General features: G+C 49.0%; 5 protein-coding genes across 5 annotated transcripts; all 5 read left to right on the forward strand.

Moving 5' to 3' along the window:
- The first annotated feature begins 17,940 nt into the window (after nt 1-17,940).
- On the forward strand, nt 17,941-18,663 carry LOC4342313 (pathogenesis-related protein PRB1-2). Its single transcript, XM_015790662.3, has one exon. The coding sequence runs from the start codon at nt 18,010-18,012 to the stop codon at nt 18,526-18,528; it is 519 nt and encodes a 172-aa protein (XP_015646148.1). The 5' UTR covers nt 17,941-18,009; the 3' UTR covers nt 18,529-18,663.
- Nucleotides 18,664-22,525: 3,862 nt separating this feature from the next.
- On the forward strand, nt 22,526-23,404 carry LOC4342314 (pathogenesis-related protein PRB1-3). Its single transcript, XM_015790173.3, has one exon. The coding sequence runs from the start codon at nt 22,641-22,643 to the stop codon at nt 23,148-23,150; it is 510 nt and encodes a 169-aa protein (XP_015645659.1). The 5' UTR covers nt 22,526-22,640; the 3' UTR covers nt 23,151-23,404.
- A 6,143-nt stretch (nt 23,405-29,547) lies between these two features.
- On the forward strand, nt 29,548-30,378 carry LOC4342315 (pathogenesis-related protein PRB1-2). Its single transcript, XM_015790271.3, has one exon. The coding sequence runs from the start codon at nt 29,622-29,624 to the stop codon at nt 30,150-30,152; it is 531 nt and encodes a 176-aa protein (XP_015645757.1). The 5' UTR covers nt 29,548-29,621; the 3' UTR covers nt 30,153-30,378.
- Nucleotides 30,379-34,526: 4,148 nt separating this feature from the next.
- LOC107275384 (pathogenesis-related protein PRB1-3) lies at nt 34,527-35,064 on the forward strand. The gene has a single exon (XM_015790353.3). The coding sequence runs from the start codon at nt 34,539-34,541 to the stop codon at nt 34,995-34,997; it is 459 nt and encodes a 152-aa protein (XP_015645839.2). The 5' UTR covers nt 34,527-34,538; the 3' UTR covers nt 34,998-35,064.
- Nucleotides 35,065-37,172: 2,108 nt separating this feature from the next.
- Nucleotides 37,173-37,688, forward strand: LOC107276458 (pathogenesis-related protein PRB1-3). Its single transcript, XM_015790916.3, has one exon. It carries the CDS (start codon nt 37,173-37,175, stop codon nt 37,686-37,688), a length of 516 nt encoding a protein of 171 aa, XP_015646402.1.
- Nucleotides 37,689-71,567: the final 33,879 nt, after the last annotated feature.

Raw genomic sequence — 71,567 nt, forward strand, 5'->3', positions numbered from 1 at the left:
GAATCCATTAAAAATGGTTTTGTTCCCTGTTTCAGTAGTCTTATAGCCTGTTTGCAATGTTTGCTTTGTATGTCGCTAGATTCCGATTCCTCCGACGCTCCGGTGTACTTCGAAATAGTCGCCGAGGTTCCTCCAGCAGCAGAGCAAGGCAAGTCATGCTTGTCACTTGAACATGTTGATCCTATATTGCAAATGCTCTATTGTTTTCTTTCAAATATTGCATTGTTTTATAATGTTACTATGGGTTGTTTACCTATTGCTGTAGCCATGCTATTGTTGTACCTTGTTTCTTTGTCAACTTGGGGTTCTAACATGATTAGAGTTAGGACTAGGGATTGCTTAGCCATGCCTAGTTCAACTAGTTCACATTGGGGAAAATCCTATTAATGATTAGACTGTTGGTTCTAATGGTTTTGTTGGGTTAGTGACACCGCTTTGGTGTTGGTTAATTAAAATGAATCACATGGTGGGCTGTGGGTGCATGGTTTTGCTGGTCGCACCCATGGCAGTTAAGGACCGGTTCGCGGGATGCCCTGGAAGAACTTATCGTACTTACCACAAGCCAGCGTGGGCAACGGCTGGGCTTGTAGTGTAGATTTCCTCTAGTCGACGCATCCAGGCAAGGGTGGGCGTGATGGAGCGGGGTGGGCCCTGCGACGGCCTCTGTCGCTTCCGGATTCACCTAGGCACGAGAGGGGACTGCCCGCTGCCTTGCGAGGAGTGGGGGTGAAACCTGAGGTGTGGTGTGCTTGGCTAGAGGGGGTTATGTGAAGGGTCCTGTCACGGCCTCTTTCCGGTATGTCGTGGTGGCATGTCGGCGCACGGAAACGTGTCGTGGGGCTGTGTCTTGTGGGTACAGTTGTACACCTCTGATCAGAGTAAAACTATTCGAATAGCCGTGCCCACGGTTATGGGCGGTCAACCAGATTCACCGTGATTAGTCTCACCCTAGTGTAATCTTTTGAAATTGGATAGTTTAGGTGGATGGTTGGGCCTGCCGCAACGTGGGATAGCGTTGGACAGTGGATAGTTAATATTAATTAATTATTACAACTGTTTAATCTTTCAACTTCTGTTTATAAATGCTCGCTTTATGCAAATGAACCACTCTAGCTCTTTTTTGATAATTCCCTGCATCATACCCCTATTCCGGTATGACTTGCTGAGTACAGTGGGTAGTACTCAGTCTTGCTCTACTTTTCCCAACCCCAGAGTACGAGTATGCGTCAGATGAAGGTTTCTCCGAGGAGTAGGCTTCGTCCGTGCCGTCGAGGATGCCTGTGGAGTGGTGATCCCGCTGCAGTTCTAGTCAAAGCTTAGCTTCTGTTGTCTCTCTTTCTTTCCGCTGCATTTATGTAAGACTTTTATGATGTTTGTAAGACGTGGATCTGAATGTCAATATTGTCGTTTGTGTACCCCGGCTGGTCCTGGACGGGGATTTTAATGCACATTCTGCTTGAAATTCTATTCGGGAATTTCTGGGCGTGACACGTATCGATTTGTTAAGTTGTTTATTAATTTCATATATTGATACGTCATTATTTTTCGAATGATAGCGTATTCACATGAGGGATAATCTCCCACACAAGGATTTTATCACGGCTGTTCAAGAACAACTGATGGTATTCATCAACGAAGAAGTCCTTAATCCCGACGGTGAATTCTACTACGACGGATCAACAATTCATAATGTCGGTCCTTCCTCTTCTGACATAACGCCGAACATATATATATATGCACATAAAATGTTAACTAGCTTTAATTATACATATGTGTGTGTATATAATGTATGATTTATACACACACATACATACATACATACATATATATATATATATATATATAATCAACCATGCAGCAAACATGGCCATGCAAAAAAAAAAGGTCAGCTTGATCTTTAGTCCCGGTTGGTAACACCAACCGGGACTAGAGATGGCTCAGCCGGCCACGTGGCTGAGCCGTCTTTAGTCCCGGTTGGTGTTACCAACCGGGACTACAGATCGATCTTTAGTCCCGGTTATTTCACCCGGGACTAAAGATAGCTATCTTTAGTCCCGGATTCGTAGTCCCGGTTGGACAACCGGGACTAAAGGGGGGGGGTTACTAATCGGGACTCCAAACGGTTTCTCCACCAGTGTGTGCAACCGCCGATTCTTGCTGCAAACAACAACACGAAGAACAAACCAAACCGAAAGAGAAAAAAAAATCAGCAGAGAGTACATTACGCAGACAGCACCTAGAAAAGAACAAATTAATCACCACAAACCATGCGACCAATCCCTGCTCCAACAAATCTAGGACACCACGAAAAGGGAAAGATACCTCAACAGAAGGATTCTTTTCGATGAACACTACTACAAAACATTAAATAGATGTCGGCACTAAAGGCCACCGGAAGTGGTAAAATCGACACCTAGCTATAGCGTCTTTCCTACTCACGTGCCCACCCACGCGTCCGTCCACATGCCAAATTTCAAAAGACCGGCACCTTTTTCCTCAAATAGGTGCTAGTTTTTATTGAATATCCAGCACCTTTTAGTACCCATCCCATCGGAGTAGTTGACACAGAATCTTTGTAAGAACCGGCATGTCACGCCCCGAACTAGTCCCGACCGGAACTAGCCCGTGACGCTCCAATTTAACCTGTTAATCGATACCAGTCCCAGAAAACAGTGCTGGTATCACAGGGAGACAGAATATCACAGCAACAGAGGTCTCTTTATTATAGAGTAGAGGTACAGTCATGTTGGGCTGCGGACAGATCCCGAGCTCACAACTGCATTACAAAAGGAAAACGGAAGCCAGGACTTGGACCAATCAACACAGGCGCGACTTGGGAACTAGGCCGAAACCCTAAAACTCATCGTAGCCGACTTGCTCCTGGAAGAACTCCTCGTCAGCAGGATCCACTTCATCTTCTTCAGCAACTGGGGGGGATTATTTATATAGAGCAAGGGTGAGTACGGGAGTACTCAGCAAGCCAGGGGAAATAAGTGTTTAATGCAGGCTTCAAGGGAAGGCTGCTGTTTTTGCAATTGATTTTATTTGAACTCTTTTCTGAAAACAACTAAGTGCTTCTCAAACGACACGGATGAGACAGTGCGTCTCGTCTGGTCGGAGTATGTGCAATGTATCAATCTTTAGGATTGCAACACGGTTGGCACCCGGCCAACAGCTTTTCAAACGGCCACCCGGGCCAACAACTTTTCAAACGGCCACCCGGGCCTAGCTGATCCCATCAGCTGCAGATTTTTCAAACATCGAACCCCTTTTCACAACAGCAATTTCACAAGCAGTAGTCAAACAAAACTACGCTAGGAATCACCTCACATCCGCCCATGACCGTGGGCACGGGTGTTCGAACAGTTTAATGACCTCTGCAGAGGGGGTACACTTTACCCACATGACATTACTAACCCGGATCATCCAGCCCGTGGGGATCAGCCACGTCGGGAGACCTCCAAGCTTTCATGACAAGGCATTTCGAAAGCCGACACAGGTTTACCATATGCCGACGAGAGGGGTCCCAGACCAACAACAGGTTAGGTCCCAGACCATACTGTGCCAGGAAGCCTAGGGGTCCTCTCCGACACCACCCCGGCAAATCCACATGTCTCTCGGCATCAAGGCTCCCCCGATTAGCAATTTACTCAGCCAGGGGCGTCCCATTCCACCCATGTGGTCGTACTTGTCTTATGTTCGGATGAAATTTCCAAGGAAACGGTCCTTAAGTGCAAGAGCGGGAAACCGTACACCCGGTACGTTCCCCGGTCCGCGGTTTTGGAAATTCATTTAGTTCGCAAGCACCGACCCAGGTGTCGGGTTTTCCAAGTCTTTTGTAAAACTCCAGTTTTACCCAAGTTGTTACTCAGATTTTAAGTTTGAGGGCGACCGTCGATACTTGCACAGAGTGCATGAGTATCGAGGCGCAACTGGGTGGTTACAAGGGGACATGGTATAGCAATTAACAAAGGAAGGATCAAATGCGACAAATTAGGTAGGTCCGCCAATCTGCCTTGCAGACGGGACAAACAGATTAAGTGTGATCCTATCAATGCATAATATTTTGCAAGCAACGTAATTAAATTTCAAATATAGGCTCAAGATGTTCAAAGGTGGCTTGCCTTGCTCGAGATCTGGAGCTTGATCCTCGAAATCCTCGCACTGCGGGTCTTCGGGCTCCGGAACTACACGCGAAACGGAACAACTCAACAAACGGCGAAAATTAAGCCCTATTAATGACCTCTAAGCGGGCCATTAGATAGATCTCGAGATTTGCGGAATTTTGGAAGTTGAACGGAGTCAAACGGATTTACGGTTGGGAAGATATTGAATTTCTAAGATTATTGAATTTTTGATCTAAAGGAAAAGGATTTAATTAAATCCTTTTTGGAAAAGAAAAAGAAAAGAAGGGAGGGAGGGAATATAGACTTTTCTCGGACGGCTAGGGCGCGGCCCAAGAGAAATGGAGCGGTCCGGCCGAGCTAAATGGGCCGGCCGGCCCAAGGCGGCCCAAACTCGCACGCGCGCGGGAGGGAGGAGAGAGAGAGCCGGTGGACCGGGCTTACCATGCGCGGTCCCGGGTGGGACCCGCTTGTCAGCGGCTCGGCTCACCGTGCGGAGAGAGCACGCGACGCACACGCGCGGGCGGGGAAGGGACGCGGTGCATGCGCGCGGTCTGCGGTGGACGCAGGTGCGGCGGGCCCACGCGCAGCCTCACGGCTCGCGGTGGAACGCGCGCACGGGGAGGGACTGACCGGGGTCGGCTCGATCCGGTCTAGGCTGAGCTGGCGCCGACGTGGCGCCTACGTGGCGGCCACGTGGGCTGGCGGGAGGTAGACGACGACCCGGCCGCGAATGGACGGCGGGTGGCGGCGGCGAGCGGCGGAGCGAACCACGGTGATACAGGCAAAAGCGAGCACACCGGGCGGTTGCACGGGACGAGGGGAGACGAGCCAACGGCTCGGATTCGCCGGAGGTTGCTCGACGGCGGCGGATTGCGGCGGCGGCAACCGGCGGCGGGAGAGGAGGAAAACGGCAACGAGGTCACGAGAGGCCGATTCCCGGCGGTGAGAGCATCTACGCGGCTTCGGGAACTCGACGCTAGCGTCGGATTGGGCGGAACTACGCCGAGCGAGGCCGGCGACGAGCGGGTGCTACGGAGCTCGGGCGGCGACGGCGGCGAGCACACGGCGAGCAACGGCAACGGTCGGGGCGGCACCGGCTAACTACGGGGAGTCTACTCAAGCTACTACCGAATGCTAGGGGAAGGAGATGGAGCGAGGAGGAAGAACGGAGAGAGACACTACCGTGCGGGACGGGGCGCAGTGACGAGAGGCCAACGGCGCGGGAGTGATCTCTCCGGCCTCGGACCGAGGAAGAGGAAGAAGAGGGCGCGCCCGGAGTCCCCTTCCGCGTCCACGAACGCACCGGCTCTCCCGGCGCTTGGCGATGGACGGCGGAGGCGAGGCAGAGCACGGGAGCGGCAGCAACGGTGAGGAGGCGAATGGGAGAGGAAAGGAAGGGAGGGGGAAGACGGGTTTAAATGGGCGGCAATGTCGGTTTGAGAGAGGGGAACCGACATGGGCGGTCAAGCCGGCGAGCTGGCGCTCCGGCTAGCGTCCAAAGCGGCGACAGGAGGTGACGCCGGCGAGAGGGGAAAAAGAGGAGGAAAAGAGGAAAAGGAGGGGGAGAAAGGAGGCTTGCCCCTTTGCCGATTCGGGAAAAAGGGGGAGGGGAGCGGGGGCGACGCGGCAGAGAGAGGAGGGGCGCGGCCTCCTTTCCTTGGCGGCTTGCGCGCGGAGTGGCGGGGGCCGGGCGGTGACGACGGCGATGACGGTGGGATGGTTTGGAGCGGCGCGACGACACGGGCGACAGGCGCGGGCTGGCGCGGCAGAGGGTGACGGCGGCGGCGACCAGGCGGTCGGCCACTCGGCACGCGCGCGCGGGAAGCAACGGGCGGCGCGGCTGGGCAGCGGGACCGGGCGACGCGGACGGCGCAGACGACGCGGCTCGGGCGGGAAACCACGCGGGTGCGCGCACGTGAACACGGCGCGCGGGAAGCGGCAGCGAGGGAGCAGAGAGGGAAGACTCGGCTCGGCGCGGGCGGCTCACGCGCGCAGGCAGAGCGGAGGGGGAGGGGCGCTCGGCACGACCCTCGCGCACGCGCGCGCGGCGCGCGGGCGGAGCGGAGGAAAGGAGAGAGAGAGAGAGAGAGCGCCCGGGAGAGAGGGGGCCGGGGGAGAGATGGAGATGGGCCGGGGGAGAGGGGAAGATGGGCCGGGGGAGAGGGGAAGATGGGCCGAGGGAAAATCGGCCCATCGACCCTGGGGGAGGCAAAATGGACTTTTACGGAGGAATTTGATTTGGAGGGATTGGATTCGGAATTGAACTCGACGATAGAGCGGGGATTGAGATCATGAGATGGCACGGGCACTAGACAACAATCAAAGAAACAACTTTCGCAATTAGGGTTTTTAGGAGATAATTTTCCCGCTAGGCGCCACGACGGAACGGGCGCTACAGACCAACTCCCCTAACAAGAATCTCGACCCCGAGATTCAGCACCTAAGGGAGCAGCTCCGGGAACTCGGCGCGGAGAAGATCTTCTCGCTCCCAGGTTGCCTCATCTTCAGAATGATTGCTCCATTGGACCTTGTAGAACTTGATGGTCTTCCTTCGAGTCTGACGTTTTGCCTCTTCAAGAACCTTGATCGGTCTTTCCTTGTACGTCAGATTCTTTTCCAGCTCGATATTACCCAGGGGGACTTGCTCTTCTGGAACTCGAAGACATTTCTTTAGCTGGGATACGTGGAACACGTTGTGCACATCTGCGAGACCTTCAGGTAACTCAAGCTGATAAGCCACTTCGCCACGTCTGGCGGTTATGAGGTAGGGGCCGATGTAGCGGGGTGCTAACTTGCCGGACATCCCAAACCTCCTCATACCACGGAGGGGTGATACCCGCAGGTATACATGATCTCCTTTTTCGAACTCAAGGTCATGCCTTCGATTGTCAGCGTAATTCTTCTGACGGTTCTGTGCTGTCTTCAAACGTTCTCGTATCAGCTTAACTTGTACTTCTGCTGACTTGAGTATGTCAGGACCGAATATCAGCGCTTCGCCCACCTCATTCCAGCATAAGGGAGTGCGGCACTTTCTTCCGAACATTGCCTCGTTCGGCGACATCTGAATGCTGGCCTAATAGCTGTTGTTGTATGAGAACTCAGCATACGGCAAACAACGATCCCAAGTGCCTTCGAAATCCAGGGCACACGCACGTAGCATGTCTTCTAGGATTTGGTTTACCCTTTCTGTCTGACCATCGGTCTGCGGATGGTAGGCCGTACTAAAATTTAGATCAGTTCCGAGAGCTTCATGCAACTGCTTCCAGAACCTTGAGGTGAACTGAGTGCCTCGATCTGACACAATTTTCTTGGGACAGCCAAATCTACATACGACATGGGTCATGTAGAGTTCTGCTAGTTTCTTTCCATCATAGGTGGTTTTCACTGGCACGAAATGAGCTGATTTCGTGAGTCGGTCCACGATTACCCAAATGGAGTCGTACCCGTTGGGGGTTCTTGGCAAACCGGTGATGAAATCCATTCCGATCTCTTCCCATTTCCACTCGGGAATCGGTAGGGGTTGCAGCAGACCAGCTGGCCTCTGATGCTCTGCCTTGACTCTTTGGCAAATGTCACACAAGGCTACGTATTCCGCGACATCTCGCTTCATTCCGGCCCACCAGAAGTATGCCTTGATATCTTGGTACATCTTCGTACTTCCTGGGTGAATGGAGTAGGCGGACTCATGAGCTTCCTTTAGGATGAGATCTCTTAACTCCTTCTTGGCCGGTACACAGATGCGTGGACCGCACCAAACTGTGCCTTGATCGTCTATGGAGAAATTGGTGTCTTTCTTCTCCTGTATTCTTTTTATCAACTCTTTTATCCCTTCGTCGTCTTTCTGAGCTTCCCGGATTTGCGACTCTAGGGTAGGCTGTACTGTCAAGCTGGCAGGGACACCTGACTGTACCACGGTCAGCCTTAACTTCTCTAATTCTCTGCACAAGTGATCTTGGTCAGGCCGTATTTGAGCTACATTGCAATAGGCCTTGCGACTTAGCGCATCAGCGACCACGTTGGCTTTACCAGGATGATAGTGGATTCCAAGATCGTAATCCTTAATTAGTTCCAACCATCTTCTCTGTCTCATATTTAACTCGGTCTGTGTGAAAATATACTTAAGACTTTTGTGATCGGTGTATACTTCACATCTGTTCCCGATTAAATAATGCCTCCAGATCTTAAGAGCATGAACCACGGCTGCCAACTCAAGATCATGGGTGGGATAATTGACTTCATGAGGCCTGAGCTGCCTGGATGCATAGGCCACAACCTTTCGTTCCTGCATTACGACACATCCTAAGCCTTGTCTTGATGCATCACAGAAGATCTCGAAATCTTTTCGGATATCTGGCAAGGTGAGAACTGGGGCAGTGGTCAACCTTTTCTTCATTTCTTGAAAGCTGTCTTCACAGGCTGCAGACCATTGAAATTTCTTTTCCTTCTTTAACAGCTCGGTCATAGGTCTGGCTAGCTTAGAGAATCCTTCAATGAATCTTCGATAATATCCAGCTAAGCCAAGGAAACTGCGAATCTCTGACACATTCTTGGGCGGGTTCCAAGCAAGTACAGCTTCAACCTTGCTGGGATCTACTTCAACACCGTTGGGGGAGATCACGTGTCCAAGAAATGCTACTCGGTCTAACCAGAATTCGCATTTCGAGAATTTTGCGAATAGTTGATGGTCCCTGAGCTTTTCCATTATCAACCTCAGGTGTTCAGCATGTTCTTCCTCGTTCTTAGAGTATATCAGAATGTCATCGATGAATACCACGACAAACTGGTCCAGGTATTCCATGAAGATTTTGCTCATTAAGTTCATGAAGAATGCTGGAGCATTGGTGAGTCCGAAGGACATAACTGTGAACTCATATAGACCATAACGCGTTGAGAAAGCGGTCTTCGGAATATCTTCAGATCTGATTTTCAGTTGATGGTAACCTGACCTCAAGTCAATTTTTGAGAAGACTCTTGCTCCTTTAAGTTGATCGAATAAATCGTCAATCCGTGGCAACGGGTACTTGTTCTTTATAGTTACTTCATTCAGGGCTCTATAGTCGATTACCATTCTCTCAGAGCCATCCTTTTTCTTAACCAGAAGTACTGGGGCTCCCCAAGGGGATGAGCTAGGTCGCACATAACCTTTACTCTCCAACTCTTCGATTTGTCTTTTAACTTCTGCTAACTCATTAGCTGCCATTCGGTAGGGTCTTTTTGCAATTGGAGCTGTGCCTGGTGCCAGTTCTATGGCGAACTCGATCTCTCGGTCTGGTGGCATTCTTGTTAATTCTTCCAGAAATACGTCGGGATATTCATAGACTATGGGCACCGACTCCAAGGAGGTGACTTGTAAACAGGTTAGGATAGACCGACTTGCGGTAGGGGTGTTAGGGGTAAAGCGGACTTGCTTTCCTGCAGGTCCTTGCAAGGTGATGGACTTTTCGGCACAATCTATCTGTCCTTTGTGCTTAGCCAACCAATCCATCCCTAGAATGATGTCCAAGCTTTGCGAGTCTAGGACTATCGGTTTGGCTAGGAAGTCAACTTCCTCAATTCTAAGGTTAACTTCCGGGCATATTTGAGTTGCCCTTATATTCCTCCCAGGGGAATGTACTATCATTGGTACACGCAATTTTTGGGTTTTCCAACCATTTCTTTTCACAAAAGCTTGCGATATGAAAGAATGGGAAGCTCCCGAATCGAACAGAACTATTGCGGGTACGGAGTCGACAGAGAACATACCCATCACAGCGTCTGGAGCATCCTGAGCGGTTTCAGCTTGAATGTGATTCACACGGCCTCGACCAAAGTGGTTGGAAGCACGAGAACCTTGTCTACTTGCCTGAGAGCTAGGACGAGACTGAGCTGCCGCTGGAGTAGGAGTTCTGGCGGTGCTGCCATTAGCATGCCCTGAGTTGGTGTTGGTAGGATTCTGAGGGCACTGTCTAGCATAGTGACCCATCTGGTTGCACCGGAAACACTGAACTGCTGACGGTCCCTGTGGTGACTTGAAAGAGGTAACACTGTTTGGCGCAGTGTTGCCACTAGGGGCACACTGCTGTGGCGGAGGTGCCGGACGGTTCATCTGAGGGCGAGGGGTGTAGCCTGGCTGGCGGTTAGCCTGGGTGACCGACTGGTGGTATTGCATGGGTTGACCATAGCGAGGGCGAGGTGTGCCTCGGGAAGAATTTCCCTGATGGTTAGACTTGCGTTTCTTGTATTCTTCGGTAGCCTCTTTTCTGGCATCCTCAAGCAGAAGTGCCTTGTTGATCATATGTTGAAAAGTGGGGAAGTCATGAGCAAGCAACTGGAGTCTCATTCCAACTGCGATTCCCTTCAAGAATTTCCTGATCTTCTTCTTATCTGTGTCTACTTCCTCAGGGGCGTACCGAGCCAACTTGTTGAACTGACTTAGGTACTCATTGACACTGCTGTTGCCTTGCTTAAGTCTGTTGAATTCTTCTTTCTTCATGTCAATAGTGCTTTCAGGCACATGAGCTGCACGGAAAGCCGTAGCGAACTCATCCCAAGCAATGTTAGTGGGTTCAGGGTGTGCATTGCAGTAATTCTCCCACCAATCTGCGGCAGGTCCTCTTAGTTGGTGAAAGGCGTAGAGCATCTTCTCAACAGGAGTACACTGCACTAAGTTGAGTTTTCTATCAACATCTTTCAACCAATCGTCAGCCTCGACGGGCTCGACGGTCTGAGAGAACTCTGGCGGACGAGACCTCAGAAAGTCTGTCAGCTTGGATCTGTTGTTGCCCATGTGAGGATGGCCATTTCCATGCGCATTATGCTGAAAACTGGCTATGGCTGTGGTTAGTCCTTGCAAGATTTGTGTCTGAACTGCCATTAAGTGTTGCATGTTGGTTTCCACATGAGGTGGGGAAGGGAGGCGTTCTTCTCCAGAATTGTGACTGGCAGTGCGGTGAGAGCGGTGAGACTGTTCCATCTCTGCATCACGGGAAACTGTGCGATGCGAGCGGCTGCTGCGGCGGGGTTGCTCAACCTCTGTGTTGCGGGAAACAGTACGATGCGAACGGTTGCTGTGGTGAGACTGCTCATTAGCTGATTCATGATTTTCTTCTGGCTCAACTCTACCATCCTCAAAACCAAAGCGGGCTGGTGCACGAGCTGCACGGCGGGGACGGCTAGCCATCTAAACTCCCAGAAGAGGGCGGGGTAAGAGTCAGATAAGCACTTAGGAGGGCAAGGAGCAAAGCAAATAGCAACTCAGATAGCACACACTAGGCATAAACTGGATTTTTCAAATCATAAAAACACCTGATACAACGGGTGTGGACAAGTCACAGAGCTACGCCGAGCTTGACTGTGCGCACACCACCTAGGAGAACCAGACTACCAAACAACACCCACAACAAACACACGCACGCACTACCTCGCCACGACTCCAAAAGAGTTGGCGGCGGAACAAAAGGGCCTATCACACGGACGGCTGCTGAAGACTGCCTCCTCTACTCCTCGTCGGCCTGGCTGCCTCCTGTAGTCGGCTCCTCAGTCGAAGAAACGTCGATCGGCTGACGCGAAGGGACCGGCGGAACCTGTCGAGGGCCGGCAGCAGCACGGGCCGCTGGCGGTGGGGGAGCTGGGTAGTGGAAACGGAACACGGTGGAAGAACCAACAACACGCTTCCGCGCGGTGCGGATAAAGCGTGGGCCACGGCGGGAGGAAGCAACTGGGGTGTGTCCGGGGGTGTAGGAAGGGCTAACTGGGTGTGGGTAGGGGGAGTACACTGGTGAGTACGGCGCACGCGAGCTGGGGGAGCGCGGGCCACTGGGAGTGCGGGCAGAGCCGCGGGAGCTGTGGGAGGACAGGTGGCTGGCGTGGCAGAGGCGGCCTGAGTCCCAAGAGATAGTGTCAACTGAGGTGACACCCTCCTCGGCCAGACGGGCCTCCAAAGCGGCGTAGCGGCGGGCAAGGGAGCGGTAAGCCTCAAGGAGTAGGTCGTGCTGAGTGGCCTGAGCCTCCGAAAGCTCGACCATGCGAGTCAGCACTGGCTGAGACTCGCTGTACGGACAAGGGTACCTGGCGTCTGAGTGGCCAGAGGGAAGGTGTGGAAGCTGCCGGAAGGCGGAACCTCCGAGACGGTGGCTGTAGTCGTGGGCCAGGCGACGAAGCGCAGTCCAGGAGAGGTCCTGGTACGCGATCTGGAGAGTGGGCCTGGCCACAGTGAAGTGGTGGGGGCAAAGGCCAGCTCCGTGTATACCTCCACGGGGGTAAAGGTACACCGAGAGCTCACAGTGAGGGGGAACACGGTCCACGGAGTACCCCGTGTACTCGGGACATGAGAAGCCAAGGAAACGGGCGAGGTCACGAAGCTGGGCGACGTGGTGACCCTCACCAAAACCGTGGGAACTGAAGCTGGCGTTCACTGCCATCTACAATTTTGAAAGAGGGAGAAGATCAGTAACCATTTTAGAAACAAACTATTGAAAATAAAGAAAACAAAAGAAACCTTAGCTTTTCGCAAGTAGTTTTGAACTTAGTATCCTTAGGGTCGTCCTAAGCGTCGGGTTTCGCCCTAGGGCCAAGCCTGTGCTCTGATACCATCTCTTGTCACGCCCCGAACTAGTCCCGACCGGAACTAGCCCGTGACGCTCCAATTTAACCTGTTAATCGATACCAGTCCCAGGAAACAGTGCTGGTATCACAGGGAGACAGAATATCACAGCAACAGAGGTCTCTTTATTATAGAGTAGAGGTACAGTCATGTTGGGCTGCGGACAGATCCCGAGCTTACAACTGCATTACAAAAGGAAAACGGAAGCCAGGACTTGGACCAATCAACACAGGCGCGACTTGGGAACTAGGCCGAAACCCTAAAACTCATCGTAGCCGACTTGCTCCTAGAAGAACTCCTCATCAGCAGGATCCACTTCATCTTCTTCAGCAACTGGGGGGGATTATTTATATAGAGCAAGGGTGAGTACGGGAGTACTCAGCAAGCCAGGGGAAATAAGTGTTTAATGCAGGCTTCAAGGGAAGGCTGCTGTTTTTGCAATTGATTTTATTTGAACTCTTTTCTGAAAACAACTAAGTGCTTCTCAAACGACACGAATGAGACAGTGCATCTCGTCCGGTCGGAGTATGTGCAATGTATCAATCTTTAGGATTGCAACACGGTTGGCACCCGGCCAACAGCTTTTCAAACGGCCACCCGGGCCAACAACTTTTCAAACGGCCACCCGGGCCTAGCTGATCCCATCAGCTGCAGATTTTTCAAACATCGAACCCCTTTTCACAACAACAATTTCACAAGCAGTAGTCAAACAAAACTACGCTAGGAATCACCTCACATCCGCCCATGACCGTGGGCACGGGTGTTCGAACAGTTTAATGACCTCTGCAGAGGGGGTACACTTTACCCACATGACATTACTAACCCGGATCATCCAGCCCGTGGGGATCAGCCACGTCGGGAGACCTCCAAGCTTTCATGACAAGGCATTTCGAAAGCCGACACAGGTTTACCATATGCCGACGAGAGGGGTCCCAGACCAACAACAGGTTAGGTCCCAGACCATACTGTGCCAGGAAACCCAGGGGTCCTCCCCGACACCACCCCGGCGAATCCACATGTCTCTCGGCATCAAGGCTCCCCCGATTAGCAATTTACTCAGCCAGGGGCGTCCCATTCCACCCATGTGGTCGTACTTGTCTTATGTTCGGATGAAATTTCCAAGGAAACGGTCCTTAAGTGCAAGAGCGGGAAACCGTACACCCGGTACGTTCCCCGGTCCGCGGTTTTGGAAATTCATTTAGTTCGCAAGCACCGACCCAGGTGTCGGGTTTTCCAAGTCTTTTGTAAAACTCCAGTTTTACCCAAGTTGTTACTCAGATTTTAAGTTTGAGGGCGACCGTCGATACTTGCACAGAGTGCACGAGTATCAAGGCGCAACTGGGTGGTTACAAGGGGACATGGTATAGCAATTAACAAAGGAAGGATCAAATGCGACAAATTAGGTAGGTCCGCCAATCTGCCTTGCAGACGGGACAAACAGATTAAGTGCGATCCTATCAATGCATAATATTTTGCAAGCAACATAATTAAATTTCAAATATAGGCTCAAGATGTTCAAAGGTGGCTTGCCTTGCTCGAGATCTGGAGCTTGATCCTCGAAATCCTCGCACTGCGGGTCTTCGGGCTCCGGAACTACACGCGAAACGGAACAACTCAACAAACGGCGAAAATTAAGCCCTATTAGATAGATCTCGAGATTAGATCTCGAGATGTGAGGAATTTTGGAAGTTGAACGGAGTCAAACGGATTTACGGTTGGGAAGATATTGAATTTCTAAGATTATTGAATTTTTTATCTAAAGGAAAAGGATTTAATTAAATCCTTTTTGGAAAAGAAAAAGAAAAGAAGGGAGGGAGGGAATATAGACTTTTCTCGGACGGCTAGGGCGCGGCCCAAGAGAAATGGAGCGGTCCGGCCGAGCTAAATGGGCCGGCCGGCCCAAGGCGGCCCAAACTCGCGCGCGCGCGGGAGGGAGGAGAGAGAGAGCCGGTGGACCGGGCTCACCCCGCGCGGTCCCGGGTGGGACCTGCTTGTCAGCGGCTCGGCTCACCGTGCGGAGAGAGCACGCGACGCACACGCGCGGGCGGGGAAGGGACGCGGTGCATGCGCGCGGTCTGCGGTGGACGCAGGTGCGGCGGGCCCACGCGCAGCCTCACGGCTCGCGGTGGAACGCGCGCACGGGGAGGGACTGACCGGGGTCGGCTCGATCCGGTCTAGGCTGAGCTGGCGCCGACGTGGCGCCTACGTGGCGGCCACGTGGGCTGGTGGGAGGTAGACGACGACCCGGCCGCGAATGGACGGCGGGTGGCGGCGGCGAGCGGCGGAGCGAACCACGGTGATACAGGCAAAAGCGAGCACACCGGGCGGTTGCACGGGACGAGGGGAGACGAGCCAACGGCTCGGATTCGCCGGAGGTTGCTCGACGGCGGCGGATTGCGGCGGCGGCAACCGGCGGCGGGAGAGGAGGAAAACGGCAACGAGGTCACGAGAGGCCGATTCCCGGCGGTGAGAGCATCTACGCGGCTTCGGGAACTCGACGCTAGCGTCGGATTAGGCGGAACTACGCCGAGCGAGGCCGGCGACGAGCGGGTGCTACGGAGCTCGGGCGGAGACGGCGGCGAGCACACGGTGAGCGACGGCAACGGTCGGGGCGGCGCCGGCTAACTACGGGGAGTCTACTCAAGCTACTACCGAAAGCTAGGGGAAGGAGATGGAGCGAGGAGGAAGAACGGAGAGAGACACTACCGTGCGGGACGGGGCGCAGTGACGAGAGGCCGACGGCGCGGGAGTGATCTCTCCGGCCTCGGACCGAGGAAGAGGAAGAAGAGGGCGCGCCCGGAGTCCCCTTCCGCGTCCACGAACGCACCGGCTCTACCGGCGCTTGGCGATGGACGGCGGAGGCGAGGCAGAGCACGGGAGCGGCGGCAACGGTGAGGAGGCGAATGGGAGAGGAAAGGAAGGGAGGGGGAAGACGGGTTTAAATGGGCGGCAATGTCGGTTTGAGAGAGGGGAACCGACATGGGCGGTCAAGCCGGCGAGCTGGCGCTCCGGCTAGCGTCCAAAGCGGCGACAGGAGGTGACGCCGGCGAGAGGGGAAAAAGAGGAGGAAAAGAGGAAAAGGAGGGGGAGAAAGGGGGCTTGCCCCTTTGCCGATTCGGGAAAAAGGGGGAGGGGAGCGGGGGCGACGCGGCAGAGAGAGGAGGGGCGCGGCCTCCTTTCCTTGGCGGCTTGTGCGCGGAGTGGCGGGGGCCGGGCGGTGACGACGGCGATGACGGTGGGATGGTTTGGAGCGGTGCGACGACACGGGCGACAGGCGCGGGCTGGCGCGGCAGAGGGTGACGGCGGCGGCGACCAGGCGGTCGGCCACTCGGCACGCGCGCGCGGGAAGCAACGGGCGGCGCGGCTGGGCAGCGGGACCGGGCGACGCGGACGGCGCAGACGACGCGGCTCGGGCGGGAAACCACGCGGGCGCGCGCACGCGAACACGGCGCGCGGGAAGCGGCAGCGAGGGAGCAGAGAGGGAAGACTCTGCTCGGCGCGGGCGGCTCACGCGCGCGGGCAGAGCGGAGGGGGAGGGGCGCTCGGCACGACCCTCGCGCACGCGCGCGCGGCGCGCGGGCGGAGCGGAGGAAAGGAGAGAGAGAGAGAGAGAGCGCCCGGGAGAGAGGGGGCCGGGGGAGAGATGGAGATGGGCCGGGGGAGAGGGGAAGATGGGCCGGGGGAGAGGGGAAGATGGGCCGAGGGAAAATCGGCCCATCGACCCTGGGGGAGGCAAAATGGACTTTTGCGGAGGAATTTGATTTGGAGGGATTGGATTCGGAATTGAACTCGACGATAGAGCGGGGATTGAGATCATGAGATGGCACGGGCACTAGACAACAATCAAAGAAACAACTTTCGCAATTAGGGTTTTTAGGAGATAATTTTCCCGCTAGGCGCCACGACGGAACGGGCGCTACCCGGCATCTTTGTGGTAAAAAGAATAGATGCCAGTTCATAGTCAAGAACCGGCACCTAAAAATCAAACCGAGCCGGTCCTCAGGCAGATAGTTGGCCGGCCCCACAACCCACGAGGTGATAAGGCCAACACCTCCTCTTCCTCGATCTTATCTCCTCGTCTCTCACACCGCTCTCTCAGCTCTCCCTCCCCCCCCCCCCTCTCTCTCAGCGGTTTGGCGGAGGTGCTAGAGGTAGGAGGCGGCGGCTCGGTCGCATGGCGCGGCCTGGCCGTGGTGCCCTCCCTTTGCCAGATCTAGAGGGAGAGCAAGCTAGCAATATTATGAAGATTTATTTGTCTCTAGCATAGCTAGCTATCCCCTGCGTTTTATATTACAAGTCGTTTTGATTCTAGTCAAATTTCTTTTAATTTTGACTACGTTTATATAAAAATATAGAAAAAAATTCAATACATAACAGACAAATTATCAAAATAGATTAAAGTTTAGTTTTAACGAAACTAGTTTGGTGTATATGCAAAACTAGTTTCACTAAAACTTGGTATATATATGACAGAAGTTTTTTAAAAAAAGATATATATGACAGAGAATAATTAAACAAGTTGGTTCACCTGTCCCAGCTGCTAAGGAAAGTATATCCAGGTAACGTGGGAGATAATATTAAACTAGTGTGGATCCATGCATATGGCCAGTTTGCTACAATTAATTGACCACATACAATTGGTGGAAGGAAAAACTACTAGAAGCAACGTGACACTGCAAGACCAAGTCTAAAGTCTTTTCAACCTCCCTAGCTCGCTCGCATGCTGCGCGTACGTTGTAAAACGTACGGACAGGATTATACTACTATAATATGATCAAGTTTAACATAAGCATAATCTAGATATATACTCCCTTCGTCCCATAATATATAGGATTTTGAGTTTTTCTTGCACCGTTTCACCACTCGTCTTATTCAAAAAATTTGTGCAAATATAAAAAACGAAAAGTTATGTTTAAAGTACTTTGGATAATAAAGTAAGTAAAAAAATAATTCTAAATTTTTTTAAATAAGACGAGTAGTCAAACAGTGTAAACAAAAACTCAAAATCTCTTATATTATGGGACGGATGGAGTAATTAGTAGCATCGAATATCGTACGTACGTGCTACTTGAAAAAGATGTGGAAATTAATTGGAAAGTTCATTTGGGCCACGTGCCAAATACAAACAGTGCAATTAATTAGCCATGGTATTGCATGCAATCTTCGAGCTAATAGATGAGCTACTTGTGATATAACGACTATAAATACCTGATCAGCGAGCAACACATATCGATCAGCTAGCACAGCACAATCGCTTTAGCTACCTTGAGAAACTCTTCTGCATTGGATCGATCTGCAATAATGGCGCGGAAAGTAGGCTTTGTCCTGGTGCTACTGGCGGCGGCGACGCTCGCCATGGAGGCCGGAACGGCGGCGGCGCAGAGCTCGCCGCAGGACTTCCTCGACGCCCACAACGCCGCCCGGCGCGGCGAGGGCGTGGACCTCCCCGACGTGGCGTGGAACGCGACCCTGGAGGCGTTCGCGGAGAGCGTGGTGGCGAGCGCCGCCGCCGGCGGCGCGTGCGATCTCCGGCACACGTCGGGCAGCGGCTACGGCGAGAACCTCTACTGGGGCCCCGCCGGGAAGGCGTGGTCGGCGGCGGACGCGGTTGGCTTGTGGATGGAGGAGAAGGCGTCCTACGTGTACAGCAGCAACACCTGCACCAAAGGGGCGCTGCTCGACTGCGGCCACTACACGCAGATCGTGTGGCGGAGCACGACGTCGATCGGCTGCGGCCGCGCCGTCTGCAACAACGGCGATGTCCTCATCAGCTGCAACTATTTCCCGCCCGGCAACGTCCCCAACGAGCGCCCGTACTAGCTAGTAGAATTAATACTGGAGTAGATGCATGTACGTTAGGCGCGCATCAGATATCTATATGTAAAACATACAGAATACAGTACGTTATTCGTACTTAAGGAGTACATGATAAATAAAGGATTTGTTATGTTGAAATTCCTTTCTACTACTTCCTCTGTTTTATAATATATAAAACTTTCTGGCATTACTCACATTAATTCATATAGATGTTAATAAATCTAGACATATCTATATGAATATGGAGAATACTAAAAAGTCTTAATTACGTTATGAAACAGAGGGAGTACTTTTGTATGGATTTTATTCTCGACCTCGATCACTAGCTATGCAATAATTAATGTATCAAGAAACGTCGTCATATACATAGGGTTAGATATTTAAACCGTATGTGAAAATGGGGAAAAGGCTTACCAAATAAACATTATCATAGGCGGACTCTTAAGGATCTGCCTGAGGATAATCCCATTTTGTTCGCAGGGGCTTTACAAATATCAAAAGTTGAAAAATTCATTTTGATATATACCACTCTCTTGAGCTACGACATGTGGAAATGAATTTATTATTTGATGATATTAACATATGGGAGTACTTATATACCATTAAAAAGTTTTTTAGTGAAAAATTTTCAAATGTAACAATAGTATAATTATAATGTAATTACATTATAACTTATACTAGTATATACCTATCATAAAAGCGCATAGGTACAAGTGGTTAGCATAGCTATCGTTCAAGTCGAGCGTCTCGAGATTAATTCATACCACGCGCACAGAGAAAAAACACACGATTTTTCTCCTCTCATGTTACGAATCTTTGATGCATATCCGGTGGCGGTTGAAAATTTGAAAGCTTCCTCCTCTAATTTCTGTTGACACTACTCTAGCAAAACCGTTAACATACACCTAGCTAGCTTGAAATACAACTACACTATTTGGAGTTTAATCTACCTATTATGTTTCAACATACAATATGCGATGAATTTAGACTTGTATATCTCTGTGAAGTGATATCATACATATATTGTTAAATTTTTCAAAAGTGTATGACTATTTGGATGATATTTTGATCTTAAGAAGTCCTGAACAACATTATATTCTTTTAACTTATGATTGGAGGTATACTATATAAATATACCACTAACTTCAATAAATTTACGTACATAGGTTGGTTGATTTTTTTCCTAGTGGAATCATGTGTAAGAAAGGGGTGTGCTTTGCTACCCATTATTATCATCAATACTTGGCATGCCAGATTTTTTTTTCCAGATAGTGTGATATCGATATATATGCCAGAAAAAAAATTAAACATCAAGTTGAATCACCTGCCCAGCTAAAGAAAGTATATGGAGGTATAATGATGAATAGTAGCTATAAAATGGATGGTATTCAAGTTTGTAATAATTAAGTTTTAATTATTACAAACTTGAAAAATGGATTAATCTGATATTTTAGAAGAACTTTCATATATAAAGTTTTCGCACGAAACACACCGTTTATTAGTTTGAAAAGTATGCCACTTTAATCCAAAATTTAATCCATCCTTTTAAGCAGATTTAAACGGGGCCTAAGTGAAAACCTAATTTTATAGCTAAGAAAAAAAAAGCTTTAGCTATATGGCCGAGGGGTAAAATATTAGAGTGCTCATTACTAATTTACTGCTTGATATTACCATATACCTTGAAAAATAACTACTAGCTACTACCTCTGTCCTATAATAATTGTATTTCTAGGATTCAAATTTGTCCTAAAATAGTTGTCACAATAGAGTAGTAATTGTCTCATTAATCACTTCCCATTTAAATTTCTCCCTATTATACCCTCAACCACCCTTTCACTTTTATCTATACACCTTTTAAAGATGGACATTATAGTCTTTCTTCTCAAACCTTAATATATGCCAAACAACCTAAAATTACAATTATTTTAGGACGGAGGTAGTAGTACATACGTACAATTTAGAGTTTAATTTGTTTGTTTGACTAGTATGCATACATCAAATGTAAACGTGAAAGTTTGTGAAGTGATACCAGATATTGATCTATATTGTTAATTATTTTTCAACAAAATATATGATTATTATTTGGATTGACATTTATTATTTAAGCAACAAGCTTGGGGACATATTCCCTTATAAGAGACAAAGTAATATTTCCCCGCAATTTTGATAAAATAATATCGACATGCTATGATTTCTCAACTAGATAGACGTACGTGTAAGAATTGGTCAGTGGGAAATCGATTTCTAATCAAAATAATCAAGCGGATCAAATTAAGTCGATCCGGCCATGTACTTGCTGATGAACGTCACAGGGTAGCTAGAAAGGAAGAAAACGCGGCAGGAAAGCATGGTTACCCATATTCCAATGGACGCATATGCATTGGAAATTTGAATGGTTCCACCCATCTACTAGCCAGTGCACGTGTAACTTTACTTTTTATGAAAAAAAAATAGTGATCAAAGATAGAAATTTTTTTAGAGTTCAATCACAAATTTGTAAAATTCATCAACGTCTAAAACACCAAATTAGGTTCATTAAATCTATCATTGAATATGTTTTGATAATATGTTTATTTTGTGTTAAAAATATTATTATATTTTTCTATAAGCTTAATCAAACTTAGACAATTTTAACTAGAGAAAACGAAGATAGTACTGTTTATGGAACGACAAAGAGCAAAACAACAAGAAAAGCGTCCAAAGGAAGCGCCAAAAGTATCCAGCACCCGACACATCCTTTCCTAGCTGATCGACTCCACCAAAGATATACGGAGTATAAACTTCTCCATCATCCCACTCCTATTTTTAGACTTTTTGGGTAAGAGTTTTCTCATGTAAGTATTTGGTCTGTAGTACTCCATCCGTTTTATAAGTCGTTTTGACTTTGGTGAAAATCAAACTAATTTAAGTTTGATTAAGTTGTAGATAAATATAGTAATATGTGCAACACTAAATTAATTAGTTTTATTAAATTGATAATTAAATTTATTTTCATAATATATTTGTATTGGGTTGAAAATATTACTATTTTATTCATAAACTTAGTTAAACTTGAAGCAAATGACTTATAATCTGAAACAGAGGCACTAACAAGTTTTGCCACATTATCCACTTTGTTTCCCATGAGTGCTTTGTTCATGACTTTCAGGTCTTCTCTCACCTCTTCTCCCATCTCTTTCTCTTAATAATTAGGGACCAGTCCGCCGTATCGGCGTTTACCGTTTCTTCTTTGCCATGTGCTTAATTAATTAAGTCCATGGCTCGATCGAGAGCCAGTCCGTCTATAAATACTGCTGAAATTGCATGTATTAATCATCACCTCTGCTAGCTAGCTATAGCTCTAGTTGTACTCTAATTGCGCAGTCGATCGGAATTGTTTCACTACGTTGATTGAAAATGGTCCAATCGTTTAAAAAGCTTAAATACAACCAAATCACCTCATAAAACATTTTGCTACAGCGCATGAAACAACGGTTTTTGAAGCTATTTCACCGCATATAAAAATAATGTTTCAGCAAATAGCGAAAGGATGTTTCAATTCTCTGCAACATTTGATCTATACATAGTGTAACAATACGAATATACTTGTTGAAACATTATTGGTGAAAAAAAAATGAAACGGATTCCTGTTAATAGAGTGTTTCCGTAATATGTGGCAGATTTATTGCAACAGTGCGTGTGGTGGGGCGCGTGGTGGACGGAGGCGCGGTGCCCCATTTTTTTCGGCGCGGAGGCGCGGGCACCCGATTTGAAGAATTTTCAGACATTCTGGGTAAGAGAATTTGGTCTGTAGTAACAAGTTTTGCCACGCATATTATCCACTTTCCCATGAGTGCTTTGTTCATGACTTTCTGGTCTTATCACCTCTTCAGCTCTTCTCCCATTTCTTTCTCTTAATAATTAGGGACCAGTCCGCCGTATCAACGTTTACCGTTTCTTCTTTGCCATGTGCTTAATTAAGTCCATGGCTCGATCGAGAGCCAGCCCGTCTATAAATACTGCCGAAATTGCATGTATTAATCATCACCTCTACTAGCTAGCTATAGCTCTAGTTCTACTCTAATTGCGCAGTCGATCGAACGTACACTGCCAATCAAATCAACTGCGAGCTTGCAATGGAGAGAGGAGCGAGCTTTGCAGTGGTGATGGCGGCCATGGCGGTGGTTCTGGCCACCACATCGACGGCGCAGGCCCAGACCACGGCGACCGACATCGTCAACATCCACAACGCCGCCCGGAGCGCCGTCGGCGTCCCGGCGCTGTCGTGGGACGACAACCTGGCGGCGTACGCGCAGGGCTACGCGAACCAGCGCGCCGGCGACTGCGCGCTGCGGCACTCCGATCGCAACAACTATCAGTACGGCGAGAACCTGTCGTGGAACCCCTCCGTGCAGGCGTGGACGGCGGCGAGCTCCGTCGACCAGTGGGTGGCGGAGAAGGGCTCCTACGACTACGCCAGCAACAGCTGCGTCGGCGGCGCCATGTGCGGCCACTACACGCAGGTCGTGTGGCGCGACACCACCGCCGTCGGATGCGCCGCCGTCGCCTGCAACGCCAACCGAGGCGTCTTCTTCATCTGCACCTACTTCCCCGCCGGCAACGTCCAAAACCAGAGGCCGTACTAGCTACCGTATACGTATACGTACGTAACGTATTACGTATATGCTATGGTATATATATTTTGCTACTATACTTATATATTGTTTGTACGTAATCGATCTATAGATATATATGCGCATATATGTGCGAACTATATTATATATGTATGTTCGTATGTATGTATGCATATCTGCATGCGTATATAAGTGTGTGTCGGATGGAATAAGTACATCATGATGCAAGCGTATTGAGTATATCTATACAGATACAAATATATGTATCCGGTGTGTATTTTTATTACAAATTACTCCCACCGTCTCTAAATATTTGATGCCGTTGACTTTTTTTAAACATTTTTAACCGTTCATCTTATTAAAAAAATCAAGTAATTGTTAATTCTTTTCCTATCATTTGATTCATTACTAAATATACTTTTATGTATACATATAGTTTTACATATTTCACAAAAGTTTTTGAATAAAACGAATGGTTAAACATGTTTAAAAAAATTAATAGCGTCAAATATTTAGGAACGGAGGGAGTACTAAATAAAGGGGTGTTTGATTTTCATCACCTAAGGTTACTGCATATATTTGATTCGATTATATGAAGTCTTACGGACTGGTATAAATATATTATATGGAAATAATCATATTTATACATGGGATACTATTGTTCTTACACTGATGGAGAAATTATCTTTGGTCAGTCGACCAGATTTCACAATAGTCCCGGTTGTATTAAAAACCAGGATTAAAAACATCTTTAGTCCCGGTTTGAAAACTCCAGGTACTTTTCAATCTTTAGTATCGGTTGATGTTACCAACCGGACTAAAATCTATCTTTAGTCCCGGTTGGTAACACCAATCGGGAAAAAAGATTCCCATATGCTTTACTCCTGGTTGGTGTTACCAATCGGGACTAAAGATAGCACCAACCGGGAAAAAAGATCGACGCGGAGATCGGAGAGGCATGCGCGATCGGATCGAGGTATCTCCTTCTCTCCTTTAACTCCTCTCTCCTCCTCTCTTCAACCTTATCTCCTCTCCTCAACCTTATCTCCTCCTCTCCTTTTAACTTCTCTCCACAACCTTATCTTCCTCTCCTTCTTCTCTCTAACAGGCTGAGGGCGGTCGGGCGCGGAGGCCCGGCTGGCGCGGCGCGCGGTGAGGCGGCGGCAGCCGGCACGAGGGCGGCGGGGCACAGCGGGCCGGCCGGCCGGCGAGGCGGCGGATTTTTTTCTTTTTTTTTTAGAATCTAAGATTGTTGTATGATGTATTTGATTGGATCTGAGATTGTTGTGTGATGTATTTGATTTGTGTGTGATGTGAATATTTGATAATTTTGTAGAAGTTGTGATGTAATTTTTTTTTGAGATTTTGTGATGTATTTGAGTATTTGAGATGATCGATTGTGGATTTGGAGGCAATTTGAGAATTATTGATTTGGGATTTTGGCGACGGGATGGGGGTGAAATCAATATATATTAAAAACAATGAAGAAAATAAAATAATAAAGAGCAACCAGATTAGTCTTTTTAGTCCCGGTTGGTGTTATCAACAGGGACTAAAAATGGATTTTTACTCCCAATTTTTTCACCCGGACTAAAGATAGCGATCTTTAGTTTCAGATTTGTAGTCCTGGTTGGAAAACCGAGACTACAGGGGGTTACGAACTGAGAGTAAAAACCCCTTCTCCACCAGTGTTAAAAAAAATTCATGGGATGTACTATACGATCCTATCCATATATTGTAACATTTCCTATAGTCCAAGCACAAGCAATAAGAATACAAAATATTTTTTTGGGTTTTTTAAAATAAAAACTGAAAATTCATTTTCACGGTGTGTTCTTTAAATGAGACGTCTATGAAAATCAACTTTTATGTGCAGTTCGAAATTCATCCGCGCAAATCCTTGATTTTTACATGCCCTTGGTTGTACATAGTCACAGGTGGTTGGAATAAATGCCGCGAAAACAAGTTACGGACCATACTTACAAACGTTTTGTATACTACTGTTAAAGAATTACGAATAGTACTATTATATTCTTTTATGATCAGAGGTGTACGTACTATAACACCGTACATAAGTAACTACAATAACTATTACTACTTAAAAACATATTTTTCCAGTTCCCAGACGAACGACGACGGCTTCGCTTGCACCCCAACAGCGATCTTCACAGACGGGCGCGCGGGCGGTCCGCCTGAAAAGATCATTTTCCCATGCGGAGAGCTAGACGCGCTGCATGGGAAAATACATAATTTTCCTGATTTTTGTCCTAGCTTGCGGACACACTCGTGTGTAAAAGGGTTGTGCATGCTTTGCTACCTACTAGTATTATTTATCAATACTTGACATGCCCGATGTTCTTTTTCCAGATAATATTGTGACATGGATACATGCATAGGCCAGAAAATTAAACATCAAGTTGCTAAAGACTAATTGACTAAAGTAACGTGTGCCAAGCTAGACTAAAGTAGTGTGGATCCATGCATGCATATATGGCTAGTTTGCTACAATTGACCACTTATAATTAACTCTAGTTATATTTAGTAGTTAGGATTAAGAACTACAAGAGGTATAAAACAGTACAAGACCAAGTCAAAGTCTTTCCAACCTCTCTCTCGCATGCTGTACGTACTATAATACCGTACGTACGTCTTCGTGAGTTAGGTAATGCGGCTACACGAGAGAAAAAGATCAGGAAAATCATTGGAAAGTTCATATTGCAACGTGCCAAATATTAATATTGCCTCTGTCCTCAACGATATGTCTTGTGCCCCCAGCTGGGCATATATATATAGGATATATGATCTTAATTTTAAGAGTAAATTTCATAAAACTACAGATACTTTGCACAATCTATCACAAAACTATATATTTTAGAACTAGTTTCACAAAACTACAGATTTAATGTCTTTGTTTATCACAAAACTACAGGTACTTTGAATAATATATCACAAAACTACAGATTTAAGAACTTGTTTCACAAAACTACAGGTTTAATATCTTTATTTATCACAAAACTACAAATCTAGTGTCCCCATTCTCACAAAACTACACCTTTTAGCATTGTTAAAACGTGTAGTTTTGTGAGAATGGGGACACTAAATCTGTAGTTTTGTGATAAACGAAGACATTAAATGTGTAGCACTGTGATAAACGAATACACTAAATCTATATTTGTGTGAAACAGGTTCTTAAATCTGTAGTTTTGTGATAGATTGTACAAAATACCTGTAGTTTTTTGATAAACGAAGACACTAAATCTGTAGTTTTGTGAAACAAGCTCTTAAATCCGTAGTTTTGTGATAAATTATGCAAAATACCTGTAGTTTTGTGAAATTTACTCTAATTTTAATCTTGAAAGAAGCTACAAAATGGATGGTTGTGATTAAGCATAGAAATGATCCAATAGCTCCTTTATTTTTTGTATGTTGAGCTATTGGCTATAGGATACATAAATAAGCAAGAAAAATAAACATCAAGTTGCATTCACTACCTGCCCAGATGAAGAAAGTATGCAGCTGTGTGCCAAAGACTATAAGGCACAGTGTGAATACAAGCATGGCAAGTTTGCGACAATTGACCACTTAATTATATTTAGTGGAATTAATTAACATCTACTAGAAGCAACGTGACAGTGCAGGACCAAGTCTAAAGTCTTTCCATCCTCTCTCGTAATCGAGCTAAGCTATACTAGCTCTCATGATTTAGCTGCTATAAATACCTCAGCAAGCAACAAGTACTCAGCACACCACATATTAGCTTGAGAAACTCATCTGCTGGATCGAGCTTCTCTGTTAATTAATGGCGTCGAAAGCTTTTAATTATAAAAACTTTTGTGAAATATGTAAAATTATATGCGTACATAAAAATATATTTAACAATGAATCAAATGATATGAAAGAATTAATAATTACTTAAATTTTTTAAATAAGACGAACGGTCAAACATGTGCTAAAAAGTCAACGGCGTCAAACATTTCGAAACGGAGGGAGTACCTAGCTAGCTTGAAATACAACTATACTATTTGGAGTTTATACTATTTAGAGTTTAATCTGTTATGTTTTCAACATACAATATGTGTTGAATTTAGACTTGTATATTTGTGAAATGATACTCATACATATGCTGTTAAATTTGTCAAAAGTGTATATGACTATTTGGATGACATTTTGATCTTAACAAAAAAACCACAAATATTAGGGAATGACCTAATATCAAATAATTAGAAGGGGTGAGGCTTCGAACATAGGTTAGTGTCGGTGACATGGGACCGGGGGTATCGTGACTAGAGGCTTGGGCAGCCGCGGTCACCCACGTGGCCTGACCCCCTCGGGGGGGTCGGGCCCGAGGGTGACGTGGCCACCCCTCCCACTGTCTCCCCGAGGGGTCGGGCCGCTCCCGTTTCGGCCCCGAGGGCTGCGGCGCCCCGACCCCCTGTGGTGTTGGCGTCACGTGTGTGGGTTAGGTGAGCACAGCGGCGCTCACCTAACCGCATTTATAGCGGGTTGGACGAGCGCATCACGCCGCATTTAATGCGGCGCAGCGCGCATTTATCCGGTCCGTGACCAGTCGCGGTGTGTGACCGGTCACAGACCGGTCAGATCGCGGGTTAGGTGGCAACAGGCGGCCTGTCACACGCCTCGCCCCGTCCCGTCGGAATGATGAGAGCCTCCAGGCACTCGTCCCTAGCCGGAGCCGGCGTGCTAACTCCTGGAGTTAGCACGTCAGTCCCAGCCAGATTCATTCCAGGCTTCATCGCAACCATGGCAAGGAAGTCATTGTATGAAGAAGGGCAGACGTGCGGCATGCTAAACTGACACGCGGTGGACAAGAATGACCGGTCTGTGACTGGTCTGACGCCAGTCACGTCATCGGCAGACAACCGTGCTCCCACGTTGCATCTGCTTCCGGCGGAGTGGAGGTAGGTATGACCCATCCCATCGGAGGGTCATTCGGACAGCGGCCATTGCAAATCTCCACCCATTAATGAAGGAATGACAGGGTTATCCCCTGTGTCAGGCAAGTGACGGCGCTGGGCCTCACTCAAGGACAAGCTGTGATTTAGCTTCTAGGCGAAGGCGCGAGCCAAGTTTTGGTCAAGATAGGGTGGGTCCCCACCCAAAAGAAGAGTAGGTAGAAGTGGTGCATGTGGTATCCCCTTGAGATATAAAAGGAGGACCTTGCCCACCAAAGGAGGGGGGGACTGGGAGACGACTCTGAATGTACCTGAGACGTAGAGGAGAGAAAAAGGAAGAGGAGTTCTAGAGTTCGAACTCTCTTGCTCTCCGGTTCTCTGTAACCCCTTCACACACAGATCCACCAGAACACAGGAGTAGGGTATTACGCTTCTCAGCGGCCCGAACCTGTCTACATCGCCCGTGTCTTGTGCATTTGCTCTCTCGCGAACATTCCACAGATCGAGGGTTAAGAACTTCACTTAGCGCCCCCGGCCGAACCGGCAAAGGGGGGCCTGCGCGGTCTTCCGGTGAGGAGCCCCACGCTCCGTCAGTTAGCTAGCTCACCACCTTGTGGAGCTAGCCAGAAGACCTCTAGATGTTTCTCATTTTGATCTTAAGAAGTCTTGAACAACTTATATTCTTTAACTTATGATTGGAGGTATATACTATATAAATATACCACTAAATTCAATAAATTTACATAGGTTGCCTGATTTTTTTTCCCAGTGGAATCATGTGTAGAAAAAGGCTGTGCTTTGCTACCCATCATTATCAACAATACTTGACATGCAAGATTTTTTTTCCAGATAGTGTGATATCGATATGTATGACGTACAGAAAAGTAAACATCAAGTTGATTCACCTGCCCAGCTAAAGAAAGTATATGGAGGTAACGCGCGCCATGGTATTAAAGTAATTTGGATCCATCCATGGCCACCAGTTTGCTAGAATTGACCAATTAATTATAATCAAAGCAAAACGTGAGAGTGCAAGACCAAGTCAAAGTCTTTCTAACCCCTGTCGTATTAGCATCATATCGTCGTCGTATGTTCGTGAGTAGTACGTTGGGCACACTGCTACTCTAAAAGTAAAGATCGATCAGGAAAATAATTGGAAAGTTCATTGCCACGTCCCAAATATATACTCTCTTCCCCCGTTTCAAAATGTTTGACACCGTTGACTTTTTAGCACGTGTTTGACCGTTCACCTTATTAAAAAAAATATGAAATGTGTAAAACTATATGTGTACATGAAAGTATATTTAACAATGAATCAAATGATATGACCTAAATTTTTTTGAATAAGACGAATTGTCAAACACATACTAAAAAGTCAACGGTGTCAAATATTTTGAAACAGAGGGAGTATATTGGTAGTGCAATCAGCCATGGTATTGCATGCAATTGATGCAATCGATGAGCTAAGCTAGCTCTCCTGATTCAGCTATAAATACCCTCAGCAAGCAACACACATCGAAGTACAACACACACATTAGCAGCTACTCATATAGCGCTTAGCTTAATTAGCATGGCGCAGAAAGCCTTTGCCCTCGTGCTGCTGGCGGCGGCGACGCTGGCCATGGCGGCCAGCACGGCGGCGGCGCAGAGCTCGCCGCAGGACTTCCTCGACGCCCACAACGCCGCCCGGCGCGGCGAGGGCGCCGGCCTCCCCGACGTGGCGTGGAGCACGACGCTGCAGGCGTTCGCGGAGAGCTACGTGGCGCAGCTCGCCGCCGCCACCACCTGCAGCCTCGCGCACTCCAACAGCGAGGACCTGGGCTACGGCGAGAACCTGTACGGCCCGGCCGCCGCCGGCAGCAGCGCGGCGACGGCGGCGGCCGCGGTCAGCAAATGGATGGAGGAGAAGGCGGACTACGTGTACAGCAGCAACACGTGCACGAGGGGGGCGCTGCTGGAGTGCGGCCACTACACGCAGGTGGTGTGGCGGAGCACGACGTCGATCGGCTGCGCGAGCGCCGCCTGCAGCAACGGCGGCGGCGTCATCATCAGCTGCAACTATTCCCCGCCCGGCAACTGGCCCGATCAGCGCCCTTACTAGCAGACTATATATATATTTTCTAGTAACTATATATAATTAAGTGAGTACTTAATTTAGTCAGATATATATCTATGTAGCCGGATTGTGTGTGTGCGCGCGCCTATATATGTCTACATATATGCATGTACGCATCATCAGATATGTATATGGAATAAACGACGTCGCTGTAAAATATATATTGTAAATTATTCGTACTTACTATGATAAATAAAGGATTTTGTTACTATTTCGTCTGTCCTAAAATATAAGCATTTTAATAAACCAATCTAATATGTTTGATAAATGACCAACTTGGCTTTATACGTGCGTGCAGACACGGTTGGAAACATTATATCATAGACTGACATTAGTGTCAGCGATATGCATATCATAATTAATTAAATGAAACGAATTGAACCAAATGCCCACAAAGCATACAAAATATTTCATACCGCCTAAATTATCGTGCTATCACCCGACGCTTCAACAAGCACTCGCTCCGTTTGTTTTCATGTTTTCTCCCTCCATGTAATACAAGGATGATGTGGCTGTTGTTATCACCGATTGAGGAAGTACTATTATACTTGCTCTAACTGATACATGAAACTTGGTAGCCTTGGTACCTGGTACCTATGTGTACTAGCTGATACTTGGGTACCAAACCCTGGTACCTAGAAACCAAGCCTAATACCAGCAGGTAACATCCGTGATACCCCGAGATATCATGCCCAATACATGGCATCAGCCGAGGATGGCATACCGGTAGACAATACAGATGAGCATCAAAGAGGTGATGAGAAGTACCTTGTGACCACCCCCTGTCCGCTTTGTCAACTCCATGCCTAGAATGACCGCCTCCGCCGTATCACCGGTGCCTCAGACCTTGTCCCCCTCCGCCCCGTGTCTTCCCTCTTCTTTCTCCTCAACGATGACAACAGTGACCTCACCACCGCAATAGCCTCACACTTTATTGACCTCACCAATTCTGATTGATCCGTGTGACCTCGTCGGCATCCATACTCTCACTAGGGCCTCTCGATCTGGTGTAGGAAGAGTGATTGGTCCTCCGGCGATCGGAGAAAGGATCGATGTGAATGGGGGAGTATGAGGAGGGAGGAAGGAGAAGGACAGAACGATTGGTTGAGAGAAAGACGGTGGATAAACGGATCTACATCGATGGAATATAATGGTTCACTATTAAGGTATCCTGTCCCTAGACTGTATCCCGGGCAATAGTATTTATGATATTGGAATTTCCTTCTACTGCTTTGCATGATTTTTATTTTCGAACTCAAGCCATGCAATAATATATCAAGCAAGTTATACAGTGTTAAACACCGTGTTAGAGTATATGGTAGATAAAATTATAATACAACATTGTTTTGTATCGAGACATTATATACCTTCTTAATAGATTATTTTGTATCTTCCTTCTCTACCCTACTTGCAATTGTACACAACTATTTTTGCATGTGAATGGTGCCCTATTTACACAATCGTACGAAACCCACTTGTTACTTAGGGCCGGATTTCCACATGTGTCTATGGGCAGCCTAGAGAAAATCATTCTAACATATATGTGGTCCTTTCAAGGAACCACAATCGAGAAACGAATAAAGCTTTGATAAATTATCTCAGATAGACGTCTTAAGAAATCACCGAGGACAATCCTATTTTCGTAGAGGCTTTATAGAACAATACCGCTTCCAGCTTAATTTGTTGATCCCTCGAGGGGATTATTGCATGTCACCTCAATAGTCATAAAAGATTAAAAAAATAACAAGATATATTAATATGAGATATATAACTCTTAGAAAAAACATGTTCAAATTCAACTTCTAAGAATTTGAACGAGCTAGCATGTATTGCCAGTTTTTTAAAAATGTTTTGTGGTTTTTATGGATGTAAGAAACGAGGAAATATTCTCGAGAGATAAAAATCCATCTCCTTTTTATCTCTTCTCTTGTACCGATCGACTCACTTTCTATGATAAAATGGGCCGGCCACCTAAAATCGTCATTCGGTGGATCAATCTGAAGTCTCAAATTTGAACAATGCAACGCATCCCTTTATCTACTCACACGCAATACACCATGACTTCAGATTTGATTTTCACATTCTTTTGATTAATTACCGCCCACCGATCGATGTGTACTTTATTGTTTTATATATATATCAGAGTAGTTGAATAACCCGAAAGTAATTGCAACTTGATTGATACATCACTTTCAGAAAGAAAAATAGCAGATCATATAACCTGCTAACCACTGCAGGTTCCAAAAGAGAACGTGTGTATCCCATTTGATAATTTCAACCTCCAACGTCATTCATCGGAAACATTGAAGATTACAGTTATATAGTCCTGGTGCCCATAGTAATTAACTAGCTAGGCAGTTTGTCTTACAAGAGATTAATTAGCTAGACAGTGTATTGGGTTTGACAATCCATCCAGCCGTAAACAAATTAACTTTAAAAGTTAATACGTAATTAAAATCACGTGCCATATATATACATGGACCACTTCATACATAGTTTGGATTCCATATGTGGGATGCCTGATTTTCTGAAGTGTTTCTACTGGAGTCTGATCAAAAAGGTTTTTGTTTGGAGAGTTCGCTTATGCATTGTGTCCGTCAATGTTGTACTACCTGATGAGGTCATCATCACCACCAGGAATATGACCATGGTTACAACATATATTCATCAAACAAAGGTGCATTTTTTTCTTCCTCGCTTATTATACAAGCGAAATTTACTTTCTCGCTGGAGATCGAATTTAACCAATGCAGCCCTACTCGGAAAAAAGAACTCATCGAATGGTTGACGATGCAGCGAAATATAATTGTATTGTTTTGTGGATAATTTACAAAGACCCGGGTGTATATATTTATACCCTTGAGTTGATACAAGAGATCAGACATGAGACAAGACTCCTAACAAGAAAAGGAAAATAACTAATTTTGCCTATTTAAGAGATATATTAACTATATGAAACTGCCTTACCATGGTCTTCATGATTTCTCGAATTCAGCTTGATCTTGAGAAACTTCCATCTACCAATCGATTTCTTTCCTTAACTGAATTCTCTAAAGAACCGTATCAAATTTTGGTGTTAACACAATCATAGTTTAGAGTGTGGTTTTGCTTAGATTATTTCGGCCATTACAATTTCGCCGTTCATCGGTTTGTGGAACCTCAACTTCGAGTTCTTGATTAATCATTTATCTGCAATTGAACTATTGTCTTTCTTGTTTTTACTTGTGTTATTCGATTCGCGTGCAGGGATTAGCCTTCTCGGCGAGGTTAATCGAGTTTCGGTACGGTTGATAACCAAATGATACTTGGTGCAGCGATTGCAGGGCTCGGATCGTGTGTGTCAAGTTAAAAATCGATAGTTATCTTCACCTGAACAGAATATTGGGCAGTACCCGTTGCCATCACTACCCCACATTTTGCCAAAACCTGTTGCAGACCAGTATAAGCCCTCTCGGTGTCTAGATCTGGCACTTACGAGCTCAAGGTTACCAGATATCTGTTATACTGAAAACTAAAGAGATTTGTAATCTTGTACAAAAATAAACCTTTCATCGATGATAGTAATTAAATTTGCCACAAGTGTTAAAACAGGGTGATTTCAGTTATTTAGGTTTCGGTTCAGACCTTTTGTAATTTCGAATCGCTCGGCAAGCAACTATCTAGCCTGAATTTATTGGATTTTCTTGTGAATTTGGTCAAAATTAATTGAAATTCAGTTAAAATTTCAAAGAATTTCGTGAAAGATGTTATGAAAATCCCAAAAATCATGAACTTTTGGTGACCACCAAAATGCGGTCTTTCATGAAAAGTGTAAACCGTGGGTGACCACCGAAATTCGGTGATCATCCGATCGAATCGATGATCATATCCAACTTGGCAACATAAGCAGATTGGTTTATGTCAGGACGATGACGTACGTACGATACATAGAGATTTCAAAATGGCCGAGGATATATACCATGCAAGTCTGTCTGCTGAATTGACGTTAGTTTACCTTGTCTGCTGGATCGGATTGACCGTTTCACCTGGTATCATCATATTCCTAACCAGTGTGCATCGGTCGATGTCAGCTCGAGGTTTTTGCAGATTGAGAGACTACCAGAGAGCATCATATGTTTGTATAGTACTTAATTATTAGCCGTACGTGTTGAGATCACCCTGTGATCATATCGATCCGCCTATAAATACTGCCTAATTGCATGCGTTAATCTCATCACCCTCTTCTCTAGCCATCTGCATACTGGAGTCTAGCTAGCTAGCGAGAGATATATAGCTTATTAATATCTTGTTGTAGTAACAATTCGTGAAGAATCAGCCATGGAGAGATCAGCAGAAGCAAAGATGATGGTGGTGGCCATGGCGGCTTTCGCCATGATTGCCATGGCCACCACCACGACGGCCCAAGAATTCTCGGCAAACGAGAAGGCGGTCTTCGTCCAGCTCCACAACAACGCCCGGGCGGCGGTGGGCGTCGGGCCGGTGGCGTGGAACGACGCGCTGGCGGCGCAGGCCCTGCAGCACGCGCGCTACTGCCAGACGCAGCACATCCCGGGGCCCTACGGCGAGAACCTGTGGTGGAGCTACGGCGCCGGCACCACCGGGACGCCGGCCGACGCGATGAGCTACTGGGTGGGGGAGAAGCCGTACTACGACTACAGCAGCAACAGCTGCGGCGGCCGCGAGTGCCGCCACTACACGCAGGTGGTGTGGAGGCGCACGGCGTACGTCGGCTGCGCCCGCGTCGCCTGCAACACCAACAACGGCATCGGCACCATCATCGCTTGCAACTACTACCCGGGTGGCAACATATACAACGAGAGGCCCTACTAGATAGATAGATATCTGCACATGTCATGTTGCCCTATCTATTATGTAAAATAATGATGTAGTATTCTCTACGTGTGTGTATCCAGTAGTGTGTAAACGTATGTATTTTTTTACATAAATAATAAATAAATAAGTACGGATTTGCTAAATTAATTGCCCAGGAAAAGTGCATGTTGAAGTTAAAAGTAATTGCTTGAAAATTTTGAATCCTTCGGTCCATTCTGTGGAGCGTTTATTTTGCATCAAACGACAAAATGATGGGAAAATGGGAGCCCGTAGACAAATAGCACCAATTGATGGACCCGTAGCACTATCATCGATCCGCTTCCTCCCCATCGGCGCGTCCCTCTTGCTCATGCAGAATCCGCTGTCGCCGACACCACAGAGGTGGACGGTTGTAGCCCCTCATTGCACCCCTCGCCTACCTCCCAGACCACCACCTCAAACCCCTCTTGCCGTCGCTGCTGCCGCACTCGACCACCCACTCCTCCCCCACCTCACAAGGCGCCACCCCTCTAACCCTATCGATTTACTCTCCTTCCCTAGCTCAATGCGGCGTATCACGGGTGGTAGTGGTGCTACCACCTTCCTGTACCGACTCCTAGAGGACATGGCCGCCGCCTTCCTCAACCAACTCTGGAGGGCGCTGTGGCATTCCTCCCCTAGCTCGTGGAGGTTACCGTCACATCCTACCAGAAGTGGATTCTAATCCCTCGAGGGGGATATCCCCTCGTATACATTTTTCTTCTAAATTCAATGCAAATAGTTGTGAAAAATTCTGAAAGAAAAATGACAATGTAGAGTATAATGATACCTATTAGTCCATCAAAATTCAAGTTCAAATTTGATCTACACATCGAGAAACAAAAAAGACAAATTTAGATATAAACAGTATGCTACTATTCATACGCTGAATTTGAATTTTTTTATATCTCGACGTGTGAGTTAAGTTTGCACTTAAGATTTTGTGTAGTTGTCTATATGTGTTGTATGAATGTTGTCAAATTTTTTCAGAATTTTTCATAACCGTTTAGATGGTTTTTAAGCAAATGAGGAACATCCCCTCGAGGGATTAGAATAGTTTCCCCATCCTACCTACTGTTGTTGAGAGAGAGAGAGAGACGGAAGAAACGGGGCTATGAGTATGACAGCTAGGCCACCCTAATTTTAGAAATATTTATGTAATTAAGTTGTTGACCGATTTTCACATGGTTAATACATCATCACATCTGTGTCAACAAGGACTAAAACAACCTTGTTGTTGAACGTGGAGGTAATTCGTCTAGTTAAGAAAGTTCATGGTTGAAAACGTTTGGTTGTGAGTTGTGACGTCCCAGAATAATTGGAGGGAAAAAAAAGCAAAAATAGGTAGGCAGCCGTGCTATCGATTATATATATAAATAATTTATTAATCCTTTCATAGAATATATTCCACAGAATAGATGATATATGGTAATAATTTAATAAAACTTTCATACAATAGAAGGTTTTTGCATACGGCTAGAACCAGTTTTACCATGCGGTTGGCGGGCCCGCATGCACGAAAAGGTCTGCAGAAATCACTATTTTTTTTAATTTGATCAAAATTTATTTAAATTCAATTAAAGGAAAGAATTTCGTGAAAAATGTTATGAAAATCCCGAAAATTACGAAATTTTGCTGACCAAATTTCGTTCTTTCTCTGAAAAGTACGTGTAAACCGTGGGTGACCAACGATCATCCGATCGGATGATCCAAGTCGGCAACACGGATCGGTGTATGTGAGGACGATGACGAGTTCTACACATAGGGATTTCAAAATGGCCGAGGATATATACCAAGTCTGTCTGCTGAGAATTGACGTTTAATTACCTTGTCTGCTGGCTGGATCGGATTGACGCGCGCGTTTACCGTTTCACCTGGTATATCATCATATTCCTAACCAGTGTGCATCGGTCCATGTCAGCTCGAGGTATTTTTGCTGAGAGACTACGTACCAGAGAGCATCATATGTTATAGTACTTAATTATTAGCCGTACGTGTTGAGATCACCCTGTGTATCATATCGATCCGCCTATAAATACTGCCTAATTGCATGCGTTAATCTCATACTGGAGTCTAGCTAGCTAGCGAGAGGTATATAGCTTAATAGCTTGTTGCAGCAACAATTCGTGAATCAGCGAGGAGCTGAAAAACTGAATGGAGAGATCAGCATCAGCAAAGATGATGGTGGTGGTCATGGCGGCTTTCGCCATGATTATCATGGCCACGACCACGACGGCGCAACAATTCTCGGAAGACGAGAAGGCGGCCTTCGTCAACCTCCACAACAGCGCCCGCGCGGCGGTGGGCGTCGGGCGGGTGGCGTGGAACGACGCGCTGGCGGCGCAGGCCCTGCAGCACGCGCGCTACTGCCAGACGCAGCACATCCCGGGGCCCTACGGCGAGAACCTGTGGTGGAGCTACGGCGCCGGCACCACCGGGACGCCGGCCGACGCCATGAGCTACTGGCTCGCCGAGAAGGCAAAGTACTACTACGACAGCAACTACTGCTCGGCGGGCGAGCTCGGCTGCACGCACTACACGCAGGTGGTGTGGAGGCGCACGGCGTACGTCGGCTGCGCCCGCGTCGCCTGCAATACCAACGGCATCGGCACCATCATCGCTTGCAACTACTTCCCGCGTGGTAACATGAAGAACGAAAGGCCCTACTAACGCGATAGATATCTGCATGTCATGATGCCCTATCTATTATATATCTAAAATAAAGATGTAGTATTGTACTGTCTAGCTAGTGTGTAAACGTATCCAGTAGTGTGTAAGCGTATCATTTTTTTATAAATAATAAATTTGAATTTTTCAGCCCATTCTGTAGCGTTGAATTTGCATCGAACGGAAAAATAGTGAGAAAATGGGAGCCCGTAGACAAACAACACCGGTTGGTAGGTCAATAGCACTATCATGCGCTTCCTCCCCATCGGCGCGCGCCTCCCCCCACCACCTTGCTTCTACATAATTTTTATCGCCAACACCACGGCGTTGGTAGCCCCTCGTTGCCGCCTTCGCCTTCCTCCTATAGACCACCACCTCAACCCCCTCCTGCCACCATCTCACATAGCGCCGCCCCTTCTACCCCATCGATATCCTCTCCTCCCCTAACTCAATGCGGCGCGTCACGGGTGGTAGTGGTACTGCCACCTTTCTGTTCCGACTCCTAGAGGACATGGCTGCCACCTTCCTTGGCCAACTCTGGAGGGCGTTGCGACATTCCTTCCGTATCTCGTGGAGGTTATCGTTACATCCTACCTACTTCTGTTGAGGTTGAGGTTGAGAGAGAGAGAGAGGCGGAAGAAACGGGGCTGTGAGTATGACAGCTAGGCCACCCTAATTTTAAGAATATTTATGTTATTAAGTTGTTGACTGATTTTCACATGGTTAATACATTGCCTCATCTGCGTCACCAAGGACTAAAACAACCTTGTTGTTAAACGAGAGGGTAATTCGTCCGGTTAAGAAAGTTCAGGATTGAAAATGTCTGGTTGTGAGTCGTGACTATAAATGGCCAAATGGGCTGCCCGGCCCAACACGGCCTAGGCCTGATCATGCTCGGGCCAAGATTTGTCAGGCCGCGCGGCACGGCCCGACCTACACGCCGAGCCGTGCCGTGCCGTGCCGGCCCACGTGCTCCACCTATGGCCCAGGCACGGCCAAGGCACAGGCAGCTCATCGTGCTTTCTTTGAAATAAGTCTATTTCCCCTCCCTCATCTTTGGGTTGTGACATATATATAGCTAAAATATGTCTATTTTACGTCCCTACTCTTTGGGCTGTGCCATGCATATAATACATCTATTTGTCCTCCCTATTCTGTGTGCCCTCTATACATATGGCTGAAAATAAGTCTATTTCACCTCCCTAAACTTTGTGCTGTGCCGGGCCGACCCACTGTGCCAAGGCATAGGCCTCGGCACGACCCAATAGCCGGGTCGTGCTGACACGGGCCCAACAGGGATTGGGCCATGCGGTGCGTGGGCTGGGTCAAAATCTCATGCCCTGGGCTAGGCCGTCGGGCCTCGGGCCTTATGGCCAACTATAGTCGTGACGTCCTAGAATAATTGGAGGGAAAAAAAAAGTAAAAGTAGGTAGGCAGCCGTGCTACAGATTATATATGACAATAATTTAGTAAACCTTCCATAGAATAGATTCCACAGAATAGATGATATATGATAATAATTTGATAAACCTTTCATAGAATATATGATAGTTAAATTTGTCACAAGTTAAGTGATAAAAGAAGGTGAGATCAGTATCAAAACCCACCCCGGGCAATCTAGCCACTATCTCAAGTTAAGTGTTAAAAGAAGTTCTCGAATTTTTCTAATTTTCTGTGAATTTGGTCAAAATTATTTATTCAGATTCAGTTATAAGTTTAAATAATTCCTGCAAGAAAGCTCTAAGAATCATGAAATTTCGGTCTTTTCCAAAAAGTGAGATGAAGATCTCGGATGATCGAACTCGCCAACAGATCGGTTTATGTGAGGACGATGACGAGTTCTCTATAGGGATTTCAAGATGGTCGAGGATATATACCAAGTCTGTCTGTCTGTGCTGGGTTGACGTTGACCATGTCTGCTGGATCGGATTGACGCATTTACCGTTTCACCTGGTATCATTCTTAACCAGTGTCCATCGGCGATGTTAGCTCGATCGGTCGATCCAGGTAAGCAGAGACACAACCAGCGAGCATTGTACGTTTGTCCGTACTTAATTAGCCATACGTCTAATTAAGTGCAGCTTTGACCATTGTACGTTTGTTCCTCCTTTAGTGGTTTGGGAGGCGATTCCGTCTTACTTTTAATGCAGCTTTGACCCCATTGGCTGGCCAAATCAACTTATGGATCCCATCTGCCATTGTTTTCCTCCATAATTTCTTCCTCACCTCTATGGAAGTTAGAGGAGATGAAGAAGAAGGAAGAGTGGAAATATTGGTTCCATGTCTGAATTTTACCGATATACAAAAATTGGTTGCACATGAACATAAACAAAAATATAGGAGTACTAAACCAAAATATAAGCATTTTCTGGAGTTTTTCTATAAAGTAAATTAAAGAACTGAAATAAAATTAGTGTTATTGATTTATATGAGAAGTAGGCAGATAAATTAAATGATAGATAATTGTGGTCCTGTTATTTTCTTTAACATGCTCTTTTCTCTGTTAGCATGTTTTTTTAAATATTAAATGGTGTGTCTTTTGCGAAGCTTTTTTATATATAAAAGTTGTTTTTTAAAAAAAATCCATTTTCTAATTTTATAATAGTTAATACTTAATTAATTATATGGTAATGAGCTTTCTCATTTCTTCTTTCTTCAAACCTAGGAAAAGGCCGGGGAACGCCCGTGATTGGCTAATAGACAGATGGAGAAGCGCCTTCAATATATTTTACGATAAAAATTAATGGAAATGTATATTTCCGCGCGGCAACAATCGATCGCAATCATGCGCCAATTTGGATTGCTTGCGCTGGCATCGGCGACAAAGAAGTAAAGAAGAAAAAGTTTGGCGGACAAGAAATCTCCAAGAGAAATCTTGGAGAATCAAGGCATATATTCAACTTGCTACTTGTAATCTTTCTGAGCGGCGCACTCCCTCAGTCCCTCTTGGCAGACGCGGTCCGATCCGGCCGGGCGGGCGCGGGCGGCGCATGCATGTACGCGAGCGTACGCAACGTTAATTTGCTCCTGCAGCATGCGCATGCATTCGCGTTCCTCTCCGCGGCGTCATCGGCGTACGTACGTGACGCCCGAATCGAGCGGCATATATATATATATATGGAGGCCGAGCTCCACGCATGGCGGCGGCGTTGCCTCGTCAAGCTCCCGCGTCTCCCGCGCTGCCACAGCTAAGCTAGCCTCCCGATCTCCCGCCGTTGTGTCGTACGTCGAGATTCCCCGTTCACGAGATCAGCCGCCAACCTTGTCCTCGTCGCTTCTCCTCTGCAAGCGATCCACTTCCGGTACGCTCGCACTGCTTCGTCCCTCGCGTCTCACCGCGTGGCGGGCCCCCCTCCTCGTCGACAGCTCGGCCAGAGAAAAAAAAAACAAGACAAGGAAAATGCAGAGGGGAGGAAATAGAAGAAAAAGAAAATTTAGGACTAGGATGTTTACGTGGCATGTTACTTTATCGTTCATATGGTATATATGTCACATAAACGTCACGTAGAATCTTGGAGGGGTGTCATGGCAATTTAGGATCCGAATAATGAAATACTTTGTGGTACGTATCTAAAAATGTATTTTAACAGTTACAAATTGGAGTAATTAAATCGTGGCGATGGCGGCCAACTCGATCCGTGCACAGGAACTTGCCTGGGTGGTTGAGCTGTCCATGATGGCTAACTCGGTGCAGTACGTACGTGGCACACATATGTACAGGGTTGGTTACACTGGTGGAGAAACCATCTTTGGTCGGTCAGCCAAATTCTACAATAGTTCTGGTTCTAATAAAAACCGGGACTAAAAAGCATCTTTAGTCCCGTTGAAAAGTTGAGGGGTACTTTTGATCTTTAGTCCCGGTTGATAATACCAACCGGAACTAAAAATCATTTTTAGTCCCGGTTCAAAAAGTTGTCGGGTTCAAGACAGATCACGATTATTTTTACTCCCGGTTGGTATAAACAACCGGGACTTCTTAGTGTCCCGGTTGTTTATACCAACGGGAGTAAAGACTACCCCGAGAGCCGCGCGCCATCTCCTCTCGATCTCCTCCCCTCTCATTAATATCTCCTTCACCCTCTCTTCCTCTCCCCTTCATCCCCTTCCTCTCTATTTTCCCTGCCGTTCCTCCCCTTCCCCTCGATCTGGAGCGGCGGCCGGCCGGGCGGTAGCGGCGGCGCCAGGCAGGAGCAGCGGCGCCCGGCGCGAACGGCGGCGGTGGCCGGGCAGGCGGGAGCGCCGGCAAGCCGGGCGGTAGCGGCGGCGCCCGGCGGGAGCCGCGGCGGCGGCCGGGCGGGCAGGCGGGCGCGGCGGCAAGCCGGGCGGTAGCGGCGGCGGCCGGGCAGGCGGGCGCGGCAGCCGGCCGTCGGCGGCCGAGCTGGTGTAGCGCCCGTTCCGTCGTGGCGCCTAGCGGGAAAATCATCTCTTAAAAACCCTAATTGCGAAATTTGTTTCTTTGCTTGTTGTCTAGTGTCCGTGCCATCTCAAGATCTCAATCCCCGATCTATCGTCGAGTTCAATTCCGAATCCAATTCCTTCCAAATCGAATCCCTCCGCAAAAGTCTAGTTTGCCTCCCCCGGGTTCGATGGGCCGAATTCCGCTCGGCCCATCTCTTCCCCGGCTCTCTCTCTCTCTTTCTCTCTCTCTCTCTCTCGCTTTCCCCGGCGCGTTTCTCCCCCCCCCCCCGCTCGCTGCTCGCGCGTGCGAGAGCCGCGCCGAGCGCCCCCTCCTCTCGCGCGCGCTCCCCGCTCGCAAAGCCGGCCCCGCGCGCCGTCGCTCGCGCGCGCGCCCGCGTGGTTTCCCGCCCGAGCCGCGTCGTCTGCGCCGTCCGCGTCGCCCGGTCCCGCTGCCCAGCCGCGCCGCCCGTTGTTTCCCGCGCGCGCGTGCCGAGTGGCCGACCGCCCGGTCGCCGCCGCCGTCACCCTCTGCCGCGCCAGCCCGCGCCTGTCGCCCGTGTCGTCGCGCCGCTCCAAACCGCCCCGCCGTCATCGCCGTCGTCATCGCCCGGCCCCCGCCACTCCGCGCGCTAGCCTCCAAGGGGCGGAGGCAGAGAGCCCCTCTCCCTCTGCCGAGTCGCCCCGCTCCCTCCTCCTTTTCCCGAATCGGCAAAGGGGCGAGCCCCCTTTCTCTCCCTCCTTTTCCTCTTTTTCTCCCCTTTTTCCCCTCTCGCCGGCGTCACTTCCTGTCGCCGCTTTGGACGCTAGCCGGAGCGCCAGCTCGCCGGCTTGACCGCCCATGTCGGTTCCCCTCTCTCAAACCGACATTGCCGCCCTTTTAAACCCGTCTTCCCCCTCCCTTCCTTTCCTCTCCCATTCGCCTCCTCACCGTTGCCGCCGCCCCCGTGCTCTGTCTCGCCTCCGCCGTCCTTCGCCAAGCGCCGGGATAGCCGGTGCGTTCGAGGACGCGGAAGGGGACTTCGGCCGCGCCCTCTTCTTCCTCTTCCTCGGCCCGAGGCCGGAGAGATTACTCCCGCGCCGTCGGCCTCTCGTCACAGCGCCCCGACCCGCACGGTAGTGCCTCTCTCCGTTCTTCCTCCTCGCTTCATCTCCCCCCCCTAGCTTTCGGTAGTAGCTTGAGTAGCCTCCCCGTAGTTAGCCGGCGCTGCCCGGACCGTTGCCGTCGCTCGCCGTGTGTTCGCTGCCGTCGCCGCTCGAGCTCCGTAGCACCCGCTCGTCGCCGGCCTCGCTCGGCGTAGTTCCGCCCAATCCGACGCTAGCGTCGAGTTCCCGAAGCCGCATAGATGCTCTCACCGCCGGGAATCGACCTCTCGTGACCTCGTCGCCGTTTCCCTCTTCTCCCGTCACCGGTTGCCGCCGCCGCAATCCGCCGCCGTCGAGCAACCTCCGGCGAATCGTCTACCTCCCGCCAGCCCACGTGGCCGCCACGTAGGCGCCACGTCGGCGCCAGCTCAGCCTAGACCGGATCGAGCCGACCCCGGTCAGTCCCTCTCCGTGCGCGCGTTCCACCGCGAGCCGTGAGGCTGCGCGTGGGCCCACCGCACCTGCGTCCACCACGGACCGCGCGCGTGCACCGCGTCCTTTCCCCGCCCGCGCGCATGAGCCACGTACTCCCTCCGCACGGTGAGCCGAGCCGCTGACAAGCGGGTCCCACCCGGGACCGCGCGTGGTGAGCCCGGTCCACCGGATTCTCTCTCCTCCCTCCCGCGCGTGCGCGCTTGGGCCGTCTTGGGCCGGCCGGCCCGTTAAGCTCGGCCAAGCCGCTCCATTTACCTTGGACCGCGCCCTAGCCGCCCGAGGAAAAGTCTAATTTCCATCCCTCTGTTCTTTCTTTTCTTTTCTTTTTCAAAAAGGATTTAATTAAATCCTTTTTCCTTTAGACCAAAAATCCAATAATCTTAGAAATTCAATATCTTCCCAACTGTAAATCCGATTGACTCCGTTCAACTTCCAAAATTCCTCAAATCTCGAGATCTATCTAATGGCACGCTTAGAGGTCTTTAATAGGGCTTTATTTTCGCCGTTTGTTGAGTTGTTCCGTTTCGCGTATAGTTTCAGAGCCCGAAGACCCGCTGTGCGAGGATTTCGAGGATCAAGCTCCAGATCTCGAGCAAGGCAAGCCACCTTTGAACATCTTGAGCCTATATTTGAAATTTAATTATATTGCTTGCGAAATATTATGCATTGATAGGATCACACTTAATCTGTTGTCCCGTCTGCAAGGCAGATTGGCAGACATACCTAATTTGTTGAATTGGATCCTTCCTTTGTTAATTGTTATACCATGTCCCCTTGTAACCACCCAGTTGCGCCTCGATATTCGTGCACTCTGTGCGAGTATCGACGGTCGCCTTCAAACTTAAAATCTGAGTAACAACTTGGGTAAAACTGGAGTTTTACAAAAGACTTGGAAAACCCGACACCTGGGTCGGTGCTTGCGAACTAAATGAATTTCCAAAACCGCGGACCGGGGAACGTACCGGGTGTACGGTTTCCCGCTCTCGCACTTAAGGACCGATTCCCTTGGAATTTCATCCAAACATAAGACAAGTACGACCACATTGGTGGAATGGGACACCCCTGGCTGAGTAACTAGCTTATCAGGGGAGCCTTGATGCCGAGAGACATGTGGATTCGCCGGGGTGGTGTCGGGGAGGACCCCTGGGCTTCCTGGCACAGTATGGTCTAGGACCTAACCTGTTGTTGGTCTGGGACCCCTCTCGTCGGCATATGGTAAACCTGTATCGGCTTTCGAAATGCCTTGTCATGAAAGCTTGGAGGTCTCCTGACGTGGCTGATCCCCACGGGCTGGGTGATCCGGGTTAGTAATGTCGTGTGGGTAAAGTGTACCACCTCTGCAGAGGTTAACAAACTGTTCGAACAGCCGTGCCCACGGTCATGGGCGGATGTGAGGTGATTCCTAGCGTAGTTTTGTCTGACCACTGCTTGTGAAATTGCTGTTGTGAAAAGGGGTTCGATGTTTGAAAAATCTGCAGCTGATGGGATCAGCTAGGCCCGGGTGGCCGTTTAAAAAGTTCTTGGCCCGGGTGGCCGTTTGAAAAGCTGTTGGCCGGGTGCCAACCTTGTTGCAATCCTAAAGACTGACACATTGCACATACTCCGACCGGACGAGACGCACTGTCTCATCCGTGTCGTTTGAGAAGCACTCACTTAGACTTTTTAGAAAAGAGTTCAAACAAAATCAATTACGAAAACAACAGCCTTTCCTTGAAGCCTGCATCAAACACTTATTTCCCCTGGCTTGCTGAGTACTCCCGTACTCACCCTTGCTCTATATAAATAATCCCCCCCAGTTGCTGAAGAAGATGAAGTGGATCCTGCTGACAAGGAGTTCTTCCAGGAGCAAGTCGGCTACGATGAGTTTTAGGGTTTCGGCCTAGTTCCCAAGTCGCGCCTGTGATGATTGGTCCAAGTCCTGGCTTCCGCTTTCCTTTTGTAATGCAGTTGTGAGCTCGGGATCTGTCCGCAGCCCAACATGACTGTACTTCTACTCTATAATAAAGAGACCTCTGTTGCTGTGATACTCTGTCTCCCTGTGATACCAGCACTGTTTCCTGGGACTGGTATCGATTAACAGGTTAATTTGGAGCGTCACGGGCTAGTCCCGGTCGGGACTAGTTCGGGGCGTGACAAGAGATGGTATCAGAGCACAGGCTTGGCCCTAGGGCGAAACCCGACGCTTAGGACGACCCTAAGGATACTAAGTTCAAAACTACTTGCGAAAAGCTAAGGTTTCTTTGGTTTTCTTTATTTTCAATAGTTTGTTTCTAAAACGGTTACTGATCTTTCTCCCTCTTTCAAAATTGTAGATGGCAGTGAACGCCAGCTTCAGTTCCCACGGTTTTGGTGAGGGTCACCACGTCGCTCAGCTTCGTGACCTCTCCCGTTTCCTTGGCTTCTCGTGTCCCGAGTACACGGGGTACTCCGTGGACCGTGTTCCCCCTCACTGTGAGCTCTCGGTGTACCTTTACCCCCGTGGAGGTATACACGGAGCTGGCCTTCGCCCCCACCACTTCACTGTGGCCAGGCCCACTCTCCAGATCGCGTACCAGGACCTCTCCTGGACTGCGCTTCGTCGCCTGGCCCACGACTACAGCCACCGTCTCGGAGGTTCCGCCTTCAGGCAGCTTCCACGCCTTCCCTCTGGCCACTCAGACGCCAGGTACCCTTGTCCGTACAGCGAGTCTCAGCCAGTGCTGACTCGCATGGTCGAGCTTTCGGAGGCTCAGGCCACTCAGCACGACCTACTCCTTGAGGCTTACCGCTCCCTTGCCCGCCGCTACGCCGCTTTGGAGGCCCGTCTGGCCGAGGAGGGTGTCACCTCAGTTGACACTATCTCTTGGACTCAGGCCGCCTCTGCCACGCCAGCCACCTGTCCTCCCACAGCTCCCGCGGCTCTGCCCGCACTCCCAGTGGCCCGCGCTCCCCCAGCTCGCGTGCGCCGTACTCACCAGTGTACTCCCCCTACCCACACCCAGTTAGCCCTTCCTACACCCCCGGACACACCCCAGTTGCTTCCTCCCGCCGTGGCCCACGCTTTATCCGCACCGCGCGGAAGCGTGTTGTTGGTTCTTCCACCGTGTTCCGTTTCCACTACCCAGCTCCCCCACCGCCAGCGGCCCGTGCTGCTGCCGGCCCTCGACAGGTTCCGCCGGTCCCTTCGCGTCAGCCGATCGACGTTTCTTCGACTGAGGAGCCGACTACAGGAGGCAGCCAGGCCGACGAGGAGTAGAGGAGGCAGTCTTCAGCAGCCGTCCGTGTGATAGGCCCTTTTGTTCCGCCGCCAACTCTTTTGGAGTCATGGCGAGGTAGTGCGTGCGTGTGTTTGTTGTGGGTGTTGTTTGGTAGTCTGGTTCTCCTAGGTGGTGTGCGCACAGTCAAGCTCGGCGTAGCTCTGTGACTTGTCCACACCCGTTGTATCAGGTGTTTTTATGATTTGAAAAATCCAGTTTATGCCTAGTGTGTGCTATCTGAGTTGCTATTTGCTTTGCTCCTTGCCCTCCTAAGTGCTTATCTGACTCTTACCCCGCCCTCTTCTGGGAGTTTAGATGGCTAGCCGTCCCCGCCGTGCAGCTCGTGCACCAGCCCGCTTTGGTTTTGAGGATGGTAGAGTTGAGCCAGAAGAAAATCATGAATCAGCTAATGAGCAGTCTCACCACAGCAACCGTTCGCATCGTACTGTTTCCCGCAACGCAGAGGTTGAGCAACCCCGCCGCAGCAGCCGCTCGCATCGCACAGTTTCCCGTGATGCAGAGATGGAACAGTCTCACCGCTCTCACCGCACTGCCAGTCACAATTCTGGAGAAGAACGCCTCCCTTCCCCACCTCATGTGGAAACCAACATGCAACACTTAATGGCAGTTCAGACACAAATCTTGCAAGGACTAACCACAGCCATAGCCAGTTTTCAGCATAATGCGCATGGAAATGGCCACCCTCACATGGGCAACAACAGATCCAAGCTGACAGACTTTTTGAGGTCTCGTCCGCTAGAGTTCTCTCAGACCGTCGAGCCCGTCGAGGCTGACGATTGGTTGAAAGATGTTGATAGAAAACTCAACTTAGTGCAGTGTACTCCTGTTGAGAAGACGCTCTACGCCTCTCACCAACTAAGAGGACCTACCGCAGATTGGTGGGAGAATTACTGCAATGCACACCCTGAACCCACTAACATTGCTTGGGATGAGTTCGCTACGGCTTTCCGTGCAGCTCATGTGCCTGAAAGCACTATTGACATGAAGAAAGAAGAATTCAACAGACTTAAGCAAGGCAACAGCAGTGTCAATGAGTACCTAAGTCAGTTCAACAAGTTGGCTCGGTACGCCCCTGAGGAAGTAGACACAGATAAGAAGAAGATCAGGAAATTCTTGAAAGAAATCGCAGTTGGAATGAGACTCCAGTTGCTTGCTCATGACTTCCCCACTTTTCAACATATGATCAACAAGGCACTTCTACTTGAGGATGCCAGAAAAGAGGCTACCGAAGAATACAAGAAACGCAAGTCTAACCATCAGGGAAATTCTTCCCGAGGCGCACCTCGCCCTCGCTACGGTCAACCCATGCAATACCACCAGTCGGTCACCCAGGCTAACCGCCAGCCAGGCTACGCCCCTCGTCCTCAGATAAACCGTCCGGCACCTCAGCCACAGCAGCGTGCCCCTAGTAGCGATACTGCGCCTAACAGTGTTACCTCTTTCAAGTCACCGCAGGGACCGTCAGCAGTTCAGTGTTTCCGGTGCAACCAGATGGGTCACTATGCTAGACAGTGTCCTCAGAATCCTACCAACACCAACTCAGGGCATGCTAATGGTAGCACTTCCAGAACTCCTACTCCAGCGGCAGCTCAGTCTCGTCCTAGCTCTCAGGCAAGTGGACAAGGTTCACGTGCTTCCAACAACTTTGGTCGAGGCCGTGTGAATCACATTCAAGCAGAAACCGCTCAGGATGCTCCAGACGTTGTGATGGGTATGTTCTCTGTCAACTCCGTACCCGCAATAGTTCTGTTCGATTCGGGAGCTTCCCATTCTTTCATATCGCAAGCTTTTGTGAAAAGAAATGGTTGGAAAACCCAAAATTTGCGTGTACCAATGATAGTACATTCCCCTGGAAGCAATATAAGGGCAACTCAAATATGCCCGGAAGTTAACCTTAGAATTGAGGAAGTTGACTTCCTAGCCAAACCGATAGTCCTAGACTCGCAAAGCTTGGACATCATTCTAGGGATGGATTGGTTGGCTAAGCACAAAGGACAGATAGATTGTGCCGAAAAGTCCATCACCTTGCAAGGACCTGGAGGAAAGCAAGTCCGCTTTACCCCTAACACCCCTACCGCAAGTCGGTCTATCCTAACCTGTTTACAAGTCACCTCCTTGGAGTCGGTGCCCATAGTCTGTGAATATCCCGACGTATTTCCGGAAGAATTAACAAGAATGCCACCAGACCAAGAGATCGAGTTCGCCATAGAACTGGCACCAGGCACAGCTCCAATTGCAAAAAGACCCTACCGAATGGCAGCTAATGAGTTAGCAGAAGTTAAAAGACAAATCGAAGAACTGGAAAGTAAAGGTTATGTGCGACCTAGCTCATCCCCTTGGGGAGCCCCAGTGCTTCTGGTTAAGAAAAAGGATGGCTCGGAGAGAATGGTAATCGACTATAGAGCCCTGAATGAAGTAACTATAAAGAACAAGTACCCGTTGCCACGGATTGACGATTTATTCGATCAACTTAAAGGAGCAAGAGTTTTCTCAAAAATTGACTTGAGGTCAGGTTACCACCAACTGAAAATCAGATCTGAAGATATCCCGAAGACCGCTTTCTCAACGCGTTATGGTCTATATGAGTTCACAGTTATGTCCTTCGGACTCACCAATGCTCCAGCATTCTTCATGAACTTAATGAACAAAATCTTTATGGAATACCTAGACCAGTTTGTCGTGGTGTTCATCGATGACATCCTGATATACTCCAAGAACGAGGAAGAACATGCTGAACACCTGAGGCTGATAATGGAAAAGCTCAGAGATCATCGACTATTCGCTAAATTCTCGAAATGCGAATTCTGGTTGGACCGAGTAGCATTTCTTGGACACATGATTTCCTCCAACGGTGTCGAAGTAGATCCCAGCAAGGTTGAAGCTGTACTTGCTTGGAACCCGCCCAAGAACGTGTCAGAGATCCGCAGCTTCCTTGGCTTAGCTGGATATTATCGAAGATTCATTGAAGGATTCTCTAAGCTAGCTAGACCTATGACCGAGCTGTTAAAGAAGGAAAAGAAATTTCAATGGTCTGCAGCCTGTGAAGACAGCTTCCAAGAATTGAAGAAAAGGTTGACCACTGCCCCAGTTCTCACCTTGCCAGATATCCGAAAAGATTTCGAGATCTTCTGTGACGCATCAAGACAAGGCTTAGGATGTGTCCTAATGCAAGAACAAAAGGTTGTGGCCTATGCATCCAGGCAGCTCAGGCCTCATGAAGCCAATTATCCCACCCATGATCTCGAGTTGGCAGCCGTGGTTCATGCTCTTAAGATCTGGAGGCACTATTTAATCGGGAACAGATGTGAAGTATACACCGATCACAAAAGTCTTAAGTATATCTTCACTCAGACCGAGTTAAATATGAGACAGAGAAGATGGTTGGAACTAATCAAGGATTACGATCTTGGAATCCACTATCATCCTGGTAAAGCCAACGTGGTCGCTGATGCGCTAAGTCGCAAGGCCTATTGCAATGTAGCTCAAATACGGCCTGACCAAGATCACCTGTGCAGAGAATTGGTGAAGTTAAGACTGACCATGGTACAGTCAGGTGTCCCTGCCAGCTTGACAGTACAGCCTACCCTAGAGTCGCAAATCCGGGAGGCTCAGAAAGACGACGAAGGGATAAAAGAATTAATAAAAAGAATACAGGAGAAGAAAGACACAAATTTCTCCACAGACGATCAAGGCACAGTTTGGTGCGGACCACGCATCTGTGTACCGGCCAAGAAGGAGTTAAGAGATCTCATCCTAAAGGAAGCTCATGAGTCCGCCTACTCCATTCACCCAGGAAGTACAAAGATGTACCAAGATATCAAGGCATACTTCTGGTGGGCTGGAATGAAGCGAGACGTCGCAGAATACGTAGCCCTGTGTGACATTTGCCAAAGAGTCAAGCCGGAACATCAGAGGCCAGCTGGTCTGCTGCAACCCCTACCGATTCCCGAGTGGAAATGGGAAGAGATCGGAATGGATTTCATCACCGGTTTGCCAAGAACCCCCAACGGGTACGACTCCATTTGGGTAATCGTGGACCGACTCACGAAATCAGCTCATTTCGTGCCAGTGAAAACCACCTATGATGGAAAGAAACTAGCAGATCTCTACATGACCCACGTCGTATGTAGATTTGGCTGTCCCAAGAAAATTGTGTCAGACCGAGGCACTCAGTTCACCTCAAGGTTCTGGAACCAGTTGCATGAAGCCCTCGGAACTGATCTGAATTTTAGTACAGCCTACCATCCGCAGACCGATGGTCAGACCGAAAGGGTAAACCAAATCCTAGAAGACATGCTACGTGCGTGTGCCTTGGATTTCGAAGGCACTTGGGATCGTTGTTTGCCGTATGCCAAGTTCTCATACAACAACAGTTATCAGGCCAGCATTCAGATGTCGCCGAATGAGGCAATGTTCGGAAGAAAGTGCCGCACCCCCTTGTGCTGGAATGAGGTGGGCAAAGCACTGGTATTCGGTCCTGACATACTCAAGTTAGCAGAAGAACAAGTTAAGCTGATACGAGAACGTTTGAAGACAGCACAGAACCGTCAGAAGAATTACGCTGACAATCGGAGGCGTGACCTTGAGTTCGAAAAAGGAGATCATGTGTACCTGCAGGTATCACCCCTCCGTGGTATGAGAAGGTTTGGGATGTCCGGCAAGTTAGCACCCCGCTACATCGGCCCCTACCTCATAACCGCCAGACGTGGCGAAGTGGCTTATCAGCTTGAGCTACCTGAAGGTCTCGCAGATATGCACAACGTGTTCCACGTATCCCAGTTAAAGAAATGTCTTCGAGTTCCAGAAGAGCAAGTTCCCCTGGGTAATATCGAGCTAGAAAAGAATCTGACCTACAAGGAAAGACCGATCAAGGTTCTTGAAGAGACAGAACGTCAGACTCGAAGGAAGACCATCAAGTTCTACAAAGTCCAATGGAGCAATCATTCCGAAGACGAGACAACCTGGGAGCGAGAAGATCTTCTCCGCGCCGAGTTCCCGGACCTGCTCCCTTAGGTGCTGAATCTCGGGGTCGAGATTCTTGTTAGGGGGGTTGGTCTGTAGCGCCCGTTCCGTCGTGGCGCCTAGCGGGAAAATCATCTCTTAAAAACCCTAATTGCGAAATTTGTTTTTTTTGCTTGTTGTCTAGTGTCCGTGCCATCTCAAGATCTCAATCCCCGATCTATCGTCGAGTTCAATTCCGAATCCAATTCCTTCCAAATCGAATCCCTCCGCAAAAGTCTAGTTTGCTTCCCCCGGGTTCGATGGGCCGAATTCCGCTCGGCCCATCTCTTCCCCGGCTCTCTCTCTCTCTCTCTCTCGCTTTCCCCGGCGCGTTTCTCCCCCCCGCTCGCTGCTCGCGCGTGCGAGAGCCACGCCGAGCGCCCCCTCCTCTCGCGCGAGCTCCCCGCTCGCAAAACCGGCCCCGCGCGCCGTCGCTCGCGCGCGCGCCCGCGTGGTTTCCCGCCCGAGCCGCGTCGTCTACGCCGTCCGCGTCGCCCGGTCCCGCTGCCCAGCCGTGCCACCCGTTGTTTCCCGCGCGCGCGTGCCGAGTGGCCGACCGCCCGGTCGCCGCCGCCGTCACCCTCTGCCGCGCCAGCCCGCGCCTGTCGCCCGTGTCGTCACGCCGCTCCAAACCGCCCCGCCGTCATCGCCGTCGTCATCGCCCGGCCCCCGCCACTCCGCGCGCTAGCCTCCAAGGGGCGGAGGCAGAGAGCCCCTCTCCCTCTGCCGAGTCGCCCCGCTCCCTCCTCCTTTTCCCGAATCGGCAAAGGGGCGAGCCCCCTTTCTCTCCCTCCTTTTCCTCTTTTTCTCCCCTTTTTCCCCTCTCGCCGGCGTCACTTCCTGTCGCCGCTTTGGACGCTAGCCGGAGCGCCAGCTCGCCGGCTTGACCGCCCATGTCGGTTCCCCTCTCTCAAACCGACATTGCCGCCCTTTTAAACCCGTCTTCCCCCTCCCTTCCTTTCCTCTCCCATTCGCCTCCTCACCGTTGCCGCCGCCCCCGTGCTCTGTCTCGCCTCCGCCGTCCTTCGCCAAGCGCCGGGAGAGCCGGTGCGTTCGAGGACGCGGAAGGGGACTTCGGCCGCGCCCTCTTCTTCCTCTTCCTCGGCCCGAGGCCGGAGAGATTACTCCCGCGCCGTCGGCCTCTCGTCACAGCGCCCCGACCCGCACGGTAGTGCCTCTCTCCGTTCTTCCTCCTCGCTCCATCTCCCCCCCTAGATTTCGGTAGTAGCTTGAGTAGCCTCCCCGTAGTTAGCCGGCGCCGCCCGGACCGTTGCCGTCGCTCGCCGTGTGTTCGCCACCGTCGCCGCTCGAGCTCCGTAGCACCCGCTCGTCGCCGGCCTCGCTCGGCGTAGTTCCGCCCAATCCGACGCTAGCGTCGAGTTCCCGAAGCCGCATAGATGCTCTCACCGCCGGGAATCGACCTCTCGTGACCTCGTCGCCGTTTCCCTTTTCTCCCGCCGCCGGTTGCCGCCGCCGCAATCCGCTGCCGTCGAGCAACCTCCGGCGAATCCGAGCTGTTGGCTCGTCTCCCCTTGTCACGAGCAACCGCCCGGTGTGCACGCTTTTGCCCGTATCGCCGTGGTTCGCTCCGCCGCTCGCCGCCGCCGCCCGCCGTCCATTCGCGGCCGGGTCGTCGTCTACCTCCCGCCAGCCCACGTGGCCGCCACGTAGGCGCCACATCGGCGCCAGCTTAGCCTAGACCGGATCGAGCCGACCCCGGTCAGTCCCTCTCCGTGCGCGTGTTCCACCGCGAGCCGTGAGGCTGCGCGTGGGCCCGCCGCACCTGCGTCCACCACGGACCGCGCGCGTGCACCGCGTCCTTTCCCCGCCCGCGCGCATGAGCCACGTACTCCCTCCGCACGGTGAGCCGAGCCGCTGACAAGCGGGTCCCACCCGGGACCGCGCGTGGTGAGCCCGGTCCACCGGATTCTCTCTCCTCCCTCCCGCGCGCATGCGCGCTTGGGCCGTCTTGGGCCGGCCGGCCCGTTAAGCTCGGCCAAGCCGCTCCATTTACCTTGGACCGCGCCCTAGCCGCCCGAGGAAAAGTCTAATTTCCATCCCTCTGTTCTTTCTTTTCTTTTCTTTTTCAAAAAGGATTTAATTAAATCCTTTTTCCTTTAGACCAAAAATCCAATAATCTTAGAAATTCAATATCTTCCCAACCGTAAATCCGATTGACTCCGTTCAACTTCCAAAATTCCTCAAATCTCGAGATCTATCTAATGGCACGCTTAGAGGTCTTTAATAGGGCTTTATTTTCGCCGTTTGTTGAGTTGTTCTGTTTCGCGTATAGTTTCAGAGCCCGAAGACCCGCTGTGCGAGGATTTCGAGGATCAAGCTCCAGATCTCGAGCAAGGCAAGCCACCTTTGAACATCTTGAGCCTATATTTGAAATTTAATTATATTGCTTGCGAAATATTATGCATTGATAGGATCACACTTAATCTGTTGTCCCGTCTGCAAGGCAGATTGGCAAACCTACCTAATTTGTTGCATTGGATCCTTCCTTTGTTAATTGTTATACCATGTCCCCTTGTAACCACCCAGTTGCGCCTCGATATTCGTGCACTCTGTGCGAGTATCGACGGTCGCCTTCAAACTTAAAATCTGAGTAACAACTTGGGTAAAACTGGAGTTTTACAAAAGACTTGGAAAACCCGACACCTGGGTCGGTGCTTGCGAACTAAATGAATTTCCAAAACCGCGGACCGGGGAACGTACCGGGTGTACGGTTTCCCGCTCTCGCACTTAAGGACCGATTCCCTTGGAATTTCATCCAAACATAAGACAAGTACGACCACATGGGTGGAATGGGACACCCCTGGCTGAGTAACTAGCTTATCAGGGGAGCCTTGATGCCGAGAGACATGTGGATTCGCCGGGGTGGTGTCGGGGAGGACCCCTGGGCTTCCTGGCACAGTATGGTCTGGGACCTAACCTGTTGTTGGTCTGGGACCCCTCTCGTCGGCATATGGTAAACCTGTATCGGCTTTCGAAATGCCTTGTCATGAAAGCTTGGAGGTCTCCCGACGTGGCTGATCCCCACGGGCTGGGTGATCCGGGTTAGTAATGTCGTGTGGGTAAAGTGTACCCCCTCTGCAGAGGTTAACAAACTGTTCGAACAGCCGTGCCCACGGTCATGGGCGGATGTGAGGTGATTCCTAGCATAGTTTTGTCTAACCACTGCTTGTGAAATTGCTGTTGTGAAAAGGGGTTCGATGTTTGAAAAATCTGCAGCTGATGGGATCAGCTAGGCCCGGGTGGCCGTTTGAAAAGTTGTTGGCCCGGGTGGCCGTTTGAAAAGCTGTTGGCCGGGTGCCAACCTTGTTGCAATCCTAAAGACTGACACATTGCACATACTCCGACCGGACGAGACGCACTGTCTCATCCGTGTCGTTTGAGAAGCACTCACTTAGACTTTTTAGAAAAGAGTTCAAACAAAATCAATTACGAAAACAACAGCCTTTCCTTGAAGCCTGCATCAAACACTTATTTCCCCTGGCTTGCTGAGTACTCCCGTACTCACCCTTGCTCTATATAAATAATCCCCCCCAGTTGCTGAAGAAGATGAAGTGGATCCTGCTGACAAGGAGTTCTTCCAGGAGCAAGTCGGCTACGATGAGTTTTAGGGTTTCGGCCTAGTTCCCAAGTCGCGCCTGTGATGATTGGTCCAAGTCCTGGCTTCCGCTTTCCTTTTGTAATGCAGTTGTGAGCTCGGGATCTGTCCGCAGCCCAACATGACTGTACTTCTACTCTATAATAAAGAAACCTCTGTTGCTGTGATACTCTGTCTCCCTGTGATACCAGCACTGTTTCCTGGGACTGGTATCGATTAACAGGTTAATTTGGAGCGTCACGGGCTAGTTCCGGTCGGGACTAGTTCGGGGCGTGACAGCTGGCGCGGACGCCGAGAGGGCGGGGACCGGGAGGCCGGCGGCGCCATCCCCATCTGCTCTGCCGATTTTTTTTTTATTTTGTGTTTCATTAGATTTGATCTGTGATGCATGTGATATTGGATGTGATCTGGGATGTATTTGAGTTATGATGCAGTTCTTTTAGTATTTGTGATGTATTTTTTGTTTGAGATTTTGTGATGTGATGTATTTGTGATCTGTGATGCATTTCTTTGCAATATGTGATGTATTTCTTCCCAAATCTGTGATGCTTGTGGATGATTTGAGATATTTAGGGAGCAGATCGATTTGAGCAAAGAAACAACAACAAAAAAAAAAAGAATCAACCGAGACTATCTTTAGTCCCGGATTCGTAGTTCCGGTTATATAACTGGGACTATAGGGGGTTCCCAACCGAGAGTAAAGCCCCTTTCTCCACCAGCTTGGACCTCGATCGGTTATGGTCGACGGACGAGACCTTTTGGTATATAGGAACGTACGGTGTGTGTTATCAACTTATGATCAAGGCGATGCACGTACGTACGGGAAACGGGATTGAGCCATGCATGCAAAGCGGTTTGCGTTGCTCGTGGTGCGGGCGTGGCGTGGCGAGACGAGCTACGACCGCCCGCGCGGTGTACTCTGCTCAGAGGCTCGGGTTCACGCGGTCGGTACACGTACGGTGACAGGCGTCTCCAGCGGTTGGCCTGCTTTGCTACCACTGAGCAAGCAAGTTACACTCCTTCAAATCTCTTGCTGCTACGTACAGAGTAGAGCAGGTTATTCCGCCGCCGAATCTTGGTGCTGAAGCTGCACGTGCAACACGTACTTAATTCTCCATCTACCTTTTCATTCCGATCGAGGCACCCAAGGTAACACAATGTGTTCATCCCTTAGCCAAACCCAAACGAAATTTCACCGGATTCTCACTACCGGTGTTCATTCACCGACAACCAAACACTCGAAATTTAACGTTTGTACTACCTCCATCGAAAAACATTATATATTTTTCTATCATTTAAATTTTTTCCCTAAAAAGACTGTGTTTCTAATTAATTTGAGAATGCTAAAGCTGATCACCGATGTCATATATAGGCCTGGTCGTGCCCCACCACTGCGTCCGCAGCGGCAAAGTTGTGACGGTTGCAAACGAGGAAGGCGGTGGTGGCAGGAGCAGAATGATCTTGGAGGATATCATTCCCACACCACTTCCCCGGCTATGCTCGAGATCTAGATCCTGATGTTAACAGTGAAATTTAGTAACACTGTACTACTACAAGAATTCGTTTTTTCATACGGCCGGCAACGATTTTCGCATGCGGCTGGGCCAGCCACATGCGCCAAATTGTCTGCAAAGATCGTCATCTTTGCATGCGGCCAGGGCACCCGCATGCGAAAAATCTGATTTTCGTATGCAGATGGTTAAGCCGACCACATGCAAAGAGAAAAATCACCAAAAAAAATTCAAAAAAAAATTCAAAAAAACAAGAAACCCTAGCCGCCACCCGAGCTCGCTGGCCGCTCCAGCCGCCGCCCGTCCCCACTCCCACCGCCGCCACCCGGCCCCGCTCCCACCGCCACCCACCCCGGTGCCGCTGCCGCTCCCACCGCTGGCCGCTCCCGCCTCCCGAGGTCATCGCGACACTCTTCGCCCAAGGCCGCCGCCGGATCCGGATGGGACGAGTCCTACCGCCTCCGTATCCGAGTGGGACGAGGACCGGCGCCGCCGAATATGGCCCGTCGCTTCCTCCACGTCGTCGGCGGCGGCGGTGAGGAGGAGATGGTGGTGGCGCCGCCGCCCGAGGTCGCCGTGGCACTCTGCGCCCGAGGCCGCCGCCGGATCCGGGCAAGACGAGGCACGCCGCTGCCGGATCCGGGCGGGACGAGTGTAACGCTCCACTTTTCGCGAGACGTTAAAAACTAATTCGGCAAAATCCTATATGCGAAAGTTTTCGTTCTTTGTGTGCGAGTCTAAGTTGTGCCAAGATCTCAATTCAAATTCCCGTCGTTCCCTCTCATCGATATCAAAATCCCCCGCCTCAAGATTCTAATTCCAATTTAATTATTCCAAAGGTCAATCGCCTCTCTTGAATCCTCGCCAAATACTTCTCCCGAATCCAGAAATAACTGAGTCCACCTTGAATCCATTCCTTGGCTCCTCCGTATTTTGCTGAGTTCAAATGTTGAATTTGAATTCAAATCCCCATTCGATTTTAAATACAAAAATCCCTCAATATCGACTTCCCTGAAAAAGTCTAATCTTCCTCCGTTGATCTTTGGGCCGTTTTCACCCTCCCCGGCCCAACTCTCCCTTCGTCCCACTCCATCTCCGCGTGTGCTGCACGTGATCCCCACAGAGAGAGCGCCGTCTCTCCCCTTTTCTTTCTCGGTCGTTCTCTCTCTCTCTCGTTGACTCCCGCCGACGCTGCCCAAAAATCGGCCACCGCCTTCGATTCCCGCGCACGAAACGGTCGTGGCCGACCAAGAAACCGCGCCACACCAGCTTCCTCGCCCAAAAACGGAAGGGGCAAGTCCCCCTTTCCACCGTCCTCCCTTCCTTTTCCCCTCCCGGGCAATGGCGCCCTGTCTCCACCCCTTGGCCGCTTGCGCTCGGAGGCAGAGCCGCTAACGCCGCTGCAGCAGCTCGACGCCCCCACCTTGACCACGCCGAGCCATGCCAGCCCGTGCTCGCGGTTCGATTTCCACCATCCGATCCACCGCCTCCATCGTCCCTCGCATCCACGCCGTCGCTCGTTCTCGCGCCTCCCGTGAACCGACCGCCCCAAGGTCGGTTTGAACCGACCGCCCGTGCTTAGTCCCTTCCTCTCAAAGCTCCCCGCCGCCTATAAAACCCACGCCTCCACTCTCCGCCGCCGCACCACCACAAAGTCGCATCGCCGTCGCGCGGCCAACCACGGCGCACGGATGTCTCCTTTGTCGTTGGCCGCCACTGCCGCGATCTGGAACGTCGCCTCACCGTCACCGGGCCGTCTCAACCACGCCCCCCTCTCTTCTTCCCCGGCCACGCCCTCTCGGTGCTGCGCCGCCCCGCCGCCGCGACAACGTCCGCGCTGTCACGACCGAGAAAATTGCATTTTCCCGAACGCTAGTGTATTAATCCCCGTCCCAGGAAAAGCCGGGGTACACCATACAAACATGATATAAAAGACACATCTTTATTATATCGATAATATTTACATTATTACAAAGGCACTTAAGGCCTGACAATCAAAAATAAACAGCAGCGGACTAGCGGGCCTACGGCTCCATCTTCACAGGCGCTCAACTGGGGTATAAGCCAAGACTCCACCTAAGACTTCTTCTCCAAAGCTTCTCTTACTGAAGGGGGGAGAAAGATAGAGCAAGAATGAGTACAACCACAGTACTCAGCAAGCCACACCGGCGGATGCACGATTAATGCAAGGGGGTACAAGGGGTAATGATATAGGGGTTAAGTTTTGCAGAAAACAGCATTTAAAAGTCACTTAGTTGCCCAAAGCCATTTTAAAAAGACGATCCTAAAGCTACACAGTATTATTAATCAAGGTCGTGAACCCTCACGAACCTGCCTTAACCCAAGGCCTACGATGATTCAGACCGAACTGGCAACCCGACCCTGGGTCCCAGCTCGTCCCAAGCCAACCCAGGCCAACCATTCCACATTTTAGTTGTTAAGCAAATTTTAAGAATTAAAACACTGACTTGGGTACATTGCTCGGCTTGCCCATAACCAAGGGCGCGGCTATTCGAATAGATTATACTCTGATCAGAGGTGTACATCTTTACCCACAAGACACATCTTCCTCACGTGTAACCACGTGCCACATACCACCACGGTATACGGACGGAAGACGTGACATAGTTTCCAACCCATCCTAGCCATAGACAAGAGTACCGACCCAACCCCACCTACGGCCGGAACCCCCGGGACAGGCAGGCAGGATTGAGCCCCCTAGCAGCAGGACACCGGCCCTGTGCCATGACATCTCGACTACCGGGCCGCAGCTCGTGTAGCCTTCATTTGTCCTAGAGATGTCCATCGACCCCCGACTTCGTCCATCTCCATCCGTGTACTTTTGTTTATAACCAGACTGAGCCACAAACTAAGCCTTACCCACTAGACATGTGGAAGTACGGTAGTGCTTTGCAACAGAGGCCCGAGCTTAATCCTTATAGTGGCCGGGGTGCTACTTCCCACAACTAGCATGCACCCAAACCCCACCGGAAAACAGGTTTTAGGGGTTTTGAAAGAGGAAGAGAGGTGTATGTCCAATTCCACCATAAGCCAACCATTCCATAGTGTTCAAATGATATGAGAATTCCCAAAGTCTAAAGTTATAAAAACCACCTAGTGTTGTCCTATTAATCAGCGAAGCATCTACCTAAATTCATACTAGTGGAACCATGAATAGAGTACCCACTAGTTGGGGTTTTGTTTTCCTAGGGTGAACAAGGTAATAATAACAATAGCAATAATAAGGTCATAACAAAGGTAAATAGGCATGGCTAGATAAAACAGTGATAACGCGGGAATTTAAATAAAGCGATAATGCAATAATTTAAATCAACATAATTTTATAAACTGGGACTCAATATGTTCAAGGATGATGTGACTTGCCTTGCTCAGAGAGAACGGCCTTCCGAACCTTCGGCGACGACCACGAACCACGCTTCGGGAACCTCCGGAACGACGAAAGCTACGCGAAGCACACAAGCAAAGCTACAAGCCTATAAAGAAGCAATAACAATACATAAAAAGAAAGCACATGGTTCTTTAGGTTATAACAAACATTAAGAGACTTGAACGGGTCGGTTCGGAGCGGGTATGACCAAGATATGATCATCCGAAGTTTAATGCTGTTATATGGAGATTTGCGGATTATTATAATTAAGCTTTGCAACTATAAAACAGGTGTAAGCGCTAGCCTGGAAAAGACAGGAAGGCTGCGCCGTTGACATGCGGACCCCACATGTCAACCTAAAGGACCGCGGTAGACCGGGTACACAGAGGCGGTCCACGGGTCGACGGAAGCGGACCCCGTGTGTCAACCGAGGCGAGTAGCTGACAAACGGACTCCACTAGACACCACGCGGGCTGCACACGTGGAAACCACGCGGCTACCGAGCGAACACACTAACACGGACACTACACGGTCACCACCCGCACACGTGAACGACTACCGACACCGGTACATGGGTACCGGGGTCGACGACCGCACAACGGGTACGGGGCGACACCGAAAGGACGAGGACGGGGCAGCGAGAGGAGAGATCCTTACCACCACGCGACGAGGCGAGGGAACGACAACGACGAACTGGCGCGGCGTAGACGGACAGCGAGGGAACGACTTCGGCGGCGATCCTTGGACGAAGGCGAGACGCGGCCGGCACGAGGCTTGACGACACGGAGCCGAGGACGAAGACGACGACGGGGGCTGCAGCGGCACACTGGACGAACGCGGACGACGGACGAGAACGGCTTGACGGAGGGACGAACGCCACGACGACCGGGAACGACGGGAGGATGACGACGACGACGACCGGGGCCGGCGAGGAGACGACGAGGGCAGCCGGTAGCGGCTGCACGGAGGCGAGGATGGCGAGGAACACGCCGCTGCGATGCCGACGACGGAGGCGGCGCCGCGAGACGACGAGCCGGCGAGGATGAACGGTGAAGACGACGACGGACACCGGCGGTGTTCGGCCGAAGGGGAAGCGATGCCGAGGACGACGTCGCGGCTGCGATGCCGAAGGTGGTGGAGGTGCGGCTGACCGGTGCACGGGTGAGGAGGGACGGGCGGCCGAACAACTCCGGTGAGGCGGACGGAGAGGTTCGCGGCGACGTTCCGGCGAAACCGAGGGCAGGCCGGGGTGGAGGGCGATGCGGCGACGCCGAGGGAGGAGACGGCGACGTCGGCCGACGCTCTGGCGCGGCGACCGGGGCGACTGAAGGCGGTACAGTGGCGGCAACGCCACTGTTTTGCCGGCGAGGGCGCGTCTCCGGTGGTTTCCCCGCGAAACGGAGGGCTGACCGAGGGAGAGGAGGCGGCTGCGAGGCCGAGGGAGAAGACGGCGCGGCCGGGCGGCGCTCGGGCGAGGAGGGAGAGGCGGCTGGAGGCGGCCGGCGCGAAGGAAAGAGAAGGGCGATGGCGGGAACGTAGCTCCGGGGGTCTCCGCGGGAAACGGAGGGCAAGCCGGCGAAGAGGAGGCGGCTGCGATGCTGGAGGAGGCGACGGCACGGCCGGCCGACGTGCTAACGCGGCGGCAGGGGCGGCTGAAGACGGCCGGCGGCACGGGAGAGAGGGGACGACGGCGGGGAGGTGGCTAGGGACCACGGGAGAGCTCGGGAGGAGACTAAAACGGTAGAACGCAAAGAGGGGGTTCTATTTTATAGGATGGGGGAGGGAGCCGGGCACGGGAGAGGGCGGAACGGCGACGGGAATGACGGCCGACGGCCATGGAAAGCGGCCGGACTTGGCGCGTCCGTTCCCGGCGATTGGGGGCGCCATTCAAGGGGGAATTAAGGGGGAAAGAGAGAGGAGGGAAAGGGGATTAATTCCCCCTAATCAATTTGGGAATCCCATGCTTGAATCGCGCGGATTTGAGGGAGGAATGGCGCTAGGGTTCGCACGGGAGAGAGAGAGAGGAAGGAGGCCGGGCGGGAGGAGGACGAAGCGCCTGGCGCGTGGGCCCCACGCGGGCGCGCGGCGTCAGCGCGCGTGCGGCGCGCGTGCGCACGCGGCTGGCTCGGGCAGAGGGTGGCTGGGTGGCGCGGCTTGGGCCGGGACGCGGCCCAGGCGGGAGGGGGCAGGGCGGCCTGGGCCGGGCAGGCCGGGAGGGGAGGGAGGAACGGCCCGAGAGAGAGGGGAGGGGGAGGAGAGGGAGAGAAAAAGAGGGAGGAAAGAGGGACTTCGGCCGCGGGCCGAGAGAGAGAGAGAGAGGACTTTGGGCCAAACTTGGCCCAAAGGGAAAGAGGGGGTTATTTTTAGGTTTTTCTTTTTAATAAACTCTGATAATTGTTTTTGTTGCTTAATAAATATTTCCGGTGCTCTGAAAATTCAAGTAAAATTTGAGGGCTCCTTTTTAGACCAAGGAGAATTTAACAAAAATTCTCCGGGCCACATTCGAATTTTTCTTGTACGTATTTTAGTGTTTGCCAATTTTTTTCCGAATTTTAATTAATTCTATTATTCCTTTTAGCGAATGATTTTTAATTTCGGGATGAATTTATCAGGACGTGACACGCGCCGCCAACGCTGCTTCTTTCTTGTCGGTGAGCTCCCCCACCATACTCCTCCTTCTGCCGCACGATGCGCCGCGCCCGCCGCCGCTCGCCATAGCTCGCCGCACGCTCCTGCTCTGTCCCGGAGGCCGCCTCTCGTCGTCAGCCACTCTCGGTGCCGCTCCGCCTTCCTCGACCGGTGGAACGAGTTCTTGAACCCTTGGAGTAGCCCTAGCTCTGGCGAATCGACCCCTCGTCGCCCCGACGAGAAACCCCTCTTTGCTCGCCGGCGATTGCCGCCGCTGCAATCCGCTGTCACCGGCCGGTCTCTCGTCAATTCCTCGTGCCACCACCCTCCCCGGAGTGCCGCCAAGGCCGCGCGCGCCTCCCGCTTCTCTCTTGCCGCACGGCCATAGGCCATCGCCGCCGCGCTCGATATCTCGCCGCACGGCAGCCGTCAATAATATTACTCCTCAGCCTATTAAAACAAACGAAGTCTATTACTCCTCCCTCCTTCCAAGCCGAGTGTCCATTCCCCCATGAACAAAAGTCCATTTAATCCCCCCTTTTATACAGTACACCCATGGTCCTGCTCGCCAGTGAGTGTCAATAATATTCTTGAGAATATTATTTCTATAAATTCTATAAACCATTTCTCGTATTCCAGAAAATCCCGATAAATCATTTCCTCGTCCGGAAAATCCCATTCAAGCTTCCAAAATTCATATCTCCTCAGCCGCCCGTTCGATTGCTTCCGTTCCACTTCCAGTAATTCTGTAAAATTGTGATCTATATAATGGCACTATTAATTAGGCTAAATAGGTTCTTTCTTTTGTGTCTTGTGTAGGTTTTTAATTGTTTGCGTATAGTTGCGGTTACCGGATTTTCGTCGATCGCGGGTTTTCTCAAAGATTCGTGAAGCTTCGTGAAGACCTTGAGCAAGGCAAGTCATCCTTTGACCAATTGCTCCTATAATTGGAAAATCATTATTATTTTGTTTGCAACTTGCATTATTAGAATCACTCACGTTTAACTTGCTTGGCCTCGGTTTGCGTGCCAAACCGACGGCCCTACCCAGTAGTCGCACTAATTCCTGTAAGCCGTACTACCCTGACTCCTTGTCGCTCCACCCTTGTGGTACCTCGGTATCCGTGCTCTCTGAGCGCGTATACCAAATATCCCACATACACCGTTGTTTGTCGAAAACTTGGGAAATGGGTTTGAAAAGCCTTGAAAACCTGACATGTGGTGTCGGCATGTTTGAAAATAAAATAAATTGTGAAAACTCGCGATGCGGGGGTTATGCCTGTGTGGCACTGTCCCGTATTCGCATATAAGGACCGATTCCTGTGGGAAATTCATCCGAGCATATAACAAGTGCGACCACACGGGTGCAATGGGACGCCCCTGGCTAAGTAAATAGCAAACCAGGGAAGCCTTGATGCCAAGAGACATGTGGATTCAACGGGGTGGTGTCGGGTAGAACCTCGGGCTTCCTGGCATAGTATGGTCTGGGACCTAACCTGTTGTCGGTCTGGGACCCCTCTCGTTGGCATATGGCAACCCTGTGTCGGCTTTCGAAATGCCTTGTCATGAAAGCCTTAGGGTCCCCCGACGTGGCTGATCTCACGGGCTGGGTGATCTGGGTTAGTAATGTCGTGTGGGTAAAGTGTACCCCCTCTGCAGAGACTAACTGTTCGAACAGCCGTGCCCACGGTCATGGGCGGATGTGAGGTGTTTCCTGTAGCGTAGATTTGTTTGCCTGTGCTTTGTGAAAAGTTGTTGTGGTTTGGGAATCGTTACCAGAATCAGCCTATGTGGCAGATGGATGACCTGAGTGGTCAAGAAACGAATCTGTGTGATTCGGGATGTCTACGGGCATCACAGACTAGGCTTCCCGAGTGGAAGCGGATTGTTGTGGTGCTGGACAGTTGGACTCGGGGAGTCCGAGAAAATGAAAAGGCTCTGGGAGCCGCCTAATCAAGTGAAATAGCTCCGGGAGCCGAGAAGTAATGATCTGACCCGGGAGGTCGGTACATTACCATTTGAGTTGTTGAAAAGCATCTCTTAAGTCGAATCGAGACTCAAGTCTCTTTTCGGCCCAAACTTAAAAATAAATAAATCACCTAGAGATTTCAAAATGGTTTCCAAAACAAAGGATTTGCAAAACAACCTTGCCTCTCTTCCAAGCTTGCATTAAACACCTAAGTTCCCGTGACTTGCTGAGTACGAAAGTACTCACCCTTGCTCTATATAAATATATAGTTCCTCCGCCCTGAAGAGAAGATGAAGTGAAGAGTAGGGTTTCATCCTGGTTCCCAGCCGTCACCTGTGGTGTTGGGTGTTAGTCCGTTGGTTCCGCTGCTACTGCTGTTGTTGGTGTTTTCCTCGTCCGCGTCGTTGGTTGCACTCGGGCTGTTCTGAGCTGCAACCTAAGTTAAGGTAAATAAGTCCTTTATTTATTTTAAGGATTGCAATGATTCATATTTGTCACCGTGGGTACCAGCGCTATGTCCTGGGACTGGTACTAAGTTCGCGGTTTCGTAGAGAGCGGTTCGCGCCATTTTTCCTACGACACGCTCCAATCAGGTGCCGTTGTACGGCGGTGCCAGATTGGGGTGTGACAACGAGGCCCGGCTCCGCCGGATCTAGCCCGTCGCCTCCTCCTCGTCGTCGATGGCGGCAGTGAGGAGGAGATGGCGGTGGCACCGCCGCTAGCTCCGGGCCGAGCCGCCCCAGCCACCGCCGCCCGAAGAGGAGTGGAGTGGAGAGAAAGAGAGTTGGAAAGAAAGAGAGAGTGAGGGGAGAGGATAGAAAGAGAGAGAGAGTGTGTGTGTGAGTGGAGGTAAAATATCTGGATAGGGGAGTAAAGTTGTAGAACTCGTTGAGAGCTACCAATTTTCTTTTGGTCATTTCTCCATCCGAGTTTGATTGAGCTATATAAAATTTGAATTTTAAAATATAAGAAATTCAAATAATATTTTGAAGCAATAAATGATTTCAAATGGAAAAGTTGTGAACTACAAAGTTGTATAACTTATCAAGTTCTACAACTTTTGTTTTGATCATTTTCTATATGACTTTGTTTGAACTGTTTGAATTTGAATTTCAAATTATGACAACTTCAAACAATATTTTCAAATACTAAATGATTTCAACTGAAAAAGTCATCAATAACAAAGTTGTATAAATCATCAAGATCTATAACTTTTATTTTGGTCATTTCTTCATCGGACAAAGTAATTTGTAAGATTGTTCACAAAATGTACATATCTTTTATATAGTTTATAAAACTATAAGAGTGATGTACATTTTGTGAACAATCTTATAAATAACTTTGTCGGATGAAGAAATGACTAAAATAGAAGTTATAGATCTTGATGAGTTATACAACTTTGTTGTTGATGACTTTTTCAGCTGAAATCAATTACTACTTCAAAATATTATTTGAAGTTTTGAAATTCAAAATTTTAATTGATAAAAAAAGTCACAATAAAAAATGGCCAAAATAATAGCAGTAAGAACACAATAACATGATAGAGCATGATTTTAGAAATATTTAGAAAAAAGAATCATCTAATTTAGAGTTCATATAAGTGAGATACACTAGTTTCAAATTTTATTTTTGCATACGGCTCCTTAAGTAGCCCGTATGGAAAAATTGATTTTTCCATGCGGACACTTAAGTGAGTCGCATGCAGAAATGAGCTCATTTTTTCATGTGGCCCTCTTAAGAGTCTCGTATGGGAAAATCGATTTTTCCATACGGGCCACTTAAGGGGCCGCATGCAAAAATGACCATCGATTTTTGCAGACGCCTATAGTTATGGTCCGTTTGCAAAAATCAAGAGGCCTCGTATAGAAAAATCACTTTTGTAGTAGTGTAAGCCCTGAGATCATCATCGGTTTAGAATCAGTATCGGCCGATGAGAATTATCAAGTCGCCAATAGTTGGATTCTTGCTATATTCGGTCAAGGAAATAAATCAATTAAAGTAAGCTTACCTAGAAGAGACCGAATTTAAGGAGGATGCAACACGGCAGTTTATCTAGGAATAGTTTGTTAGTTTCCTTTTATCTTTAGAAAAGTATGTTTAATGTCCAATAAGGATTTTATATTTTCGTTTTATCTTTAGGAAAATTTCTTTCTTGTCCAACAAGGACTAGTATTTACACATGGGTATAAATATATACACACTGGGTTATTGTAAACTATCTCTACGATCAATACAAATTCGGCGCATCGCCACCATTTTCACTTTTCTACTTCTTCGATGAGTTTATACTTGTCATGGTTGTTTGCATCGGTGGGGCTAGGGCTTCGACACTTTGATCTTGTCAATGTAAGCATCTATCTATCATATATCTTAGTTAATCTAGTTTGGTAGTTTGATTTACTTTTATCGGCTAAGATTTGCTTTAGGGTTTATGCCGGTATCGGCTAAATCGCTTTACCAGATTAGATTGGTTAAGGTATCCACCACCTTGAAAATCAGTCAAGGGCTTGATTGTCTAGATATTGTGTTTCTTTTCATACTTAGTGCTGCATAAGTATATTTGACCTTCTAAGTCATGCTTAGAACCATAATCTCTAGCCTGCTTTCTGGTTGCCAATAAGGGTTTCATCGGGGTTTCAGCCGATGAGTTATCTGGATGTTGCATCGGCTTATAAGTATTACATACAAGTTGAATTTAGCCGATCGCAACAAATGTTTCAATGTTTATTTAATCTTATGGATTTTATGACATCGGACTTCCAGCCGATGTATGCTTTAACCTTTGGATCACTTATTCTATCATATCATTGTTAGTCGATTGGTTTTTACCGGATTACATTGTTGCCTTATTACATTACCATCAGCCGATTGCCTTTATATCATTATTTACATCAAGTGTCAGACTCTACATCAACCATATAACCGATGGCTCAAAATCCTATCGCTATCGGCTGGTATCGGCATCGGCTGGAACTACTCCATCGGCTTGTCAGCCGATCGACTCATTTCTCTGCTATTTGTATATCTTGTCAGTTGCAGGATCAAACATACTGGCACGTCCGTATCTCATCAACTTTTGGACCTGCACTGGAGCTACGCAGATCTCCTAGGCCGTTGTGTTCGTCGACTTAGTCACGTCAACACAGTTCCGGCACCATTGGCCGACGCAGATTTTTTTGTCAACACCAGGTCCAGATAAAAATGCCACACCTCGTGAATAGCACACCTTACCCACGAAGCCATGCCCACTGCATCATCACCATCATCGCCTGCACTTGTTGATAAAATTAGAATATTACAATATGTAACATCACAGCTTCAGTGGAAATACATGAGCAACATGCCAAGAGATGATCACATAAAACTATCATTATACACTCACATACAAACTAACTAGCTAGCATTAGGATCAGTAATCAGATTTATGAACAATTAGAACTTTAATTCTTGTAAGATTTGTTATAAGTAACTTTCTTTGCTTGATAGCAGCATTTCATTACACGGTTCCTAACTTTATGAAACCCATAAAATTGTTCGAGGAATAGTTATGCGATTGGTGCTTAAGGGAGGGACTGTCATATACAAATTGATCTACCTCGGATTGAAGAGTTGTTATTAGCACTAGCAGCGGCATCCTTGAACCAGTAATGAAGAATGTCACCCTTCATCCTAGTGTAAAACCCAAACGTTCATGCCCATCCGTTGTCAACAGCACGTTGCAATTTTCCTCCATCGGTTCTGTCAAGTGGCGACTCAATTGTATTGAACGTTAGTTGTACCAAGTCGAGCTCAAAGGTATTGCAGTTGTGACATGTAGGAAACATCTCTCAACAATGGAGAGCCGATTGATTCTTCAAAAAGATAAACCATTATTTTACACCAAAAGTTTTTTAGCGCATGAAAGTTTATCTCGAGATGGGAAAACCTATATCCCATATCAGTAGCTTATTCTATTTAATTAGTTGTGAATGATAGACGAAGTAAAATATTAATAATAAAACAACAACCATTAAAATTTTGTTGAAATAACATTTGTAGACACATAGTATTATTATGTTCTAATAATTTCATACTTACTCTATTGTCAAATAACTATGATTATTAACTACACATTTTTAGGGTAACAGCTAAGTGGTTATAAATGTTTTACAATTATTTATTTTTAATATATAAATGAGAAAATAACTATGACTTTATCACTTTTTTTAAACTATCGAATAAAAGATATATGCATTTGTAGACAATAGAAGTCACCGAAACAATATTTATATTACATTATGACCGTTGCATTTATAACAATTGTCACTCAAATTTTTCCATACAAATTTTAGATATTTATAGGACTACTTTGTCATTACTATCTACCTATATTATTACCTTGGAGTGTTTAGAACAATATAATATTAGCAAAAAAAAATCCCTAGTTAGCTGGCAGTAGAGTTTAGGTGCAAGTTTTGGTGACTGAAGCTAGCTATATCCTAACAAACATGACAAGGAGCTCGCTTTTCCTTTGAGGAAATCCTTGCCAGTACAGAGTACAATTGAGGGATATAAAATGAACTTTTTCCAATACACCGCCCTTTGCTTATCGGCTGACGTTTTGTGGGCCTGTTTTTTTTTCTTTTTACAAAGCTTACATGCTATTTTTTTTTTCAATTGCTAGGTTTGTTTCTTGAGAAAAAACATTCCATTTTGTATGTGGGCTGATCAGCCATCAGCGCCTATTTGAATGTTTTTTTTGTCCTCCTCTATCCATTTCTTAGAGTTTTGAGCTGATTCTTTGGTATTTTTCTGAAGTTCACAACCCATCCTTATATGGATACATGTCTCCTTCACTTTAGTATGATTTTCCTTAGTACAATCTTTTATAGAAAAATTTGTTGGAATTAATGAATGGGCCTTAGCCCACTCGAAGATTAATTCTTTGGAAAATCACAAAAGTCCACCTCATGGGATGGCATGCATGTGGAGTTTAGTACCACCTTGCTTATTCTAGGAGAGGGGGACCTCCTTAAAAGGGAGGATGTCCTCCTAGCCACTTGAAGCATGTGTGGTGGAGAGAAGAGGGGAAACACACGCGCGCGCTCGCTCGCCTGGCAGGGCAGGGCAGGGCAGGCGGCGCGCGTGCACGACGTACGCGTCGAATGGTCCGAAAAATTGGCTCCTCACCCTTGCGCAGATGCAGCCTCCTTTTGCAGTTTTGTTTTGCTGCAAATTCGGATTCGTTTTTGTTTTGGAAACGTTCCGAAAAATCCGATGCGTGCAAACGGCGTGGAGTCCGGATAAGTTACGCGCGACTTATCCGGTTCGGTTACGCGCAGTAGAGATCGTGCGGGCGCCCTGATCAAGCGACCCTTCTCTATATAAACCGACCCGCCGTCTTCACGCAGTATATACGCAAAATCAATCTAGGGTTTGCCTCCTACTCTGTACTGCGCCGTCGCTCGTAGACTACTCCATCCCGCTCGCCGGCGTGCACCAGCGATCGGGAGAGCAGGTCTCCGGAACCTCTGCCTTTGACGTCCTGCACCGGGAGAAGGCGGCAATAAGGTTTTTGGGAAGCGCTTCGCGCGACTGCTCCCTGTTCGTTCGCGACGGCTCGCCTTCCTCTTCGCTCGCGTGTTTCGTGCCTTCGTAGACACCTGCGAAAAGTTTCGACCAAGCAGCCGGTCTTTTCGTCACCTCGGTACGTGTTCAATATGTTGCGCATATTTGATCTGTTCATGTTATACTGTGTAGTTTACATGTGTAGATCTAATGATGCGTTCATGCTAGTTTTCATCTGTAATGTCATGATTTATTTATGGAATAGATTAAATCATTATATGTCTATAATCTCAACAATCCAAAAACCTTATTATAGGCACTGTGATTTTACTATGGCTGGTTTTGCCGATGCACTGAGGCCGGATAAATTCACCGGTGTGCATTTTAAGAGATGGCAGATCAGGGTCACTCTGTGGCTGACAGCTATGAAATGCTTCTGGGTGAGTACTGGCAAACCTGAAGGAGTTCTTACTGCTGAACAGCAGAAGCAATTCGAGGAAGCCACTACTCTCTTTGTGGGATGCATTCTTAGCGTTCTTGGCGATCGTCTGGTCGAGGTGTATATGCATATGACCGACGCTAAGGAGTTATGGGATGCACTGAATACTAAATTCGGTGCTACTGATGCTAGCAATGATCTGTATATCATGGAGCAGTTTCATGACTACAAAATGGCTGACAACCGTTCTGTAGTCGAACAGGCTCATGAGATACAAACCATGGCTAAGGAACTCGAACTCCTTAAGTGTGTCTTACCCGACAAATTTGTGGCCGGGTGCATTATTGCAAAACTACCTCCATCTTGGAGGAGTTTCGGTACTGCACTCAAACACAAGAGACAGGAATACTCCGTTGAGGGGTTGATTGCGTCTCTTGATGTTGAGGAGAAAGCTCGGGAAAAAGATGCCGCGTCTAAGGGCGATGGTGGGCAGTCCAGTGCCAATGTTGTGCACAAGGCCCAGAACAAGAGCAAGAGGAAATACAAAGCTC

The sequence above is a fragment of the Oryza sativa genome, chromosome 7 (genome assembly GCF_034140825.1).
Source record: "Oryza sativa Japonica Group chromosome 7, ASM3414082v1".
NCBI classification, from domain to species: Eukaryota; Viridiplantae; Streptophyta; class Magnoliopsida; order Poales; family Poaceae; genus Oryza; species Oryza sativa.

Bases quoted from the DNA above. Each gene is read 5' to 3' on its own strand.
- LOC4342313 (XM_015790662.3), top strand. From the start codon at position 18,010: ATGGCGCGGAAAGTAGGCTTTGTCCTGGTGCTACTGGCGGCGGCGACG.
- LOC4342314 (XM_015790173.3), top strand. From the start codon at position 22,641: ATGGAGAGAGGAGCGAGCTTTGCAGTGGTGATGGCGGCCATGGCGGTG.
- LOC4342315 (XM_015790271.3), top strand. From the start codon at position 29,622: ATGGCGCAGAAAGCCTTTGCCCTCGTGCTGCTGGCGGCGGCGACGCTG.
- LOC107275384 (XM_015790353.3), top strand. From the start codon at position 34,539: ATGATTGCCATGGCCACCACCACGACGGCCCAAGAATTCTCGGCAAAC.
- LOC107276458 (XM_015790916.3), top strand. From the start codon at position 37,173: ATGGAGAGATCAGCATCAGCAAAGATGATGGTGGTGGTCATGGCGGCT.